The 72,089-nt window shown below is 36.0% G+C and overlaps 1 protein-coding gene across 1 annotated transcript; it reads left to right on the top strand.

Annotated features, from left to right (window-relative positions):
- The first annotated feature begins 31,069 nt into the window (after positions 1–31,069).
- LOC149221365 (alcohol dehydrogenase-like 4) lies at positions 31,070–43,810 on the top strand. Its single transcript, XM_089382963.1, has 11 exons — positions 31,070–31,228; positions 31,953–32,084; positions 32,201–32,337; positions 32,762–32,811; positions 33,521–33,846; positions 33,958–34,040; positions 35,828–35,903; positions 36,063–36,124; positions 36,205–36,300; positions 36,389–36,550; positions 43,481–43,810. Exons 1-11 carry the CDS (start codon positions 31,102–31,104, stop codon positions 43,589–43,591), a joined length of 1,362 nt encoding a protein of 453 aa, XP_089239089.1. The 5' UTR covers positions 31,070–31,101; the 3' UTR covers positions 43,592–43,810.
- The last annotated feature ends 28,279 nt before the right edge of the window (positions 43,811–72,089 follow it).

Genomic DNA, 72,089 nt, shown 5'->3' with positions numbered 1-72,089 from the left:
TTCATTCATCATCATATGACATTTTTCGGTACTCAAGGAAAGATTAGCTTGTATGCATCGTTTAAGTACTTTCTCAAGGTTTTGTAACGCAACTTCAAAAGTCACACCATAGGGAGTGAAATCATCCATAAATATCTCTAAAGAATCATTAAGCATATCAGAAAAGATTCCTATTACTGCCCTTTGAAACGTTGCTGGACCATTACATAGTCCAAATGGGAGAACTCTATAAGAAAAAGTTCCCCAATGACTAGTAAAAGTGGTCTTGTCTTGGTCTTGGGGTGCAATTCTGATTTGGTTATATCCACTAAAACCATCTAAAAAGGAAAAGAATTTCTTCCCTGACAAACTGTCCAACACTTGATCAATAAATGGCAAGGGGAAATGATCTTTTTGGGTAGCTTTATTTAAGGATCTATAATCTACACACTCTCCATTTTCCATTTTTCTTCGGTACTATTACCAATGGAGAAACCCATTCATTGTCAGATATGGGGTATATAAACCCTGCATCAAGCAACTTTTGAAGTTCTTCCTTAACAATTTCCCTCAAATTAGGATTCATTCGTCGCTGGGGTTGACAGACTGGTCAGGCTCCCTCCTTAATATAGATACGATGAGTACATAATTCAGGAGAGATCCCCTTCATGTCTGTGTAGTCCCATGCGAATGATTTATTGTTCTCACGGAGCAACTTCATTATCTGTTGTGTTTCAACATCTGATAAATTTGGGTTTATATTTAATGTTTTTCTAGGTTCAATTTCTACTGTTATGCTTTTAGAGGAGATAGCAATTGATGTTTGAGGTAAATTTTTTGATTTAAGCTTTTGCTGTGTTTCAGGATCCAAAATTGCAGTTAACTGATTATGTTCTCCAGAAGTAACTGAGGAAGGTTCAGAAATAAAATTACTAATTACTTCATCTTCTGTGGTATATTTAAGAGTTAAGGCTTGTCCAATGCTCAAAATGGGTTGAGTATCATTATCCTCATAGTCTAACCATACATAATCATCATTATTAATCATAGGTGTAGCATGAGGGTACAACATAAGCTGCTTAGTTTCACAACCATTAGAAATTGTCATTGAACCTAATCTACAGCTGATAAAAGCATCTGCTGTAGCCAGCCAGGGTCTCCCCAAAATCAGAGGATTCCCCCCCAACTTTGCTTTAGTCTGTAACACCACAAAGTCAACTGGGTAATTCCAGGATTCAACTGAAATGATCAGGTCTTCAATAACCCCCTCTAGTTTGATTGTGGAAGGATCAACTAATTCCAGGGTAGTTGGTGTCTCCCTAATTACATTTTTCAATTGTAACAGTTGTGTAGTTTCAAGGGTCATAATATTTATAGCAACACCTAGGTCTACCAGAACTCGCGAAACAATAGTTTTTCCAACTTGAACTGTGACCATGGGGTGAACAGGATAACCATATTTTACAGGAGGAACTTTTCCTAACATTAAAGCAGTTAGATATCCCATCACATGAATTGTAAGGGGATCTTTAGCCTTCCTACCAGGTTTGTTAATGCAAATGTCTCTAATGGTTCTGGCATAGATTGGTACATCTCTAAGTGCTTGTAAAAGTGGAATTTTAACATGCAGATTCTGCAATTCCCCTAAAAGGTTAAAAGCAGGTGGCTCAAGGATCTTAGTGAGAGCCAAGTACTCAGGGAATGGTGGTTCTATTGTTTCAACAGTTCCATTAGAGGATGTCTTGACTGTTTCAACAGTTTTATTAGAGGGTGGCTTGACTGTTTCAGCATCCTTATTAGATGATTTACTCTGTTCTGTTTCTTCTTTATCAGAGTCGGAAGAGGTAATATCATCTATAATTGGCTCAACTACTCTCCCAGATCATAAATGAATATCGTTACATTGCACAGGAGATGTAGGCAGGTTCTGAATGTCAATGACTTGCACAACTTTATTATTATTAGGGTTAGGTTTCGGTTGTAGAGGCAGCTGAGGCTTCATGGTTTGATTATTTGGGGGGGTACTTGACAGGAGAGAAAGTTGTTGCTGGAACTGAGGAAATTGGTTTTTGAATGGATTTTGTTGAGCTCTCCACTTTGGGTTCCATTGGTTAAAATAGGGTTGCTATAGAAGCCAGGGAGTCCACATTGCAGGGTCTATAAAGGGAGGGTTTGTTTGCTGCATGGGTGGGAAATTCATTTGATTAAAGGGTGGGAAATTTGCTTGATTAAAAGAAGGATAATTATTCCAACGATTGAATGGCATACTAGAGTTTGTACCTTGTCCTTGTGGTTGCCATTGCCTCCTTTGTGTCAGCAGATAAACTGCTTCAGCTTCCTCCTCAGTTGGTTGTAATGCTGCCTTTATCCCTGGTAAAGGCGGGCATTGTTGAGTTTTGTGGTCCTTTGCACAAATGGTACAGATTGGCACCTTGTCCAGTGGGCATTCCCTCAATGGGTGTTTTTCTCTGCATTTAGAGCAGAACATGGCCAAAGCGGTTTCTGCCTCTGCGTGCTTCTTTTTAACCTGCAAGGTATCAATCTGTGAAGCAAAAGAACTTAAGATTTCATTCTTGAATTCCTCGAGTATATTACCTATTTCAGCTCTTGTTGCTCCTCCACTGGCTGATTTCTAGACCCTTGAATAGGTATTGTCCTTACTCTTTGATTTATTTGAAGCTCCTCTTGAACATCTCTTACAAAGGTTAATGATTTCATCATATGATTCTTTAGATATATCCCCTTTACCAAGCATATTTAACATATCTAAACAATCATCCCTTACCCCTTTCAATAATATTGTTTTGAGAATATCTTTACTTACATCAGGGTGCTCAGATCTCTGCAGATTATACTGGAGTCTTTCCACAAAGTCCTCCATATTTTCATCCTCCTTATGAACCGTCTTGAATAATTCCTCCCTTTTTTCTCTCGTCTGGCAATAGTCTTGGTATTTGGCCAGAAATTTCTCCTTCATCTGATCCCATGTTGTGATCACATGACCTCCCAAAGCTCATAAACAATCTTAGTGCATTTCCTTTTAATTTTGTTGGAAACAACTTCAATTTCTGAGCATTATTAACATAATCATAGCTTCTACACAATATATCAAATTCGAAAATAAACTCATCAGGGTCTTTAGAGGATAAACCATGGAAGTTGGGTAATGCTAAAAGCGGGATATTCTTCATAGGAGTTGTTCCTCTGGGGAGTTCCCCAATAGGGAATTCCAAGGTGGAGAGGGAATTCTCTCCTCTTCCTTCTCCTCTACGACCCCCACCAAAGAGTCCTTCATTGTTATCCTCAATTGGTTGTTTTCCTGATGCACTTGCCTGGTCTTCTGTGTTTTTTGTTGGACTCTCAATGTCCTGAACTGGTTCCTCAACTTCAATATATTCTATTGATTCTTCAATATCTTCTACTGGTCCTTTGACTTCCTCCACTAGTTCCTTAGTATGTTCTGTTGTTTCTATAATCCTTTTAGTCCCACTACTTCCTCCGTTTGATGGTCCGTTTGGAAAGAGTGCTGAGTCTGTGGCCTCCGAGAGCTTAATCTCTGGGATGTCTCAGCTTTTGAAATAATATCACTGATGAAAGTTTTCCTTCCTCCTCTCCCTTTGCCCTTGCCACCTGTAGGATTAGTTTTCTTGCGTCCTCTCATGCATCCTGCATATCTAAAAGAAAATCATCAGTACTTCTAAAATCTATAATTGCCTTCCCCGGCAATGACGCCAAAATGTTGGTCACTTTAATTACTTATTGAATTAAACAACAAAGTGCGACATTAATTGTCAACCCAGGGAAGTCTTGTTATTTCAAAGGCAACTGCGTACTGTATGCACTCAATTTTAAAAGCAACAAAAGTTGTAGTACAAACAAATCACGCCTCGAATTAACAAACTGAAGCTCCACTCTACATTACAACAATTGCACTCTATTGCAGATAGCTATCAGAGAATGCTTAATTCCACTCACAGAGTCATATAATGGAAAAGAATCAATCTGCAAAAGAAAACAATGGTTGTGCCATAACATAGAGTCAAGACCCTATCCCCAGAGCGGGAATCTCCAGCACCTGCCTCTGATTAACTAGCTTGCCAATTCACTCTGTAACTTAATCACCGGTGAAACACTCATGCATTAACTTGGGATAACACAACAATCAACTGAGAAATAAGTAGAGTTTCAACAAAGGTATTATAAACAATATTTAGCAAACAGTACTTGTTAACAAGGCATGAATAAAAGGCACACTTGACACACTGCAGAAATATAATGGGTGAATCTTGTGATGAAGGTGGGCCCTGTCCTTCTCACAATATTCCCCTGGAAACAAGAACTAGAAAAAGATGTTCAGAACAAAATTTTATTCATCCATAAATATGTCATATTACAAAAAGAATTCCAGTTCTATTCCTTTAGCTAAGCCTTTTTCCACAGTCTGTTCCTCCCCTTCTAATGTAGATGTCTCCTCTTTATAAAGAGGAGACATCTATTACAAAAGATTTACATTGTTTTAACCCATTATACAAAAATAGGGAAATCAATTCCCTGTCAACAAAATGTTGTTACAGTAATGCTGTCTTTAGATTATAAGCGTTACATCCAGTGTAACAGCTTCCTCGGTGATCAGTTCTGGTTCCTTTGCTGCTGTCAAATTTAGAACGCAAATCTCAACTGTTTCAACATCACGATTTGCGTGTCGTTTCTCCTGTTTCAGCAACTGCAAAAATAGTCTTCCAGGTTGTTTCAGCAACGCGGACTGCACATCATTCTTTAACTGTTTAGCACTTAATAATTCAAATATTAACTATGAAGATGTCGTGATTATATGCTAAATAATTAAACATATAGTGATGAGAAGAATCATTACATACCTTTGAGATAATTTGGTTAAAATACTAACAAAGGCTTTTAAATGTAAGTTGAAAGGGGTGATATCATAGAAAAATATATGGTCAAAAATGGACAATATGAGGTCCTAACAAAGTAGAGGTGGTTTCTAGTTATTAGGACTCAAGGGAATAGGTTGGGGTTGTGAAGCATAAAAAATTATGAAGGATTGGTTGAGCCCAAAAGTGTGAGAATGTGTGATTCCTTGGAACTACATCCCCAATCTTGTGTCAACCAAGGGGTTGGGAGGATTGTTTCTCTTACCCTTCCCATTATGGAGCTCCAATAGTGTCCAGATTTAATGACTAATATTTGAATATTCTTATGTTCCTTTCCTTCCATATTTCCCACATTATAAATCCTGAAAAACAATTTCATGTTCTATTCACTATAACACTTGTAAAAGGTCAAAAGTTACATTCTTAAAGTGTAACATGGATATTGGTTCCATTCCAATTTGATCGTCTAAAAATTATGGCCAAATGATTCCATATTTCTGATGAAAATTTATAGTTATTAAGTAGATGCTCAGTTGTTTCTATGCTTTTCCAGCATAAGCTAGAGTCTACTTGGACCTTGAAAACCCCTTTTTTGGAGATTGTCCCAGGTTAATATCTTGTTTTGCATGAGAATCTAAAGAAAATGGATCACCTTGGGCCAGAGTTTAGATTCCCATAGCTTTTTCCATTTACTTTTGTTGGGGTGTCCTTCTATGCCAACTAATAATATGTAAGCCTCCTTTAAGCTAAAAGATCCTTTAGGCCAATGTCCTTAGTAGAGGATATCTTTCCCAGATTGTATTTTAATTCTTCCAATTTCTAGTTCGTTTGTGATGGTTCCTTGTGTTTCAAATCTTATCTTCACTGGTCAGTGTGTGCACTTCTCCCACTGCCTCCATTGTTGTTGAGATTGAGGTTGTACCCAATACTATTGGACCACTACTCTACCTTGCAATATCAAACAAGTTTTTAGCTCATTCAACTCTCCTTTTTCCAAGCTGGTCCATTGCTTATAGGAATCCTACCAAAAGAGGGCTAAATTTATGTGCCTGATTTCCCAAAACTTGTGAGCTTGAATCAAGTGTTTATTCTTCCAAGCTGAATTCCAAAGATGAGATCCCTCAATTCCACCCCCCATCCAAATCAACAGATTATCGTTTGTTCATGGCATGCATTTTTCCTTCCATACTTTACTCCATAAAGCTTCCAGGTTTTTAAGACACCACCACCAAGTTTTGGCTCCTAGTGATTGAGTGAGAATTTTAGGGTCTCTTAGTCATAGGCCCCCTAGGTGGTTAGGATAGTATAATTTTCCCAGGTGACAAGGGCCCATTTTTTTTACTCTCTAGCTCCCCCCAAAGGAGGGATCTCTGTATGTTTCTTATTTTTTCTAGAATGGCTTTAGGGGTTGCCAAGGATGAGAATAGGTACATAAGGATGGCTTGCAAAAGTAATTTAATAAAGGTAAGTCTAATAGAAAGGTTGAGTGTCCTAAATGTCCAACAATATATATTTTTCTCTATAGTTTGCACGAGCTTTTCCCAAACATTTGTTCTCAAAGACTTCTTACAAGTGAGGCTCCAATGTATTTAGACAAAAGGGAGATTCGTTATATACCCATTCATCTTAAAATGTTTGAATGTCCATAGGGGTATTGAATAAAAATATGTTAGGCTCAAACATTTTAGGAAACCAAAAACCAATATGTAGGAATATTTTAGGGTTCTCTCACCTCTGAGTAGGGTACAAGCATCATAAGTAGTCATTTTGTAGTTGAAATGTTGAGGTATAAGCATGGTCAAGTGGGAAATAGTGACCCCCCTAAGTAAAACTTCTTGAGATCAAGCACCATGAATAACACCTAGAAACATTGAGTTAAGCTCTTTAAAGGGATTCTTTCCCATTTGAGTCGATTAACACATTATACTTAGGCATAATTGATGGGTCTCAAGTCTATCGTTGTAGTTAAGGGAAGGAAATAAGAACATCTAGCCATAAATATTTCTTATCAGCCTCAAGCACCATGGGCAAGTCCTTGAACCACCACATTAGACCTTTTCTAGGTACCATTTTCTTCCAAGTGTCTAATGGACACCATGATTAGGTTAATTGCGCACCAAAAATGTGTCTATAGTCCCGACCAAGGTTATGAGTTAACAATAACAACCTTATGCCAAAAATGATGCTTTCTAGTCTCAATCACATGGAAAAAACCTCTAATTGATAACCATGAGTCTAAAATATGAGTGCTTTACCATAGGATATTATGATGCTTTTAGTAATCATGATGGGTCTTTATAACTTATCAATGGTTAGGAAAGCATAAAAATGGACTTAGGAATTTTTCCAAGCTTCCAAGGCTTAAGCATGATGAAAGATAAATTGAAACACCACATACAAACTTTCTATGAGATCTTTAGCCTTTAAGTGGAAAGTGGCTATAATTAATTGGTTTTGGATAGTAGTGAGGGGTCTAAGGGCCTAAGACATGGTTGAAGTGGAAAATAAGAGCCTTACACAAGAAAATGAACATTGTAGGCTTTAGGCACTATGATCAAGATGTCCAACCACACATGCATTCTCTCTGGTGTCCTTGACCCCATATGGTATTTTAGGTACCATTGGGTAAGTTTTACATAAAGGGCATATGCCTAAGGGTCTTCACTATGCATGGTTATTAATTTATGTAATAGGAATATATATTAAAAAATAATTAGTGGATATACATGTTTTCCTCTACATGTTTAATGAGTTGGATTCTTTGGTTTTAGCTTACGATTGAAAAACCTATTGGATCAACCTACGTAAATAAACACACATCCATTTTTCCAACTCGTTATTCTTATTTTTATTTTCAATGACATATTAAATATTATCCAAATGTTTGCTAACTAAATAACACAAGGTTTATAAATCTTTAAACAAATATAATGGAGATCATCTTTTCCTCCTTGATGATATTTATCCCCACTGTCTCTGTTATTCTTCCTTCCATGTCTTATTCTACCAACTCTTCCTCTAGAAGAATCTTGTGACTGATTCCTCTCTTTTTGTGCAAGGCACACAAATTATTCATGGGATTGATAAGATGTATTCCTATTCCCAAAAGATTTGTCCCTTCTTGCAAACGCCTCCGCAAGAGTGTCAAAAGCATCATCCTTGAGTTGTGAACTAACTTGTAAGGATTGAAGATAGTGATAATATGTAGGATAGAGGGCCTTGACAAAGGCTATGATAGGGATGTCCATTTTAATTCCATTGGCTTCCACATCATGCATCATAGGTCTAATTTATGAGCTACTTCTAATTATGAGAGTGAGTCAAATAAATATTTTGACTTCTTTAATGCATCATAACAATTTGTAATTGGAATAATGTGATGACTTACCTCTTCTAGTTTGTTTGAAATAAAATCAATTGCTATATGTTTGTAAGAGATCAATAAAAGTAAAATGATGGATCAGGCCGTAAGGCCGTACGAAAGCCACCCAAAAAACCTTTTGAATCTAATGAGAAGAAAGTCTAATTCCTACACCATATTTCTAAAATTGAAACCACATAAGCATTTGATGACATAGTTTCTTGAATCATTATAACATCCAGGATGTGGGCTTGAATGAGCCACTTTAGAGTCAATTTTTTGGGGTTGGCCCTAAACCCGCTAATATCCAAAGACAAGACCTTCATTTTCCGTCATGGTTGGGGCCTTTTATCTAATAAACTTGGATATTATGGTATTTTTTCCACTTAGAATGTCTTCCCTAACCTTAGATTGGGCCTTAGAAAGCAAGGATTTGTGACTGGCATGACTGACAGAAGGCGCATCCATGGCTAGACCACTAGACACTGAAACATATTCACGCGTCAAGGAAGATGAATAGAAAGCATTTCACTTAACATGGAGGTCAATAGAAACATAAAGCTCATTTCAGGAATGAATGACCTTATAATTTGCGGAAGGAGGTTTCCCACAGGAGTTGGAACCATAAGGAAAAATCATATTTGGAAATACATCATTCTCCTTGACATGTGGCAACATTTTATAGAGGGAGAGACCTTGAATAGAAGGCATTGGAGACGTTTCTATTAGGGACATAACTTTGCAAAATTTCCCAAACATATTACCATCATGAAGAATTTTATCATTATTTTTTATAAGAAAAAATGAGGGGGTCTGAAACCACCTACCTAAGGAGGGAGGATGATTTTCGTCAGTGTCTTTGAGTTTGGAATCCAGAGGATCCTTCTCCCTCAGTCATGAGGCCTCAATCTACATGTTCAAAAGTTTCCTAATATAAATTTTTTTAGATGATTATAATTTTTCTTTTGTGTGCAATTAGATACAAGGTAACCTACCTCATGGAAAGGAAAACAATGGAATAGCAACTTCCAATAATCAATCTTTTGATTCCATCCAACCTCGTTGAATACCGGTTCAATATCCTCTAGGAAACCTTCGTTGGGGTTGATCTCCACTTACTTCCATGCCAGTTATCCATCTTGCTTTGAAAGGAAAACTTCCTCCCAACAAACAAATTGGCCAATATGATTTCCTATTTTTTCCAAAACTGATTTGTTCTAGAATTGCGTTGATAAACATGGGATGAGGGCCCATTTTTTTTCATTCACATGGGGCTAAGCGAAGCATCGAAATCCATATTCCACTTTCGAAGCATCAACCTAGATTTTTACCAATGTTAGTTGGAGGATATGAGAGTCCTCACTTCATCTACTTTATTAAGGATACCACATAATTAAGCTTTAGGAAATATGTGGAATTGCAGAAAAGACTGATAATAAGAACCCAATTGGAATCGATCCAATGTGGTAGAGAAGAAGGTTTAACCACCTTCCTAGCAAACTAACCAATTAGATCCCTATACATAAGTTGTAGAATTTATCAAAGGGGAATATCATCCTCTATTACCATTTAAATATTTTAATTTCGTTGCTTTATAGGCTGTCACATGATGCTTATTGTGATTAGGGCTTGCTCTATCCAGAGATGGATCATGCTTAGAAGAAGGAATTAGGCCTGGAACCTCCAAATGTTGTGCATATCTGGATGATTTGATGGCAAAGTAAATAAGACTTGAGGAGAGTGAGACACTTCCACTATCATGTGAATGGGAGGTGAAACCAATGGGCGATCCTTTATAAAAATAAATCTTCATGGGATGGGTATGCATGCCCACTTTAAGGATTATCCTCGCCATAATAAAGTAGTTCATCATCCATAATAAACTCGAGAAGAAAAATGCCAACGAAGACTTAAACTGAGATGAGTGACATGGAAATTGGAAATTAAAATATGCGAGAATCCGACAATAGAAAAAGAGAACCCAAAAAAAGAAAGAAACTCCCCATGTCCCAAGAAATACAAGAAACACAGATCACAAGAAGACATCTGAGTGTTTTTATCAATATTAACAACTTATTGTTCATGGTATGCCACTTTTCTTTGTTGGTAGTATTACACATCATATTTAGTCCATATATATCAAATATTTATATAATCATTTTTCTTATTTTTAAGATTTATTTAATTTTAGTAAATATTTTATAAATTAATAGTTAAAATGAATTTAAACTAATTTATTCATTTATATTGTAAAGGCTTTCATTTTAATAATCAAATTTGAATAAAATATCAAATATTGAATACAATTTTATTTTAATATTTTTCAATAAAATATATATATATATATATATATATATATATATATATATATATATATATATATATAAACACACACACACACACATATATAATTTATTCATATTCTAAAAATAAATTTATTATTATTTTTATAGTGTAACACATTTTTATTTTAAAATATTAAATATTTAGTATAATTTGATTTTAATATTTTCCAATAAAATTTTAATTTTATAACTATGATTAATATGTATAAATTATAAATTCTATGTTTTTTGTTTGTTAATTAGGCAATGTGAGTTTTGAGATGACTAGCATGTTTAACCTGTGGTTTGCGCAGCCACAATCCAGGGGTGTTTAAGCCAAATTTCGAATAGGTGACCTTTTAACCACAAATTATCTTAATAGAACACTCTGTCACTTTATATTCTACACCCAATAGAAAATTCCACATTTTATGTTTATAAAATAATAAAATATAATAATTTTTTTGTATTTTATTAAAATAATAAAATATAATATTTTTTTTTATTAAAATAAAAAAAAATACATATATGATTTTTTTTTAATTTAATAAAAATATAAAAATACTTCATATTATTTTATAATTATTTATTCAATTAAAATTAATAAACAAATATCTAAATTAAATTATTTGTTTTAATTAATTCAATTTGTTTTAATTAAAATTAATAAAATGAATATATAAAACTTATAAAATTAATAAATTAGATTTAAAAAAACATAGTTTAATTTTAATTTCTAAACATAGTAAAATAAAATAAAGGTATTACCTATTATAACTTTTTAAAAATAAATATATAAAACTTATAAAATTAATAAATTAGATTTTAAAAAATGGAGATGGAGATGGAGAGGTGGGCCACAGTAGCCATGTAAGGAGGTTTTGGTATTCTGCAATTCTGCAATCAGGTTATAGAAATTAAAATTTTGAGAGCGGGCTTTCACATTCAAACTCAAAATTCAAATTCAAACTAATATGTGTACGTTGTATATCCTGTATCGTATATGCCAGCGTTCCTACGGACTGGTGGTGGTGGTGGCGATCAAGACGGAGGCGGCATGAAATTCCTATGGCTGTTGCGTCGTAGGAATCTTATATATGTCCATGTATGTATGTATGCAGTTGTTAGGGTATCTGACATCCCGGAGAGCGACTCGGGCTGTCCTATCAAGCTCTTAGAATGCATTAAATATTGTCTCTTAGAATGCATTCAATACCCAATAGCATAGGAAATTTGGCTTTCTGTAAATATGGGGCATTAAAGATTGCGTGACCTTACATCTCTCCCATCAATGCACTGTACCTAGCCCCTAGATATGGTGACAAGGCACACGATGACAGAAGACTCTGGATTGCGAAATTCTGTGAGTTTTCCGACTTCAGCATGGGCTTGGGTTTATCTGTTTATTTAAACAGACGTCAACGAAGATGGAAAAGGGCCCACATGGCCACGTCGACGAGCGTGATGAATGTGAAATCGAGAGAAACAATAAATCCAATGCTATTGGGTATTAAATGCCTTCTAAGAGACAATATTTAATGCATTCTAAGAGCTTGACAGGACAGCCCTGGTTGTTCTCCCAGATAAATACATGGACATATGTAAGATTCCTACGACGCAACAACCATTAGAATTTCGAGCCACCTCTGCCTCTGCCTTGATTGCCACCGCCACCACCAGTCCATACGGAAGCTGGGATATACGATACAACATATAAATTCGAATTTCCTTCTAAGGCATACTAGAGCCACAAACCATAGAACGCCATCGACCTATCTTGAAGTATGTATTGCAAATTCGAATTTCACCTCTAACCCAAAACTCAAAACTTTGAAATCTCCTTTAGTATTTCGTTTTCAACTCCGATACCATGTAGAAAATCCTATAGATTCACAAGCTCATAAAATTTACTAAAGCACAGGATAAGAATATACTTCTACTTTCAACCAGTGGAAGCAAATAGATCGATGAAAATAATGTGAACAAGAAGAAGATAAATCGATGGCACATAACACAAGATGTATTGGGGAAAGCCATTACTCAAAACCTTGGTATTCGTATTTCATATATCAGAAATATGAGTGAAGATACAAATCTTTTTCACACTAGAATAATTCCACACAAGTATTCTCAATTCTCTTAGCTCAAAAGCTAGATCAAGCCAAATCCTTAGCTTATTCTGCAACTCTCCAAGCCCCTAATCTCTTGCGTAATTCCTAGGATGAATAGCCCATATTTATAGGGAAATCACGATTCCAAAACTTCACAATCCAAACATAGGTCCTTCTTTGATTGCATGCATGATATTTACAACTCAGTAAATCATAAATTGATAGTACACTGTCCCTGCACTCTAGTCTCAACTGGGTCTTTCCCATAATCAACATGCATGAGTTTCTGATGAGGAAATCCTCATTTAGCTAGAGTGACACTTGTGGATGCACTAGTGCACCAACTCACTGTTAAATCTCTATTAGTTCCACAAATAGTTTGGAACTAATGTAACTGAACATAACTCAGTAAACTGATTTATCTAATTACAACTCATAATTAAACTCATACGAGACCCATAAAACTTAGAGGGATCATATACATGACTACAGAAAGACTTCCAACTTGAAATTCCTAAGATAATTAAGTTAATTAAACTTAATTAACTATTTACAAGTTGCTATGAGAATAAAATTCGATTTTAATTCTCACTTTAATTCAAGGAAAAATTAAATTGGAATTTCTTGTTGTCATTTCTCAACAAAACAATCTTCCCTGGAACACCATGCATCCTCACTACATATTTGATGAATACATGTTCTACCTCATTAGTTGAATGAGTAGACTTCACTGGAATAAAGTGCACTACCTTCGTCAAGCTATTAACAACAACCCCGATGGAATCATGTTTTCTAGATGTCCAACATAGTTATCGATCAAACGAGAAAATTACCTAGTACTCGTTTTTTTGAGGGAGCCAAAAATCACTCGAATTTGAAAAATGGTGATTCAGAATACACCTTTTTTTCAGAGCATATTTTTGGCACTTTAAATTTTTTTTATGTATCAAGTATGAACAATTTTTTAAATGATAGTAATTTTCATGTTGATTTTGAAAAGTGTTGATGCAGCATCAACACATTTTTTTAGAGGGCTTATTTTAACACTTTAAATTTTTTTATGTATCAAGTGTGAACATTTTTTTTTAATCTTAGCAGTTTTCATCTTGATTCTGAAAAGTGTGATGAACATCAATCCTTTTTGTTTAGAGGGCTTATTTTTTACACTTTAAATTTTCTAATGAATTAAGTGTGGATAATTTTTTTTTAAATGTTGGTGATTTTCCTGTTGGTAATAAAACATAAAAATCAAAATAAAAAAACATGACAAAAAAATATATAAAAAAAGGAACAAAAAACCTATAAAAATTTAAAAAAACCAAAATTGACTTGTAAAAAAAAAAAATTGAATAAAAACTTAAGAGAAAAAGAAATATCAATAAATAAATAAAAAAAGATCTTTTTCAAAAAAAAAATGTATAATTTAAAGAAAAACAAATTAAACCAAAAAAATAAAAATAAAAAATCTAAAACCATTTTTTTAAGTTAAAAAATAGATAAAAAAATAAAAATCTCATTCAGAAAAAATCTAATAACTACCAAAAGAAAAAGAAAACAAACAAAAGAGTTAAGGAAAAAAAATTAAAAATTAAAAAATATTTGAATTAAATAGTTTAAAAAAAAAAAAATTAAGAATTATTTTTTTTAAATTAAAATTATATAAATTAAAAAATTAAAAATTAAAAAATATATTAAAAAAAATAAAAAATCAAAACAATTAAAAAATCCATCAAAAAAATTATAAATATCTAAATTATAAAAAATAAAAAAAAAAAAATTTATAAAAATAAATACTAAATTAAAGAAAAATAAATAAAATGTAAATATTTTATTAAAAAAAGAAATCCCTTTCTCCCTCCCTCTGCCCCACTGCATTGCCTCTCTCCCCCTCCTCACCCACCTCACCGCTCCACCCCCACCCCCCCAGCCACCCTCTCCCTTGCCTCCTCTGCCCGCCCCAGCCTCCTTCCTCCCCTCTATGCTCCCCCTCGTCCCCTCCCCACCCCGTCCGTGCCCACCCCCACCCTCACTTCCCTCCCCACCCCACTCGTCCCTCCCCACTCGCCCGAGCCCCCACCTAGCGGCCAATGGGTCACATGTCGATTCCTGAAATCAAGAGGTAGCCCTTTGGCCACACGCTGGGGGTCTGAGCAGGTGGGGAGGGCTCAGTGGGGAGGGGAGAGCGATGAGGGAGGGGGTGTGGTGGGGAGGCAAGGGGGAGAAGGAGTCAGTGAACGGGAAGTGAGGGAGGGGTGGGGTGGTGAGGGGAGAGGAGAGGAGGGGGTCTGGGGTGGGAAGAGGAGGGACGGAGGGGGTGTTGGGTGGCGCAAGAAGGCAGGCGGAGCGAGGGGGGTCTGGAGGGCAAGGGAGGCGGTGTGATGGGGCGGAAGGAGGCGGTGGGGTGAGGAGGGGAAGGAGTGGGAGGCAGTGGGGTGGGGTGGAGGGGTAGTGAGAGGGAATTTTCTTTTTTAATTTCTTTTTTAATGTTTTTTTTTTAATTTAATTTTTTTGTTAATTTCTAAATTTAAATAGTTTTTTTTTTTTTTTTTTTTTTATAATTTAAGTTTTATAATATAATTTTTTAAAAATTATTATTATTATTATTATTATTTCTATTATTTTAATTTTTTTTTTTTTTAAATTTAATTTTTTCTTTTAATTGTTTTGAAATTTTTTATTTTTATTTTTATTTTTATTTTTTATTTTTTTGGTAATTATTCAACTTTTTTTAAAATGAGGTTTTTATTTTTATTTTTATTTCTAACTTAAAAAAATGGTTTTTTCTTAAATTATATATATTTTTATTTTTTTTTAATATTTTAATATTTATTTTTTTTTTATTTAAATTCTTCAATTTTCCAAGTTAATTTTGATTTTTTTTTTTTTACATTTTTATGTTTTTTTCTTTTTATTTATTTTTATATATTATCTGAAATTTGATTTATTTTTTTGATATTACGAGTTAGGGAGAGGAACGCGACGACTGGTAAGAGCTAGGGTTTACAAAAAATTATTCAGGCATTGAACGCCATGGAGGGGCATAAAGTGGGGAGCTCCACTCCCTCCTATAATCAGGCAATCTCCAGCTGAGGTAAGAAACCGCTGGAGGTTGAAAAAGGTCTTTCAGGAGGAGGGAAAGGGAACATCGACGATGCATAGGAGCAGACTAATAAAAGGGAGGAAGATAGATTGAAAGAAAAGGAGGAAGAGGACAAGAAACAGGAAGCATAAAACAAAAAACAAAAGGGTCCATGTAAGCCTAAGACCGTGGTCACACCCAGAGTGGTATTAAGTGATCCAGCACTGCTGGCACATAGGGATCACATGAGGACTTATGCTATCATTTGCAAATTCATGGGGTTATTGCCCACAAATAAGGCGCTACAGGCGTGGATTAAATACCACTGGAAACCTAAAGGGGATATAGACCTACATCTTGGGTCAAAGGGTTTCTTTACTATAATCTTTACTAACATCGAGGATAGAGATAGGGTGTTTGAAGGAGGGCCCTACTTCTATGCAGCTGCAGGCCTCTATATGCTACTTAGATGATGAATTTTCTCCCAGAGTGCGAGACTTTCACTTCGGTCCCGGTTTGGGTACGACTCTACTCCTTACCTCAAGATTACTGGCAACCAGAATCTTTATCAGCAATAGGAAATAAATTAGGGCGTTTTGTTAAGATATCTGAGGCAACCAGAAGGGTAAATTACACCTCCTTCGCTCATATATGTGTGGAGATGGATCTCTCTAGAGCACTACTGGATGAGGTGATCCTGGAAGTTTTTGATGAAGAATGGGTGCAAACAGTGGATTATGAACATATTCCTTTTAGATGTCGCAAGTTCCATGAACACTGGCATCTATTCAGAGAATTCCCTCTCAACAAAACAGAGAGCAGAAGTAAAGTTACAACAGGGAAAGACACTAAAAGCTTTCATAAAGTGGGAAATAGAGGAAAGGGAGGTAAAAGGTTGTGAAAGAAAAACCACCCAGAGGGGTAACAGGCAAGTCCGAACGGGTACAAAGTACTAGAAGAAGAGGAAGAGGTAACAAAGGTAGATTAGGTCATGGAGGGCAGCGCAAGGGAGAAGGAAAAGGAAGAAATAGTGAGAAGACACAGGATATTAACCAGCAAAATGGGACTATGTTGAGCAACATGGAACTAGAAATGGACCAAGAAATGACCCCGAGTGAGGTGGAAATGGAGGACCATGAACTGCAGGATATTCTCGAAAGAGAACACCTAGATCTAGAAAGATTCTTGAAATAGGGGACCATGGGAGGTGTGGATGCACTACCACAAGAGGAGTTTAATAGAGTGCAGTAGCTGTTTCTATGGAGAACTCAGGCTAAAGGGCTGGGAGGGAAAGGAAACCTCAAAAGGTTGGACAATGAAGGGGTGAAAACCATGAAAACCACAACAGGACTCGCTCCCAGAAACACAGGAAGGGAAAGAGGCAGAAAAAAACAAAATGAGCTGCTGATGGAATGTGGAAAACTGATGATATATTCAGGTAAGATGAAAGATCTAACCAGCTACTCCTTTACAAATATTTCTTAATGAAGTTCACATCTTGGAATATTAGAGGTCTAGGAAGTAAAAGGAAACAAAGGATTCTTAACAAAAGAATGAAACAAGAAACTCTTGACATGATTTTTATCCAAGAAACTAAATGTTCAATTCAAAAAATAAGAGAAATACACAGCAAATGGCTCAATAGATATGAATTTCTAGAAGTCAAGGCGGATAAAACAGCAGGAGGCATTCTTACACTTTGGAACCCCCAAAATATTGGCATAGTGGATGCAAAGGCATCTAGGAATTATTTATCAGTGGTTATTCAGCCTATGGGAGACAGGGAGATTTATTTAATCACAAACGTTTATGTCCCTCAGAGACCTTATGATAAACTAAGGCTACTCACTTCTCTAGAGGATCTAAGAGATAGACATTCAGGAATACCATGGATTCTGGGCGGGGACTTTAACATGATCAAATCCCTGTAAAAAAAAAGGTGGAACCAGAACTATAAGCAGAGACTCTATAGCATTTCAAAATTTTATAGACAACATGAAGCTAGTTGACACAGATACAAGTAATGGCCTCTTTACCTAGAACAATGAAAGAGGAGGAGAGTGTCAAGTAGCCTCAAAGTTAGATAGGTTCATAATCTTAGAGGACCTTATGCTCACAGGCCTTGATATGATAGTGAGAATTATCCCCTTCGGTGGCTTGGACCATTGGCCTATTCAATTTGAGGTTACTAGCATTGGAACCCCAAAGAACAAACCTTTTAGATTTGAAAATATCTGGCTTACCCATCCATAATTTATTAGCAACATTGAAAAATGGTGGAAAGAAGATATGCAGATCCAGGGAACGAGAATGTTTCTATTACACAAAATATTGAAACACATCAAGCTTAGGCTCAAATATTGGAATAATAATGAGTTTGGAAATATTTTTGAAGCGAAAAAAGTTGTTGAAAGAAAAATGCAAGAACTTAATCAAACCCTTATCACAGATGGCTTTGCTAGGGAAAGAAATGAACAAGACAAAAAGCATCAACATGATTGGGAGGAGTTATGTAAACAAGAGGAAATATTTTGCAGACAAAAATCAAGAGTTCAATGGTTAAAAGAGGGGGAGAGAAACACAAGGTTTTTCCACAGATCTACAATGGAGCACAGGTCTCAGAACGGGATCTCAACAATCAAGGACTCTAGCGGCCAACTTCTCAACACCCATAAAGATATAGAAGCTGTGTTGGTTCAACATTTTCAAAGCATAGCAGAGGAGCCCATCTTAGATAGATCACAATTTATTAAGGACTTCACAAAGCACATTCCTAAGCTAGTAACAAGAGAAGATAATTACAATCTTAATAGGCCAGTGAATGAGGAGGAGGATAGTGAAGTCATTAAAGAAATGCAAAATGGAAAAGCGCCAAGCCCAGATGGTTTCAATGTAGATTTTTTTTAAACATACTGGAATATTGTCATGCAAGATTTCTGAATGTAGTGGAGGACTCTAGGAATAATAGAACCATATTGAAGGTTCTTAATACATCCTTCATCTCCTTGATTCCTAAACATGACAATGCTATGACTCCATAGAGATTTAGACCTATAGCTTTGTGTAATGTGGTGTATAAGATAATATCCAAAATAATTGCCAATAGACTTAAACCTGTTCTTCCTACTTTGGTTTCTGTGGAGAAAATAGGATATGTGGAGGGAAGACAAATTCTCAAAAATATCATTCAAGCGCATGAGGTGGTGCATTCATTGATGAGTAAAAGACGGGCGGGAATGATTATGCAATTGGACCTAGAAAAGGCTTATGATAAGTTAAATTGGACCTATATTAGGAAGGTCCTTCTAGCTTTTGGATTTGACCACAACTGGGTAAGATGGGTAATAGCCCTGGTGACTTCCTCTAGTTATTCAATTCTGGTTAATGGTTCTCCATTTAAGGCCTTTAAACCTTCAAGAGGCCTCAGGCAGGGATATCCTCTCTCCCCCTTTCTCTTTATTCTCATGATGGAAGGACTTGGATGAACCATCAAGTCCACTAAAGAAGTAGGTAAGATCCAGGGACTCAAACTTTTCGAGAACGCGCAGACTTTGACCCATGAACAATTTGTAGATGATACCATGCTATAGGGCATTCCCATGGTCAAAGAAGCACTAGCTTATAAACAAATCTTGTGTGACTTTGCTATGGCGGCAGGTACAGAGGTAAGCCTCTCCAAATTAAAGATTTTCTTTTTTCATATTAACATTGCTATTCAGTGGAATATATCTAGAATTCTGGGCTTTCAAAGAGATATGCCACCTTCCAAATATTTGGGAGTACCGCTTACAGAAAAACCTCTGAACAAGACTGCTTGGGATCTAGTGATTAATATGTTGCAGGACAAGACTCGAAAATAGACAATCAGATCTTTGAAATTGGCAGGCCAGTTTGTGCTTACAAAAGTTGTCCTTCAAACAATCCCAATATTCATGTTTTCAGCCTTTCCAGCTGCAAAAGGAGTAATGCAACAATGCAGAAATATTCAAAGAGATTTTCTTTGGGGTAAAGGGGAGGAGAGGAAGAAATGGGCCTTGGTAGCCTGGGAAACAATTTGCAAACCTAAAAACCACTGAGGTCTTGGACTGGATGATCCTGAAGTGCTAAACAAAGTTTTAGGGGCAAAATTATGGTGAAGATGGATAAAAGATTCAGATGCTCCGTGGGCACGAATTTGGAAAGATGCAATTAATTGGCAAAAGAAGGACCACATAAGGATGTCTGGTATCATAAAAGGCTCCCACATCTGGAATAAAGCTTGGGAGAATAGAGGCATAGTTCAAAAGAATAGCTTCTGGGAAATTAGAGTGGGAGACCTGCCATGGTTTTGGGAGGATAAATGGGAACAAGAACCTAAACTGTTAAGAGAGGACTTTGTGGATCTCAAGAATGATACTGACACCAAATGGTTACTAAGGGTAAAATATTTTTGGGATCAGACAAATAGTGAAGGAAAATGGAGAACCTGGAAGAAAATGGAATACAGGGATGAGAGCCCCCTGAAAGCAAAGGCTGATGCGCTAATAGAAATTTTGGATCAAAGAAAAATACTGATATCAGCTAATCATGACCAACTTAAATGGGGCAATAACAATGAAGGCACCTTTAACCTTAAAGAGGAAAACTGCTTAGCCCTCGAGCTTCATTCTACAGAACTGGATGGGGTTTGGAAGAATCTCTGGAAGAACCAAGGATGGATGAAAACCAAACTATTCATGTGGCTGGTACATCATAAGAAAATTCTGACTTGGGAGACCATCCAGAAAAGAGGTGTTTTAGGCCCATCCAGATGCCAGCTATGTGAGGCACAAGAGGAGACAATGGAGCACCTCCTCAACACCTGCATATTTACCTCCACGTTGTGGGATGGCATTGCCTTAATTTTCAGGCAAACAGACAGGGACATAGGAAGCATTACCAATACCCTTAGCAACTGGAGAAGAAACTTCTCTGATTATGAAATGATAAACAGAGCTTGGGCTTTAACTCCAAGCTTCCTAATATGGAATGCTTGGAAAGAGCGCCACAGCAGAAGCTTCAGAAATAAAAAAAAGTTCCTCCCAGAGCATCATGGAACAGATCTTAGGATAAATTAAGGATACGGTTGGGACTTTAGTGCAAACATCCCCTAAAAATCTCCCTTAAAATGTTGATATGCAGATACTTCCTCAGTTGGGTATGCAGGGGCTTATTCCTTAGGGCAAGAACAAGATGGTAAAGCAACCAGTCACTAGCATCCTCCCCCTCAGGGATTTATAAAATGTAACATAGATGGGGCCTCAAAAGGAAATCGAGTATAGCTGGTTATGGTGGTGTGTTAAGGGATAAAAAGGGTTGCATACAATACAGTTTTCATTTCAATTTGGGAAGAGCCACAAAAAATATGCCAGAGCTAATGGCACTTGAGCAATGTTTAGAAATCCTAAAGCACGAAATCTTCACAATATCATAATTGAAGCTGATTTTGAGCTGATCATCAATTTGGTCAAGAGAATCTGTTATGGTTCGGCTCCGGAAAAGGTCTCGAGACACTGGAGGCTGCTTCAAGTATATCAAGAATTCATCTCCACCTTCAGAACATGAGAACCTTAAGTTTCACACATGTGCAAAGATCGACCAATAAATTGGTGGACATACTTGCTAATAAAGGGCCTCTTTGCACTAAAAGTAACAATAAATATAGATGGAAAGAGCTTCCACATGGCAGATTAAGGGATGATTGTCTTAGCCAGGTGAATGAGGACCAAGAGATATATCAGCATAGAGATTGTCAACAGTTGTAGAGGCTGGGTTTAGTCGATACACATTTAATATGTAGTGGTTGTCCAGAGGTAATTTTGAAAATGGTATGCAGGCCATTGTTAGCTTTTTCAGCCCGGAACAGCTCAGACATAGAGTTCTTCAGTGGAAGTTTCTCGGAAGCTTGCGGATTTTTACTAAACTTTGTCCTAACACAGATCATCTCAGTTTTGCTCTGTGGGAAGAGGGGATGAAGAGCCTTCAGTTATAAGGTACAGCAGAGTCCCACCATAGGTACATAATTGTTGGCAATGGTTACAATGGACCAGCGTGGTTGGTCTACATGTTTTCGGGTGCTCGGACAGTGGGGGTTCTATTCATAAGGACACTCCTCTCATCTGTTGGATCAAGCGACTAAGGATCAAGGGTGGAGAGTCAAATTGTAGTTCGATGGGTTCAGGCCAGAGTCTTTGCTTCCTTAGTGGACTCAGAACTTTCCCCATAACAACCTGTTGTGTCAATATCGCCCTCAAGATGGTTTACAGATTATCGGAAGCTCTCAACATTGGGAGTGGTTTCACTGATTTGAGCCCAATGCCACTCAACACACAACACATGGCTATAGTAGGAGAGATAATATCGCCCTCATTGGACGGGTATTCTCTCGGCTTCTTATCCATCCAATATGTTCCCCAACTGTGGGATTTGGCGAGGCGGATCAACGGCCCTGATGCATCATGCAGGTTGGTGGGTCCATGTCTGAGGCATGTCTCTCTGTTATCATCCGTGCTTGTCTAGCTTTGTGGCAGACATCTTGGATTTTCGAGTGGGCCACATACGCATTGTTTATTCCCCTTTTGCAGACCCAAAATCTGTATAGTTGGGGGTTTAATTCCTTTTCAAGTCCGGTTACAGTTCCATCTTGTTTGGTTTTCTATCGCTCCGTTGTAACGAATTATAATGCATATGTTTTGTGAAGGACCCTTTGTTAGGGGAGTGTACCCATGGCACAATGGTTTAGCCTTTCGTTAGTTGCCCCATACCCTAGGGGGAAGTTTATTCTTTGTCCCCAGTTTCCTCTGGGTTGGTTGTAATTTATGTAATTAATCCTTTTTGGTTATTTTGAATAGAAGGCACGACTCTTGCACGAGCAAAAAAAAGATATTTGATTTATTGTCATGAAGCTTCCCCTTGCCACCCCTGGCAGTTGGGCCACGGGGTGGCCGGCGAAATTAATTTTTGTTTTTTAAGTTATTTATTGTTTTAAATGTTGTGTTATATTTTTATAACTTTTTATTTTTATTTTTTAATTTGGATTTTATTTTATTTTACTCTTTTTTTTTTTCTTTTTTTTTAAATTTTACATGGTATGGTTAACTTTTTTTTACATTTTATAGTTTTTTTTTTTATGTCATTTCTATATATTTTTTTATATTTGATTTTTTTTTGTCATGTTTTTTATGTTTTATTACTTGTTATTATTTAAAAAAAAAAAATTCAATATTTGAATTTTTGTTTTCTTATGTGTGTGTGTGTGTGTGTGTATATAATTTTTTTTTTTTTTTGCGGGGTCCGGGTCGATGCTTTTCTGGCAAACCGATCCCATTATGTGGAATTTAATAGTTAATTTTAAATTTTTTCATTATAACGAATCGAGTTTGCCCCATAATCTGTGAATTTCATTGTTGGTCTCTAAGTTTTCACTACAATGGGTTGAGCTCACCTACAATACGTCTCAATTTGATAGTTGATTTTCAAATGTTATTTGCAATGTATCAAGTTGTCTTAGTCTAAGATTTTAAAATCACTATACATTTAGCATTTTAAAAGAATTACTCTTGGTATAATAACTCTATCATTCAGGTGCTCATTTTTAAAAAAAATTTAGTCATAAAATTTTTCCATAATGTCATGCTTGAAATGTTTTGAAAACTTAAGATTGTTTTGTAGTCATAATCTTTGGTTTTAATTCCATGGTTGAAAATTTTTCAAGATTTTAATGTTTTTCTAAAACGTGATATTTTATCTTTAATGTTATGGTTGAAAACAGTTATAAGTATTTTTTATTAGCTCCATGCTTGAAAATTGTTTGAATTTTAAAGTTTTTCAAAGAAGTGATATTTTAAATTTAATGTAATGCTTAAAAATCGTTGGAATTTTAAGGTTTTTCAAAGACGTGATATTTTATCTTTAATGTCATTCTTAAAAATCATTGAAAATTTAAAGTTTTTAAGAGTCGTGATATTTTATTTTTAATGTCATTATTAAAAATGTACCCTGAAAAAAAGACGTTATTTTGGCATAAACACTTTTTGATTTCAAGGTGTTTTTTGCACCAAACAAAATGAATTTTATTGTTATTTTTAAAAAATATTGAAAATTTATTTTGAAAAAAAAATGGTGATGCAGAACCATCACTTTTTATTTTTGGGTTGTTTTTTCATGTTTTTTTGGGGGTTTTGGGCTCGAGTACTTGTTTTGAGGTAATATTTCATGTTTGATCGGTAACTATTCTGTCCTCAGTAAACCTATAATTAAATCCATGGAAATGACCTCCCATTTCCACTTTGGAATCGGAATCAGTTGTACTAACCCACTTGGATGATTACACTCTGCTTTCACCTGCTGACAATGTAAGCATCTAGACATAAACTCTACCCCTTCCTTCTTCTGATTTGGCCAATGATAAGACTTATTCACCGCTGTCAATGTGTTTTGGTATCCTGGGTGACCTAAATATGGTTTTCCATGAAATTATCACAAGATAGTCTTCTTGAGTTCACTATCATTCAACACATAGATCTTGTCCCTAAATTTGACCAAACTATCTGTTGTAAGATGATAGCCCACATCCTTCCCATGTATACCCTACTAAAACCTATGCATAAGATCCATGTACCTGTCATCCTGTTGTCCTTCCTGTAAAATATGATCCTATAAGTCTGTCCCATAAGAACTCATAGTTGTTATATGATTCGCCTGCACTCTCTTGCTAAGAGCATTTGCAAACTTGTTTTCCTTTCCCTTAGTGTAGCATATCTCAAAGTCAAACTCGCTAATCATGGCCAACCATCTAGCTTGTCTGACATTAAAATTTGGTTGGTCAAACAGATACCTCAATCCATAGAAATCACTAATCAGTACAAACCTCCTGCCAAGAAGATAGTGTCTCCACATCTTCAATGCCCAGATGATCACTACCAAATCAAGATGATGTGTCCGATAATTGTTCTCATGCTCATTCAGTATCCCTTACTCATAGCATACTACATGTCCTTCCTACATAAGGACTCCAACAAGTCCTATCTTGCAGGCATCTGTACACACCACAAACTCTTTGACTGGATCTCCAATATTTAGCACTGGAGCATTTTTCAACAACTTATTCAGTTGCTCAAAACTTGTTGCACATTCCTCTATAAATTCAAATTTCTTACCTTACCTCTAGAGTGACGTAATAAGATATGTAATCTGAGAGAAATTCTTGATGAACCTCCTATAATAACCTGTTAGCCCCATAAATGATCTTACTTCATCCAAATTTCTAGGAACTGCCCACTCCATGGTAGTTGTTATCCTCTCTGCATCTACCGCTATACCTTCCTTGGAAACAATGTGTCCCAGGTAATGTAACTTTATCTAAAAGAAAATGCATTTACTGAGCTTAGCATACAACTGACGCTCCCTTAACAATCGTGACATTGTTGGTAAGTGTTCAGCATGCTCTTCCTCATTCTTAGAGCATAAATCCTTAACAAGTATAAGTTTCTTCTCAAGATCGGATGGGAACCTTGTGAGAAGAACAATATCGTCAACGTAGAGAAGAAGGATGATGACTATCCCAGCTAAAATCGTGCCAACACATCCTACTTCCTCTAAACAACCTCCTCGCTTGTCGATGTAAATGCCAAATAGGGTAGGGGAGAGGGAGAAACCTTGTTTAACTCTGATATTACACTTAATATCTTTCGACCACTCCTCATTACTCTTTAACTTGGCAATTACATTCTCGTATAACCTTATAGCGGCAACTATCAACTCAAAAGGAACCCTTAGCTCTCTTAATCTGTTCCAAAGGTTGTTTCTAGGAACCGTATCGAAAGACTTTCTAAAGTCCACATAGCTACAAAAGAGATTGGATTTATCATTGTGGCATTCCTCCACAATGATCCTAAGCATAACAAGTTGGTATGTTGTTGGGTGCTACTTTCTAAAACCCGCTTGGCCTTTAGCCCGCTTACCTTCACTTTCAAGTCATATGCTCAACTTCCTTTCCAGAATAATACTATATAACTTGGCTAGGAGAGGGCTGATCATAATTTTCCTATAATTAGAGGGGTTATTTTATCCCCACTTTTAAAAATAGGGATAATGAGGCTTTGAGTCCATGGTTTAGGGAACCCTTGCTTGAATGCTTGATTGAAAACCTTGTGAATGTGGGGGATGAGGATAGGACCTCTAATTTTTAAGATTTCCACCTGGTAACCTTCAATGTCCATAGCTTTCCCATTAGCCAAACGATTAACCCCAAATCATTGTCTTCTAATGAGAAAACTATTTACATAGATATTGATTAATTTAAGTCCATCCATCTTTAATTTTCATAAAGACTTTTGAGAAATATCTTTTACATTCCATAAATAATAAACTTATTCCATGTTTTGAAACGTTTATTTATAAACTCCTCCGTAATGGGTCACATAAATAAAATTTTTAATGTCCTTATACGTTTTAGATATTTAAAAATATATTTATTTCTTTTTCCATAAAATTTATAATTTTTAATATAATTAATTTTTTATTATCACAAAAAAAATATTTATTTAATAATAATTTATTGCATTATAAATAATTAAAAATTAAATATATAATTAAATTTTACACTATATATTAAAAATATATCAGATTTTTAACCTTTTTAGAATTTTTTCGAGAAGGATTTTTGGGGAAATCACATTATAATACTTTTGTCGATGCTTTTTAAACCAACGAGCATGGTTCACCATCAGGTCAAGTTGAAGAATCAGATCATGGCTACATTTTAAATAGGGAGAGCATATCTTGCAACGACTATATTTGATTAGGAAATGACAATATTGCATTGGGCAATTTGACTGAAAATGGCTAAATTTGACTGGTCAACCTCATTGGACCGAGGGAAAGGGACAGGAAAAGTTACTTTTGTTAGGAGTCGTCTACCGAGGCGGAGGAATTGCCTGGACGACCAAAAGTGGCCGAAATGGGCAAAAAAAATTCAAAAAATCTTGTAGAGGCACTGTTTGAATCGTGTTTTTGATGGTGGAAATGGATTCAGCACCGGCCCCATCAAAAACATCTAGGACACCTAAGATTTTGAAGTTTAACAACTATAACTTGGATTTACACAAATCATAGCCAGATTTTATCTAAATATCACCGGAATTTCCATAGCTTTCTGGGCAACTCCTCCGCCTCGTTAAACTACGCGTTTTTGTTATAATTATTACCAAAATTTTTGTTATATTTATTACCATCACTTGAATAAAGGTTAAGTATGTATTTGATAATCAAGAGAATAAAGCAATTAGTCATTACTAGGCCTTTTCTCTAATTCTAATTATATAAATAAATGGTTACTTAATTATTATGAAAGTTAGTTTTTGTTATATTTATTACCAAAAAATGTAATCTCTGAATCAAACATTAATCATTAATAACCTTAAATCATTAATATGGAATGATAAATAAATATATATGTATATCATGAATTAACTATATATATATATATAATTATAAAATCAAAAACCTTAAATGATTAATATAATATGGAATAATATGTAAATATATATATTTCAGAATTAAATATAAATATATAAATAAATAGTTAATTAGTTATTATGCAAGTTAATTTCTTGTATATTATTATCATAAACAAAAATTGTAAAACTTAACTCCCAAAACCCTAACCTATTAATAGACCTCTCTAAAATAAAAAGATAAATCAGTCATATATATATATATATATATATATATATATATATATATATATATATATATATATATATATATTAAACCTAATAAGTTAAATAATGAACCATTAATTAAGATTAAGGAATTTAAAAGTATGAGAAGAGGCAAATTCCTTAAAATCCTGGAAGAAGAATAAGGCTGGTTAATTCATACTATATAAAAAAAGAGAGAATCAATGGTTAATATCAATATTTAAAAACAAGAAATATTCATAATTCATTTCTTCATACAATAAGATTAATAAAATATTACCACATCAAGCATCCATTTTTACAAATATCCATTTTTACTTGCTTAATGGTATCGAGAGGTCCATTATCGAGAGGTGGTACAGTGATGTGTGGTTTGACAGGTAGACTTGGTACAGTGATGTGTGGTTTGACAATAAGTCTACCTGGGTGAAGCCTAGGAGACTGTAATTCAAATCTCATTGACTACACTGACCTGGGTGAAGCCTCGCAGACTGTAGTTCAAATCTCATTGAGTACACTGACCTGCTGTGGTGATAGGATTCCCGGATTCCCCAACCCCCTAAAGGGGCAGATTCCCCAATCCCATCTAGACCTCGAGAGGTGCATCACCGGTGATTAATAAAGTGAGACTCCATATCAAAGAGCATTTCTATATTACAATTTTCAAAGGAATTTTTTCTTTCTATTGATGTGGGAGATTTGAATGTATAAGTTTTGTAATAAACTTTCTATTCTAGAACTGTATTTGTTGAGTGTAAATTTTTGTTTTTTATTATAGAAAGTTAAATAAATAATTTATTTATTATAAAATTGAAAATTAAAAATTTATCATAAAAATAAATATTTATCTTTTCATTCCTTCCCAATCATTACAAATCATCTTATACTATATATGATTATATTATTTTAAAATTTATTATTTGAGAATTTTAAATTGGTAATAAAATTAATATTATTCTTTTATATATATAAACATTTCAATATACAATAATTAAATATATTATTAAAATATCAATATCCATTAAAAAAGCATGAATAATCCCACCCATCTAATCCAAAAAAAAGCATGAATAATCCCACCCATCTGATCCCAAAAAAAACAATATCCTTCGACATCTCATCCATAAAAAAAAAACATTATCTTTTTGCACCTTTGTCGCATGCTGGTCATACACGGCGTTGAATATGATAATAAAAACCATTGGCTATATCCATGGATCACCATGTATGGTTTTCCTTTTCATGATTTTGTCTCATATCAAGGATCACGCTCAAACTTCACATTTTATATGATTTGCCCTTTTATTTTTATTGAGTTGAAGATAGAGGTGAGAGCAAATTTCATCAACGAAATAAACAACTAACTACGTGCAATAATTTGGTCTTTCTTTTTCTCTGTTATTAATTTATATAAAACACAATTTGTTTTTGTGGTTTTTTTTAAACGAGGAGAAGTATGTAAGAGACACTGTATTGATGTGAGTCTTTTACTATGAAGATATGATTAGATCTAAGAATGTTTTTGTGGTTTTTTTTAAACCAGGAGAAGTATGTAAGAGACACTGTATTGATGTGAGTCTTTTACTATGAAGATATGATTAGATTTAAAAATGATTCTCTAAAGAGGGAAGGGGGAAGGGTCATTTAACTATTAGGTGATTTAAAAGTAACCATAATAAAATATAATATTATTTAAAACATCGTTGAAATATAGAGTTTATAATTTAGTAAACAAAACATATATACATGTTTAATAATTAGAGTGATCTTAATCACAACTTCCAATTTAGGTCCATTCTTTAGATCCCTTGGATGTTTTCCTTATCAAGAGGGGAATACGAAGATGTTGTTGAATTCTTTCCATTTTGTAGTCTAAGTCCCTCAAATGTCGTTGTAGGTGATCCACGAAGTGGAGAATATCAGTTCAGTGCTCATGTCTCTCCAAGAGTGTGCGACCCAAAAGAAATTCTATTTGCCAATAAAGATCCATTGTTTTCATGTATTGGTTGAAGCAACCTCTCGTGTAACCCATGTAAGTGATCCAAGGGACACATTCTGTGAGGACCTTCATGTTAGGGAGGGGTTGTCTCTACATAGCAGCTTCTCCTTCTGCATGTGCGAGTTCATCCTAAAGATGACCCAGAATGAATTCATGACAGCTCGATGCAAAGTCCTCCAGTTGGTGGTGCAAGCGAGTGTTGCCCCTATGGGCCCGCTCTTGGTAGTACATGACACCCCTCTGAATTCGGGCCCTTTGATGAAACATGGGGAATAATATAGAGGGACAATAAAACACAAGCAATAGCGAGAGAGGGTATAGAAAGATGAGAGGACACAAAAGGAGCCATGTCAGGCAAGGAGCCACGTTCGAGTAGGAGAGAAAATAAGTACCATATAAGGGAAGGGGATAAGAATGTAGCCCAACTAAGAAGATGGCCACCAAAAGATAGCCGCGGAGAAATTTACAACTATCAAACATTAAAACCACAACTTGAGTTAGAAAAATTTCGACAACAATGGAGAGAGGAGGCAAAACATGAACAAAGGGAGGTCCCAAGTAAGTTGCCTCAAGAAGAAGCCATGAAAAACAACCAGAATGGCAGAGGGAAGAGGGACCAGAGGGGAAGGCTCGAGACTGGAAAACGAGGACAAGGAAGTGGTAAGAACACATCATTGCGCTGCCCTTTGACCTACACATATGTTTGAACCACAATGGATAACAAATTAGAGTAAGAATTCATTACTAGTTCTAAAACGACACTCCCAAGAGGGATTGACACACATCACGAGTAAGAATTTTGGCCTTGCTATCAGAATACTAGATGTGAAATCTGTGATCTAGTCTCACTAGATATCCCATCTTCGAAATTCCACCTTAGCCAGAGACTGTCCAAGTTAATTAAACCCTAGAGAGCTCTCTCCACTAAGACCAAATCTTCTAAAAGTGGACCAAATCTCTCCACTAAGACCAAATCTTCTAAAAGTGGACCAAAAACGTACATGCCACTGTCCAAGTTAATCAAACTCTAGAGAGCTCTCTGCACTAAGACCAAATTTGTTAAGACGTGCATGCCAATTGCCATGGTTACAAGGTTAACGCACATTATCTCCTCAAACGTGAGGCTCCAACAATCACTCAAACCAAATGCTAACTAACCCAAATCCATTAAGCAACTTCACTTAGAATGAAAAAACTTAATGACCATCCTCTTGGCTTAGACCATTAACATTAAAACATTATCGGCAACGTGCTACCACATCTGCAGTGGATTGAACAGATGGGAGGGGGTAGCTCGTCCCCCTCCTCGTAAATCACCCCACCCGGATGTTGCTGTTGAGAATTATTATTATGCAACCACAATTAAGTGGCCCAATGCTGACCGAACAATGGGCCTACCGTGGAATAATTTATACTCCGAGCAAGCAATTTGTATTGGAATGTGGTTTTAAATATTCAAAATCCATCTGCTTCTGCGGCGAGCTTTCCTCTTACCTCAGATGGCTGAAGATCCTTATAGTTGTGGTATACCCGGCGCTCCTATAAATGATGTTGAACTCCCTGTTCCGTGAGATAGTATAACCATTTAATTATCCAGTACTGTGATGTGTATTGGTCCTCAGTTGCTTTTTTAGCAATGGAAAGTAAGTGTGAAGAAAGTGTTCTTGTTCTCAGCGACGGTATTCAAAAGGTGGGCATCGGCTGCATTGACGAAGGGTGTGTCCTGCCCGTCAAAACGGCTGGTAAAGTCATCAGTTGCCAAGGTATAGTTTTGGTCCCATGTTTAAGCTATCTCCATTTTATACTTGTTTCTATTCTCTTCAAAATTCCATCTTAACCCCGGCATTGTCCAAGTTAATCCAACCCTATGGAGGTGTCCACTAAAACCAAATATATTGAAAGTGAACCAAATCTGTTAAAAGATGCATGCCAATTCCCATGGTTAAAAGCTTAACGCGCATTACCTCCTCATGCTTGATGCTCCGACAATCACTCAAACCAAAGGCTAATCAACGCGAACCCATTAAGCAAGTTCACTTAGAATGACAAACCTTAATGACCATCCTCTTGCCTTAGTACATTAGCATTAAAACATTATCTGGAAACACAGGTCTTCGGTCCATTGAACAGGTGGTAGCCCGTCCCCCTCCTCGTAAGTCAACCGATCCGGGTGTTGCTGTTGTAAATTATTATTATGCAACCATAATTAAATAAAAAAATTAGTGGCCTAATGCTGACCGAACCATGCGCCTATTGTGGAATAATTTATACGCGGAGCAAGCAATTTGTATTGGAATGTGGTTTTAAATATTCAAAATCCATCGGCTTCTGCGGCGAGCTTTCCTCTTACCTCACATGGCTGAAGAACCTTCCAGTTGTGTTATACCCGACGCTGCTATAATTATAAATGAGGTTGAACGCCCTGTTGGGTGAGAGTAGTATAGCCACTTAATTATTCAGTACTGTCATGTGTATTGGTCCTCTCAGTTGCCATGGAAACTAAGCGTGAAGAAAGTGTTCGTCTTCTCAGCGATGGGATTCAAAAGGTGGGCACCGGCTGCATTGACGAAGGTTGTGTCCTGCCCGTCAAAACGGCTGGTAAAGTCATCAGTTGCCGAGGTATAGTTTTGGTCCCATGTTTAACCCATCTCCACTCTCTATTCTCTTCCTATACATTTCAAATAAACTCTAATGTCGTTGAGATTCACTTGTGTCATGTTTTGCCTGATAAACAGCTGCAGTAGCATGGGGGCCGAGGCAGCCACTTGTTATAGAGGAAGTGCAGGTGGATCCTCCCCAGTATATGGAAGTCCGTATCAAAATCACCCACACCTCGCTCTGCCATACTGATATTACCGTCTGGATGGGCGCGGTAATATATAACTTCGTTTTCTAGCTTGTTATATTCATCTACTATATTCACATGGTAAATTAGTTTTTTGATGGTACTCAACAAGCAATTTTTTTCCTTTTCATAAGTGTAAATTTGGTGATTTTGTCGTATAAATGTATAAGCTAGTTTATTTTTTATTTATATGTTTTGTTTTATCAAACAGATTCATTTATCTGCATGGATAGCAAAGAGTCGGAAAATCATACTTTCAAACCTTAGCTGTAGAATAATGATACAGAATTAAAAGTGAATAAACTCTTTTATGGGTATAAATTTTTGAGAATAAGTGTCAATGATGGAAACTTCAATTTACAGGATGTAAGCTTTAATTTACTGGATAAATTGGTATTGTTTTAAAAAATCAAATTCATGATTTCTTCGCATAATACGCTTATGTTTACAGGACGAAAATATGGAAGCGTTTCCCCGCATATTCGGACACGAGGGTGCTGGGTGAGTTCTCATTATGGGAATTTTTATGGGGATTGTAGATTTTAGTAATATCTCGAAATTTAATGGGCAGGAGAGGGTCAAAATAATTATTGACTTAGGTTTAGTTAGATTTTCTGAGAGGGTCAAAATAATTATTGGCTTAAGTGTTTTAGTTAGATTTTTTGGAATTTTTTAGTGTTGGATGATCTAAAATATTGATGATGTGAAATCTTGATTTGTGTTATTTACATTAGTTTTTTAATTGTATATATAGATTCAGCACCCTGAAATTTTTAGGGCATTTCGATTGTGGAAGGATTATCCATCAAACTTGTGATTTCAATAAACTCCTACCAGATTTTAGAGAAATTATACTAGAAAAACTAATAGAAAATGTTTCCAAAAAATATCACTAAAAACAACTAAATTATTATTGACATTACTAATGACCCTTATATTCTTGGGGATATTTGTTTGACCATTTTCCTGATCCTCAGATTTTGATATATTTCTGTAATAAATATAATTAAACATTTCATTATCATGTTTTTCTTTATAATCATGTATTTTTGACATTTTATTTTTATTATAAATTTTGAGAATATTTACAAATCCAATAAACAATAAAGAAAAAAATTTAATTAATTGAGCTTGCTCCTAATCATTTGATTATTTATTTAATTAATTGAGCTTGCTCCTAATTAATTTCTGATTATTTTGTTGATTACAGGATAGTAGAGAGCGTAGGAGAAGGCGTGAGAGATATTAAAGAGGGAGACCATGTAATCCCGTTGTTCACAGGGGAGTGTGGCGATTGTGTGTGCTGTAAATCCAAGAAGACCAATCTGTGCAAGAAATTCCGTATTGAGTTGGAAAGAAACGTGATGAGAAACGATCAAAAAACGCGTTTCTCGATTATGGGAAAGCCTGTTTTCCATTTCATGTCGACTTCCACATTTAGTGAGTACACAGTCGTTGATTATGCATGCGTTGCCAAAATAAATCCAGAGGCACCTTTGGATAAAGCATGCCTGCTCGGCTGCGGCGTGACCACAGGTATATTTACTCTTGATGCTTGTTATGCACTTTGACAGTAATATAGTTATCTTTAAATGGAGTGGAGAAACTAAGGTAGAATGACAGATATTTGCGGTGGATATAAATCAGGTGTTGGAGCTGTTTTAAACACAGCGGACGTTGAACCTGGATCAACTGTCGCCATTTTTGGCCTCGGAACTGTTGGCCTTGCTGTCAGTATTCTTTGCCCTAAAATTAGTGTAGTTTTATGCGTTACTTATTGATTTAAGAGATGTATTCATTCTAGATTTGTTAAGTATAAAGGAGGGATAAGTTGAATTTTTTTTTTCCACATTTACATCTAGAATAATTGAATCCCTCCCCGCCCATCGTAAGTTCAAATTTATAATTAAATTAGACTTGCATTGATATGAAAGTCCACCCAACCTGACCAGGAAGGTCTCGCCAATTCCTCGGCTTGCAGGAAAATGATTTATTTGTGGAATTGGATGAATAGGAAGTTGTTTTGTTACGGGGTCTCCAAAATTTGTTTATTGAAAGGAAAAACAAGCATTTGTGATAGGAACAAAAGCAATCATGGTTATGGAACAAAATTTGAAAATACAGATAATTATATTTGAAATAGTGATCATTTTCCGACTGTGAAACTATCTACTTGAGCAAAAATTCTTAATATATATAAAAAGTACTATCAATCTCAGACATTGTCCTAGTTCAAACAATTCTAACCTACATTCTACAATATCACCGAGCACTGGACCTCCTCTACCTTTAACCTCTAAATTTGTCATTCAAAATTATTATGGATAATTTGAATTAGTGAACGTAAGGTCATTGTTCATTTTTGTTATACTACCACTTTTGACATTTCATTCAAAGTCAATTACGTATTAAAAAAAATGAAAAAAATTATGTGAACGCCAAATTCCAGGGCTGCCTGTATATCAGGCATGTTGTTTTAAATTTTGAAACTTGATTCTGGAATCCAACTTGTATACCAGTTATTGTAATATTAAATATTTCAAGATGAAAATTTTGTTAATCAATTTTACTCATATTCAATAGGTTGTAGCATGATTCATTATATTTATTCGTAAGTCAACTACTTTAAATTATAATCATAGATTAATTTGTGTAAAGTGAATTAATATAGTCATTTATACTTAACAACCTATTTCACCATTATTTAACATTGTTAGTAATTAATTTACCATGTTTCATAAAACTTAAATCAGGTTAGCCATAATTTACTAAGCTAATTTATACGATTTGACTATTAATAATGTTAGTTAATATTTATCCATGGTTCTCATTTTCCATTTTTCATATGCCCATCAATATCAATATCATTATAAATAGAAAATAATACTTATCCACTTATATTAATCATTTTATTAAAATAATCTTATTATAATAAAACTTATTATAACATTAAATATTTTTAAATTTTTATATATCTATCTATATCATCATAAATAAAAAAATAACACATACACACCTAATTAATCACTTTATTAATATAATTATACTAATACCACAACATTAAATATTACATAACTCAAAAAATATACACCAAAGCTAGCATGATTTAGGCTTCTATAGCCATACCCAATTCAATGATATGGCCAGTGATATAAAAGTCATTGAATTCTCTATACCACTAGCCAATGCAAATATGACAGATTCTATATACCACCAATCCCATTAAATGATATGTAACAGGACAGATAAATTTAAATGCTACATAACAGGATAGATAGTCCATGTTGGAACACCTCAGGACTCCCTGAACATAGCTGAGGCTGCCTTTGGTTGATATTTTTCTCGTTCTTGATGTCACTTCTCACAGTAGCGATCACGCTCTTGCATTCGTTGAATATTAACTACATAAGCCCAAAATGTTCCCAGTGGCTAAAGTTTACGTAATACCTCAATTCGATTAATGGAGATGGAATAAGTCTAAACGCAGTATCAGTAACAGTTTGAACACTGTGTGCAGGTTGCAGAGGGTGCCCGGATGAGAAAAGCCTCCAAGATAATTGGTATAGATATAAATCCAACCAAATTCACCAAAGGTAATTATAGAAATTCTGTGAATGGTAATTGTCGAACTTTTAATATTATGACATCAATTATTATATAAACAACTCTTATTATTATTATTAATTTATTATTGTATAAATAAGAACATGGAATTGAGACAGAAATTCGCATTGACTTGATTTGCGTTGCAGCGAAAGCCTTGGGAGTGACAGACTGCATAAATCCAAAGGACCATAAAAAGCCCATTCAAGAGGTACTTTTATGAATATTATTTTTCCAAAGAAAATTTAATTATGTTCTCCTTAATGCTAAATATAAAACTTTGTGTGATAGATAATAGCAGAGATGACAGATGGAGGTGTGGATTACAGCTTCGAATGCATTGGAAGCACAGAAGTGCTGTATCAGGCCTTCTGGGCTACTAGCGAGGTAATGCAATCCAATTTCCATCGCTCAAATTTCATTGCATTTAATACCGTATTAATATTAACATTAACATGATGGCATTGCATTGCAGCCATTGGGTTTGACGGTGTTAGTGGGGCTGGATGCAAGTCCACGTAAGATAAGCTTTCATCCAATCGAATTATTTACAGGGAGGAGATTAGTGACCACGGTATTTGGCGGTGTCAAGGGGAAGACCCAGTTGCCTGCTCTAGTAGACAAGTATATGTCTAAGGTACAAAACATATTCATTCAAAAAAATTTATGTCATTTGCTAAACTTGATATTGTTTTTTTCATAATTTGTAATTAATGTCTGCTGATCTGAAATCTGGTGAACAAGAGTGTGGGACGGGCATTGCGGATTTCCGGAATATTTTGAGATCCGATGGAGATTTTAGAATATTTAGAGAATCTACAATTGACATAAAAATCTTTTTTTTTTAAGTTCAGGGTGTTTGAATTCTTCAGATTTATCAATTTCTAATTCTAAAACATTTTTAGAACTCTACGATTAAAATAAAAATCGCCATTAATATTAATATCTTTATTTTCTGTTAAATTGGTAATTTCAAACTGCAGTCGACCATTGCCAGAAACCGTTCAGCCAACCAGTCGGAAAGCTCTCGGGCCAGCTTTCCGACGAGGGAATAAACCGGCAAGGAGCTCCGAGAAAATTTGGAGCCGCCACGTGTCATTGCCCTGACGTAACGCAACGTCATCTTCTCGGGGGTTAAAGTCTTGCTGCAAACTGCCCTCCGATATTGTTGTCAGCCGTCCGATGGGGTTCTTCATCCTCCACCGTCGATCTCCGAAGATGCAGTCAGCCCGCATCAAATCAATGTTTACGTGGAGTAAACAAAATTTTGTGCGTTGACCGCCGTAGGAGGAATTAAATGAAATTTATGTGTTTGTCGTAGTTTCAGGTGTATGTCATAAACTTCGTTATGGGCACGTTTTAATATATTAGGTGAGGCCCTTTAATATCGTTATGGGCACACGTTACTTTTTTTTAATATGTTTGCGTATTGTAGTTTTGTTTGAAAAAAAGGGGGTTGACTTCCATGAACGCACAGCAGTGCATAACGCCTGAATGAAAAACGTGGGAGTATATATAAAATATGTATGTAAGTTTTTTTTACAGGTTGTGAAGAAAAATGAAATACAAAAATGGTGGAGCGCAAGCTTGTTGTTGAACTTTGTTTATTTGCAAGATGATTCTTCACAGCAGTGAAAAAGAATGATGGAGCAGTAAAAGAAAAACACACAGCAGTGTGTAAAATGAGAAGAACCAGGTGATGTAATTTTTGGAATAGCAAAAACCATGTGTGGTTTTGCACAGCAGTGCAGAAAGGAAATGGTGGAGCGATTTTTGTAACTCTGTGTAAATTTCTTTTCACAGCAGTAAACTTATGTAAATCCTTTTATTACAGCAGTAAGTTGTTTTTCACACCAGTGAATATAAAAAGGGATTTTACAGTGGTAAATCTTTGCATCAGGTTTTAATGAATAGAAATCTTTTAATGGTGGTGAAATACTCTGTTCCTCAGTGAATTTTTTTTAAGTCTTCTGTGTGCACAAAAGATCCTGGAGCAAAAGAAACAGAGCATTGCCTCTGTGTGTTTGTTTATTTGGTTTTTGGTATTTTCCCCATCAAAAATACCCAACAGTGGTATCAGAGCTGGTTTAGGCTCTTTTTAGGAGACAAAGAAGCTGAAGGGAGAAGGTTGTTGCAGCAGCAAAACTTCTTAGCCAGACAGAAGACTCAGACATCAAAGGACTCAGATATTTCAAAAGTTCTTTTGTGTTGCTGAAGAAGCAGTGATCTGTTTTAAATACACAGACAAGGAATGGCTAGCACAAGCACTGGTATGGGTTTGTTTAACACCCAGCTCCCACAGTTTAATGGGAAGAACTATGACTACTGGTCAATAACTATGACAGCCCTGCTTGCCTCCCAAGACTTATGGGAAATAGTTGAAGATGGCTTTGAAGAACCAGCAGATGAAACTGAGTTCAATGCATTAACTCAAGGAGAGAAGGATCTGCTGAAGAACAATAGGAAGAAAGATTCAAAAGCCCGTGTGTTGTTGTATCTAGCAGTAGACCAGAGTATGTTTCCAAGGTTAGCAGCAGCAAAGACAGCCAATGAAGCATGGCAAACCCTCAAGACAGCCTATCAAGGCATGGAGAGAGTGAAGACAGCAAAGCTACAATTGCTGAGAAAGGATTTTGAGAACTTGAACATGAAGGAGTCAGATAACATTGACTCATTCTTCACTCATGTGATTGGTGTAATCACACAAATGAGAACTCATGGAGAAACCATTGAAGACAGAAGAATTGTGGAGAAAATATTGAGGGTCTTACCCTCAAGGTTTGATGCCATAGTCACCACCATTGAAGAGACAAAGGATCTCTCAAGCTATTCAGTTGATGAGCTGCATGCATCACTGATAACACATGAGCAGAGGTTGAGTAGGAATGAAAACTCATCTCTTGAGCAAGCCTTCAAGACCCAGATGTCCTTTGGAAGAGGCAGAGGTCAAGGCAGAGGAAACAAAAGAGGAAGAGGCAGAAGCCAGAATAGAGGTGGAAGGAACAACTCATCAAATGCACAAGGAAGAGGCAACAATCCAAATCAAAACCAAGGCCAAGGCAGCAGCCAACAAGGAGGACAACATCATGCTCAAGGACAAAGGTATGATAAATCTAATGTTCAATGCTATTATTGCAAAAAATATGGACATTATGCTAGTGATTGTAGAAAGAAACAGCATGATATGAACAGCAGACAAAATGCAAATGTTACAAGAGAAAACAGCAGTCAAGAAAATGTCCTGTTAGCTTGTAACATGGCTGAAACACATAGTGAGGACATATGGTTTTTAGACTCAGGTTGCAGCAACCATATGACCGGAAACATAGCCTTCTTTTCTGCCCTAGATAAAAATGTGAAATCAGAAGTCACACTAGGAACTGATAGTAAAGTGTCTGTTATGGGAAGAGGAGAAATAAAAATACTTTCAAAGCAAGGAGAAAGGAAAACCATAGCAGATGTATACTATGTCCCCGGAATGAGATGTAATCTCTTGAGTATTGGACAGCTTGTCCATAAGGGCTACAATGTTTTCTTTAAAAATGATGTGTGCACCATCATGGACATACCACCCAGCAAAAGATGCATTGCTGAAGTGAAGATGACAAGGAACAGGATGTTCCCTTTGAGGATCAGGGCAGATTTGAAAAACAAAAATGAAATTGCAGCAGTTACCCAAGAGGCCTTCCAAAGCGTGCCAAAGGATGAAAACTGGTTATGGCACTTGAGATTTGGGCATCTAAATTTTGGAGGTCTAAACTTATTGAGCAGAAAAGGAATGGTAAGAGGATTACCATTGATAGAGAAACCGGACAGCCTATGTGAAGGCTGCATTTTGGGAAAACAACATAGAGAAAGTTTTCCATCAGGGAAGAGTATAAGGGCAAAGACACCCTTAGAGATTATCCACTCAGACTTGTGTGGACCAATGCAAGCTCCATCATTAGCAGGCAGCCTATATTTCTTGACATTCATTGATGATTTTACAAGAAAGACTTGGATATATTTCCTCAAGAACAAAAGTGAAGTCTTTGAGAAATTCCAAAACTTCAAAGCATTTGTTGAAAACCAAAGCGGGCTGCACATTAAAGTTTTGAGAACTGATAGAGGAGGTGAATATATCTCCAAGGAATTCCTAAGATTTTGTAGAGAAAATGGAATACATAAACAGTTTACAGCAAGGTACACTCCACAGCAAAATGGAGTTGCTGAAAGGAAGAACAGAACCATCATGGAGATGGCAAGGAGCATGTTGAAGGCAAAGCATTTGCCAAATGAGTATTGGGCTGAAGCTGTACATTGTGCAGTTTATATATTGAACAGGTGTCCTACAAAAGCAGTCATGAACAAAGTGCCAGAAGAGGCATGGAGTGGGAGAAAGCAAGGAGTCACCCACATGAGAGTTTTTGGGTGTGTGGCCTATGCACACATTCCGGATCAGCTAAGGAGGATGTTGGACAGCAAAGGGGAGAAATGCATCTTCATTGGATACAGTGATGAATCCAAAGCCTACAGGCTGTACATTCCATCTACCAAGAAGTTCTTTGTCAGCAGGGATGTTCAATTCATTGAAGAGGAAGCTTGGGATGGAAGCATAGAGAAAACAGTGAATGTCAAAAACTGTTTGTCTCACGATGAAGATGAAGAGGAGGTGGCTGAAATGAATCCCCAAACAGCAGCACCAACACAAGGACAGCAAGGGACACCATTGAGGATCAATGAGAGTGCTTCTCCAAGCACACCACAAGGAGGAAATTCAAGTGCATCTTCAAGCACTTGCACACCAAGTGAACGAGGTAAGAAGTTTAGAAATCTAAGTGAAATTTATGAAGAAGGAATGAATTCCTTATTTGCCTTGTATTGTCATGTTGATGATCCTATTCATTTTGAACAAGCCATTAAAGATAAGAAATGGATAGAAGCTATGGATGAGGAGATGAATGCCATAGAGAGAAACAAAACATGGGATTTGGTTGAGTTACCAAAAGGCAAAGAAGTCATTGGTGTGAAATGGGTCTACAAGACCAAAAGCAATGCTGAAGGCAAGATTGAAAGGCACAAGGCAAGGGGTTGTCAAAGGCTACAAGCAGCAGTATGGGAGAGATTATGAGGAGACTTTCGCCCCGGTTGCAAGAATGGAAACCGTGAGAGCAGTGCTGTCCATAGCAGCTCAAAACAAATGGAAAGTCTACCAAATGGACGTGAAGTCAGCATTCCTAAATGGAGTGTTAATGGAAGAGGTCTATGTGGAACAACCTCTTGGATATGAGAAGAAAGGTGAAGAGCACAAAGTGTGCAAATTGAAGAAAGCTCTTTATGGGCTGAAGCAAGCGCCAAGAGCATGGTACAGCAGGATAGATTCATATCTATTGGATAATGAATTTGACAAATGTGAAGGAGAACCCACAGTCTACATCAAAGAAAAGGATGGTAAGATTTTGATTGTGGTCTTATATGTTGATGATGTTATTTTCACAGGTAATGATGATCAGCTCATTAAAAATTTTAAATCAGTCATGAAGGATGAATTTGAAATGACTGACATGGGTTTCTTGAGATACTTCTTAGGCATAGAAGTAGATCAAAATGAAAAAGGAATTTTTATATCTCAAGCAAGATATGTAAATCAAATTTTGAGCAGATTTAAGATGGAAGAATGCAAGGCAGCCATCACTCCCACAGTGATGGGATTAAAGCTCAGCAGAGAGGACAGCAGCAAGGATTTTGATCCTAGTTTGTATAAAAGTATTGTGGGTAGCCTTATGTATTTAACAGCTACTAGGCCTGATTTAATGTATGCTGTTAGTTTAATTTCCAGGTTCATGGAGAGGCCAAAGGAGGCACATTGGCAGGCAGCAAAGAGAATTTTGAGGTATGTCAAAGGCACCAAAATGTTTGGAATTTTATATCATGCCTCAGAACATTCAGATTTGGTTGGATACACAGACAGCGATTGGGCTGGAAGTGTAGATGATCGGAAGAGCACTTCCGGTTATGTTTTTAATATGGGTTCAGGAGCCATTTCATGGGCTTCTAAGAAGCAGTCCATTGTAGCATTGTCTACAGCAGAGGCTGAATATGTGGCAGCTACAGCAGCAGCATGTCAAGCAGTGTGGATGAGAAGAATGTTGAGAAGCTTAGGCCAAGAGCAGGCAAAAGCGACAGTGATTTTTTGTGACAATAGTTCAGCTATTGCTTTGTCAAAGAATTCAGTGTTTCATAAGAGAACGAAACACATTGATACAAGGTTTCACTACATCAGAGAATTGGTGAACAATGGAGAAATTGTCTTGGAACATTGCAGGACTCAAGAACAGGTTGCGGACATCTTGACAAAGCCGCTGGATCAGAAGAGCTTTGAATTTTTGAGAAAGTGTCTGTGTATGACTGAATGCCCAGCTGTTGAAATTAAAGGGGAGTGTTAAATTGGTAATTTCAAACTGCAGTCGACCATTGCCAGAAACCGTTCAGCCAACCAGTCGGAAAGCTCTCGGGCCAGCTTTCCGACGAGGGAATAAACCGGCAAGGAGCTCCGAGAAAATTTGGAGCCGCCACGTGTCATTGCCCTGACGTAACGCAACGTCATCTTCTCGGGGGTTAAAGTCTTGCTGCAAACTGCCCTCCGATATTGTTGTCAGCCGTCCGATGGGGTTCTTCATCCTCCACCGTCGATCTCCGAAGATGCAGTCAGCCCGCATCAAATCAATGTTTACGTGGAGTAAACAAAATTTTGTGCGTTGACCGCCGTAGGAGGAATTAAATGAAATTTATGTGTTTGTCGTAGTTTCAGGTGTATGTCATAAACTTCGTTATGGGCACGTTTTAATATATTAGGTGAGGCCCTTTAATATCGTTATGGGCACACGTTACTTTTTTTTAATATGTTTGCGTATTGTAGTTTTGTTTGAAAAAAAGGGGGTTGACTTCCATGAACGCACAGCAGTGCATAACGCCTGAATGAAAAACGTGGGAGTATATATAAAATATGTATGTAAGTTTTTTTTACAGGTTGTGAAGAAAAATGAAATACAAAAATGGTGGAGCGCAAGCTTGTTGTTGAACTTTGTTTATTTGCAAGATGATTCTTCACAGCAGTGAAAAAGAATGATGGAGCAGTAAAAGAAAAACACACAGCAGTGTGTAAAATGAGAAGAACCAGGTGATGTAATTTTTGGAATAGCAAAAACCATGTGTGGTTTTGCACAGCAGTGCAGAAAGGAAATGGTGGAGCGATTTTTGTAACTCTGTGTAAATTTCTTTTCACAGCAGTAAACTTATGTAAATCCTTTTATTACAGCAGTAAGTTGTTTTTCACACCAGTGAATATAAAAAGGGATTTTACAGTGGTAAATCTTTGCATCAGGTTTTAATGAATAGAAATCTTTTAATGGTGGTGAAATACTCTGTTCCTCAGTGAATTTTTTTTTAAGTCTTCTGTGTGCACAAAAGATCCTGGAGCAAAAGAAACAGAGCATTGCCTCTGTGTGTTTGTTTATTTGGTTTTTGGTATTTTCCCCATCAAAAATACCCGACATTTTCTGCATATATTTATACATTTTGATGGCAGGAAATCAGAGTTGAAGAATATATTACACATGAACTACCCTTTTCGGAGATCAACAAAGCATTTGATTTGTTGTTGGAGGGGAAGTGCTTGAGATGTGTTCTCCACCTGTAGCTGAAATTAACAGTCAGTTGATGATATCGTCCATCGTTATTCAATGCGTTCTCTCATCTGGATGCTATATGAATGTTGTCACCAGGGCCACTTCACATGAGGAAGTGTAATTGTCTGACAAAATAAATAAACAACCATGTACTCGAGCATCTTTTTATCTTGTAGCATCTTTTTATCTAAGAAAATAACATTATGTAATGTAATATTTAAGCTCATTTTCTCATAAGTAACTGTTAATATATTACTAAAATCACGGGGACTACCATTCAAATCATAAATGTACAAGTTTGGATTCTGCCGACTCAAACTACACATCAATTTTCCGTCGTCGGGAGTTGTTTTTTTTCTTTGTAATTGTAATTTGATATTACATTTTTTTTAATTAATTTAAAATATATAAATAAATTTAATATTTCAAAACCATCAATAAAATGTCAAATTTTACAAATTATAACTGTTTAATTAAAAAAACATATATATTATAAGTTGAACTACACTTTTCTCTTCTATAAATTCTTATAAAACTACTACTCATTTTGGTACCACTGCTGTCTTCGGCTAATTTTGACAGTATAGATCACGGTCTTGCGATGAAGATGGAATAAGTCCAAACACAATATCAGTCACATGTTAAAGCATATTAATGTTATTACTTGTTTTTCTAAATCATGTAAATTCCCAGCTTATATATGGAAAAGAATAATGAAGAACTGTTGCAAGAAAATGAAGCTATTAGTAAAACTGGGATGAACTGGAGGTTGCTTTGTTACAAGCTGTGCAATATTTGTTTGTTGAAGACAAAATGTGATAATAATATTTGTTTATTGAAGCCAAAATGTTATAGTACGAAATTTAATTATAATTATAAAACAAAATTTGAAAATACAAATACTCATATTTAAAACATGACTATTTGGTTATTGTGAAATAATCTATTTATTTATGGAAGAAAAATTTATATATATGAATTGCTTTTAGTATGATTTTATAGATTTACAACAAATTAAACTTAAAGAAACTTTCTAAAAATCTAGTTAAAAGCAACTCGTTCTACGACATAAGTGTACACTAACATCTGCCATTCGAAATTAAAATTATTGTATGTAAATTCATTTTCTGTTTCCTTGTTATCTTTAACGTTTTGAAAATCTTTTTTTGGTCAAGTAGGAATAGAGTTTTCTATTAACGGAAACAAGTACATTACATATTTTTACAAGGTAAACCAAACTTCCTTGTGTCTATCAAAAAATGGTCCACATGACCTATCTGAAATGGATTTGACTTTAAAACTTTAGAACTCGGAACCATCCCTTCTATCCGGAGATATGGCTAACACAGGTAATACACAAAAACCCCACCCGCAACCCATAAGGTTGGATTTCAAAAATTTTACATTCGCTACCATAAAAAACAACAGTTCCGCAGTCCCGGTACAATGCCCTGACATCCTCCAACTAAATCAATGATAAATCAACCATTAACGACTAACATTAAATCCTAAATTCGCATCCGCCCTTCCACTTGCACCACTGACCCACCACCATTGATCTACCCTTCATGGATCAAACGGTCCACGCAAATTTCGGATGGACAAGAAGCTCGAGAAATACCCCCGAAAAGTGGTATCCTCATCTCTCCTCGCTGCTACTACGTGTCGCTGGAAGAAAATCTTATTCAGAGTCAAATACGTCTAAACAAGTGTGGAGGGCTACTTGTATATCTCAAATTTGATTAATTTTCACAATAATAATTATATTCATTTATAAATTAATTATTATAATTTATAGTAAAGAAATTTAATTTAAAGTGCAATAATATAGTTTATTTTTTATATAACCAATTTATATCATTGTAAATAAAATATAACATTTATTTCATTATATTAATCACTTTACTAATTTAATAAAAAATAACACTTATTTTTATATATTAATCACATTATTAATATAATTATTAATTATAGTAGTATACTACTTACTACAACCTTGAATATTAAATTTTTAAATTAAATATACATTGAAGCTGGTTGTATCCACAATGTTATACAACGTTTCATGATATGAAACGTGATAGAAAATTCTTTGAATTCTAATTCATTTCAAATCCAAAAGTCACAGCCTATAGGTGATATAAAAACCGTTGGATTTGAATTCATTTCAAATTCTCTATACCAACGGCTAATTCAAATGTGACAGTTTCTATATACCACCAATAACATTGAATGTTCTATAACAAGGTAGATATCAACCGCCTTGCCCTGGTTGTCCACGTTAGAACAATTCACCACTCCCTAAACTGCTATCAATATTTGTACACGGCATGGAAATTAATGGAGGTTTTCTTGCAGGCGTTTAAAACATCCATTCCATTAAGAAATGGAACACATGATCGCTGTATCCAACACACTGTTTCATCACATCTGAAAATGTCGATTGGTGTGTGGCTAATTTGTGTCTTACAAGTGACTCCATCGAATTTCGAATTTTGATTGGATTCGGTTATTTATGCTAACTAATTGTTTGGATGGTCAAAAGTAATTGGAATTTGCGTAAAAATTTTTCAAAAAATCTTATAGAGACAATATTTGAACCATGTTTTTGATGGTGGAAATAAATTCAACACTATCAAAAACTTCTAAAACACTTAAAATTATAAAATTTAACAAATTTTACTTAAATTTAAAAAAATCCCTACTTAATTTTTTCAAAATATAACTAAAATTTCCATATCTCCATCAAAAAAACATACATAATCGTTAGAGTACAGCATTTAGATTATCACATGCAACAATCCTCTCAAAACGTCTGTATGGAAGATTACCACCGAAATGATCATATCCAATAATCCCCTAAAAAATGATGGATATAATATTACCATGTATAATGCTCCTTTCACCTAAGGGAAGATAATCTAGGGCTACAACTCTATTCCCCACGGAAAACATTATGAGGCAGGGAAGAGATGCATAAGGGTTCAAACATTTTCCAAACGCCTTCTTGAAGAAATATCGTGTTTCGTGGTGTTTTATTTGTGTTACATCTGTGAAATATGGATTTTAAGAATGGTGTAGTAAATTATAACAAATATCTTGACTTGCTACATAACATAGTTTTCTAAAGATAAAAGATATATCGTTGTTTCAAATTCACTCTTGCCTTTATCAGATAACTCAAATAATATATGTATCACACATCCTTTACTCTCAACGGATTGTAACCACACGGACGTTTTGGCATCAAAAATAATTTGTAAAAATATAGTAATTAAAAATAAATTTATAAAATAAAATGATAATTAAAATAATTTTAATATATTATTTTTTATTAATATTAAAATGTGTTTGTGTAAAAAACCACAATTTATTTGATATTTAAAATTAAAAAATATTAATTTATAAATAATATATAATTAAGTTTTTATTTTTTTTTTTATTATAAAGTTATGTTGATTTTAAATTTATTGTGCGAATGTAGTAAACAAGTTACCCTTATAAATATAATCATTTATTTACTTTTAAAAAACAAGTGAAATATTTTTATAATATTTTTCAATTTAGAAATATATGATTTTAATAAAAGTGATTTATAATAATTGTAAATATAAAAATTTATAATTCTAAAATATAAATATATGATACAAATTTATAATTTTAATATATAAATATATGATTCTAAAAAAGATGGTTTTTTCAAAATATAAGAATGATTAATTTATTAATTTTTTCTTTATTTTATAATTCTAAAATATATAATTTTATGTCTTTTATAATATAGTATTTTTCAATAAATTATATATCAACGTAATTATATGTAATATATGATTATACAAATTTTTGATAAATAATAACCCTTTACATTATTTATATTAATATGAATATAAATTTAATAATTTATATAATCTATTTAATAATTATATTTTCTAACTTCAATATATCATGATTTAAAGTCCATACATACATATTTAAAATTATAATTTGTTTTTTTTAATAATAACATTAATTAAGAATTTAATATATAAATTGTTATAATTTAATTTTTGTGTAAGGAGAAGGATAAAAAATCACACTATTTTGGTTGTTACCTCTGAGCTCATATGATAGATTATTAATTTAAAGTATGATAATTAAAATTCAAACCAAATTTCTTCAAGCAAGAATATTGAACAAATAAATGTGGAATGTTTTCATTGTTACAATTGTAGAGGTAGCATATGCCTAACCATTGAACAAATAAGTGTAGAATGTTTTCATTGTTACAATTGTAGAGGTAGCATATGCCCAACTAATAAAAAATTCTTTGTACATCCCAAGTCAAAATGTTTCCACAAAGGATCAACCACATCAATGCAACACCTTTTGGAGGGGCCTTGAACTTCCAAATGACTCTCCACCACCAATCTCTTCCCACTGCTCCATTAGAGATAACTATGTGGTCTTTAGCACTATAACGACCACCTAAAACATTAAAAGTCCATATTAACTCATCCAGGGCTTTAGGGATTTTCACATGAGCATTAGAAAGAGAAGAGACAAACATGTCCCAATGTTTTTTCCATTTCTTTAAGAATCTAAGATGTTCAATAGAGAGACACCCTTACTTCCACAAAATAGTGGACATAGGATTTTCAATTATAGAAAGTGTAGACCTTCCAATCTATTTGAAAAGATGAGAAATTTCTTCTATGGGTGATTGTATATTAAATTATGCTTATTTGTTTCCACTGTAGTGAAATGGAATATGGTAGTCAATTAATATGATTTATTATGAATATTTAAATATTTTAAAAAATTTCTTTTAATTTTAACAATTATGATATCTTTTAATTTTAAACTGTGACTAATGTTTATTTTAAGCCATAATTATGATTAGAGAACTTTGTTTATTCAGGAACTGTAAGCATCACTTATGCTTACACACATGTTTGCAATCTCAAACATTCAGTGAATGCACACATGACCACATTGCACACACATTCACTTCACACACACAGAGACCATCTTTGGATGGACAAGAGTATGCTCTTCCCCTTCCACCGATAAGAGATCTTTGGGAATCAAAAATTTTAGTTGGTTTTTGGATTAAATTTCATATTTTCACACCTTAAGTTCAAATGAGAAGTGGTCCATCACTCCAACGTCTAAGCCTTTGTAAAGTTAATCTAACTTAACACACTAATTTCCACCATTGAAGGGTCATCGAAGATTTTTTGTAGTTTAAGTTAGGATTGTGGGGGTAGGCATCTCAATAACCCCCTTTAGTTATTTTACATCTCAAACATAGAATTTCATAATAGGGAACTTGAATTCCTCCATCATCCACCATCCAAAAAGCCAGTGGAGCAACATAAAACTGTAAAGGGGGTAAGGCTTAGGTTCAAGGTTATTGTGGGCTTCCTGGGGTCTCCGAGCCCTTAGTAGGGGCTCTAGATCCAATATTGATACCTCGAAGTTGAGATTCACTCTCTCACACTCCACAATTGTAGCTCAATGGCCAATATTAGAATATCTTACCCTGTAGGTTATAATGGTGGGAGCCACTATACCTAGAGGTGATTTTGGATAGCTGTTGGAAACATTTCCAACTCTTTCGGGAATCTCCATGGTGAAAAGAAGATAAATACCCATGATTAAGAATCTTGTTAATTTTCTTAGAAATATTTAAATGTTTAATTATATATTAAATTATTTTTATAGTGAATAATAATATTTTTTCTGGAATTCGGGAGGGATTGATTGAAATAATAAGTTTTATCATTGAAATCTTCACAAACGAAGTGCCCAAAGGGCTTTTGAGGGTGTTGAATCCATATATGTAATAAAAAAATAAAAAAATTTGAACAAAAAAAATCAAGATTTCACCACAATTATTTTCGCCGGATTCCAGCTAGAAATCAATCAGAAACTCTAAAAAACCTCACATACAAAAAAAATTTCTGTTTTTAATTTTGGACAATGCAAAATAAATATTTTGGTATTATTATGAATTTATATGTATTAATATTTTATAAACTATGCTTAGTGGAACTATGGACAATAGACATCCATCTTTGTCCACAAAATTTCGTTACAACTACATACACTAATATCATTTTTACATGCCGCCCATCGATATAAAATTACTCTAGCTAGAATGATTATGGATATAGATAGCTTCTAGAATGATTATGGATATAGATATAAATCATTGTAGCTTCTATATATGTATATAGATATGGAAGCCATTTTTCGTATATGCACACTTACATATCTATGTACATTTATAGAATTTGAGCATATACTGAAGATGGTTTCTGTATATGTGAATATTTTTTATATGCACGCACACACACACACATATGGAAGCATGCGTATATGGAATATGGATTACATATATGTGGAGCTTCTGTATATGAAAATATATGGAAGTCATATTCCATATACACACAACTTCTGTATATGAGGGTATATATGAAAGCCATTTTCTGTGTATGCATGCTTCCATATCTAAGTGCATGTATAGAAGTTGTACATATACAAAAATTGCGAATACATAGAAACCATCTTCTGATATGCATGCATCTCTATATGCATGACTTATGTATATGCATGTATCTATGGAAGTGTGCATATACAGAAGATGGATTTCGTATACGTGGAACTTATGTATATGCACATTTTCCATGTATGAACATGGTTACGGAAGAGTACATATACAGAGGATGAAGTTTTATATGCATAACTTTCGCATATGCACATAGATATGGAAGCGTAACTTTACGAAAATCACATATGCAGAAATGTGAGTGCATTTATGAAATTTGAATTCTATAGATGTACTTGAATATTTATATACACATACATAGCTCCACAAATGAAATGTGTTTTCTATATATGTGCAATTTTTGTACATGCACATAGATATGCAAGCACATATATAGAAGTCAAATTTCTTACATGCACGTGGATTTTCACATATGTGTGATTTCCATATATGTACACTTCCATTTGTATGTGCCTATATTGATACTATGCATATACGAAATACATTTTCTGTATATGCATGCTTCCGTATCTATGTGAATATATCAAAGTTGTGTATATACACAAGTTTTTCATATACGGAATCCATCTTCGATAGATACAGGCTTCCATAGATATTGTTGGGATAGGATCCCCTATGGTCAAATTTTGGTACTTACTTTTTGTACAAATGTAAAGTCTCCGTGATTTGAGGAAGTGGAGACCTTTGGTAATAAGAGACAAAGGGGCTTTATTCCCTTAGGTTGTTAGGAGACAGGGAGGTTTGAGACCCGCCCATGGTCCATAGACCATGGTATTGTAAAAGAAAAGGCTATATATAGAAGATCATTTTATGGGCAAGTAAGCTAAGGAAGAAAAGTCTGTTTCCTGTACTTAGGCAAAGGGGAAGGCTCCTGTCACTGAGTGTGCGAAGACCTTGGTAAGTCCGCAGTCCAAGTGGGTGGGCCCTTGTGGCTAAGGGTGCAGGGAAGAAGAGTCTGTACTTGAAAGAATACATCGAATAAAGATAGTTTTGATCAGTAAATTGTGCATCTGTGCATCTGTATTTACTTCTGGAGTTTTTGTATTTCCACTCTGTATCTGAAGTTATATAAATGAATGCTTATCTAATGCATGAACGTAATAGATCAGTATAATTTATAGATGTTATGAATGTTTGATGACCTTCGCAAAGGTATAGATTTTGTTTAAGTGAATTACTGCAATTATCTATTTCAGAAGGGTTAGGGTTCGCAAAGATAGAACTAATCCCTAAAAGCCGTAGGAACCCATCACACAGACCTTTGGATGCAAAAATTTGGTTCTTTCATCCCCTAATACTACTTCAGGTGATACTACAACCTGTGCTATGCGGGTTGCTGAAAGGGCCAACAATTTAAGGTTTTATTGGTTGGCGCATAATTTTGAACCTAGGTCAAGTCCCATCAATCTAATGAATGGTTCCATTGTTGGGATTGGGATCTATCTAAGGAATGAGTGATAAGTGGTTCCCCACTAAGAAATAAATTGAAAAGTGGATAGATAAAAAATTTCACATATTTGTAGCTTAGGAGTATAGGAATTTGCGCCTGTCAAAGGAAGAGCGGCTGAATAGATACATATTCGTAGACAAACATGAGAAATTCTTATGCTCTTTCCCTTGTGAATTACATGAATGGTTGTCCAAATCGGTCAATAGTCAAGGTACATGGAAGCTTGACGGCCTTATTGTGTGGACCCAAGAATTAGTGAAGCACTTGGAGGCTTTAAAAAATAAAATCGCGTGGGTTGTCAACCACTCGATCGATAGTATTTTGGGATGATTCATTACTGAGTTCGTGATTGATACGTTCACTAGTTATAGTGAAGCAAAACACAATTTTTTCAAGGGACCAAGAGCTAAGTACCTGAAATCCTTGAAGACCTGGATTAAGATGCTATTGTGTGAAAAGCAGGTTATGCCTTTAAATTGATGTTTGGGACTACATGAAGTGGGAGAGCATTCAGAAAGAACCTAGATCAAGGCTCAGAATATAGTTCACTATTAGGATCATCTGATAGTGATGATGAAGGTAGTATTCTGATGACACGACTAAGTGCACTGCAGATCGTAAGACAAGGTATCACAGGGATACCTCATCCAACCACTCCACCTTCACCTCCACCTCCATGCCACACACCTACACCTTCGCCTCCACCTCCACCTACATTATTTAACATGGCCAACATAATGAAGATACCTATATTTAAGGGTCTGGGGAATGAAGACCCTGAGAAATTTTGGTTCGTCGTGATGCCATATGGAAGGCACAACAAATCACTGATGACGATATGAAGAAATCATAGGTAGTCACAGAATTATAGGAAAAGCGCTAAGTTGGTATATCAAGGTTTGCTCAGGTAAATCCAACGTGACTATACTAGAAACCCAACAAGCATTGAACAATTAATTTAAGAAACCAAAAACATAATCCCATACAGTAATGAAGTTTAAAGAGATTAATTAGAGGGTAAACGAGTCTGCATGGGACTTTGATCAAAGATCGAAGTGTTTGATTCAACAGGTTAACATGAGAATTGCAGATGATCAGCACAGCGACTGGTACATTTCTTCGCTCCTACCTCATATGAGATTACCACTATCACAACAAAGAATAGGAACGCAAGCTGAAGCCTTGGAGATTTCCATGTGACTAGAGGCTTCACCAGTGCAGGATACGAATCTAGGGGTAGAGAAGATTTAGTCACAACTAGCTAGCCTGCACATGGAATTACAAAGACTTAAGAAGGGAAAGGAAGTCCAACCTGAGGTGCCCATGGAGGTTTGGTGCTTGAAATGTAAAGGCCATGATAATGATAAGGCCCACTGCCCAGTCAATCAGAATTACCTTATTGGGGGAGGTCTAGTCCCCCTGAAGCTAGAAAACACCATTAGGTTGAGCACAGGAGTAGCCTTATGGTGCGCTATCTATCAAATCTTTCATAAACACGTGACTCATAACTGTCATCTCCTACAAAAGTTTGTGCAAACTCCACAATAGTTGTTTTTCACGTTCTGTAAATTGGTCGGGCATGATGAGTGCAACTGTTAGAGCTATGAACTGATGATGGAGTGGACCCCTACATATAGGATGCGGGTAGAAAATAGGCCTCAGGACCAAGGCACGAGTGTTTCATGTGGAGGATTCTAAGGCCGAGGAAGAGGATGAGGAGGAGGAGCTAGAAGGGGTCATAGATAGGTTATTTGTTACAATTGTGGAGAGGCAGGTCATTTTTCACACGACTCTTAGAATCTGATGCACCCCTCTTGTTAGTATTGCTGATAGTTTGACCATGACATAGAATATTGCCCAGTACTAATGGTGAAGATGCAGTAAAAGAAAGTTCAAACACCTACGCAAAATATCCAAATGATGAGAGTGGAGCCTCGTGAAGAGGAGGCTAGCATCAATATCATGACACGAAGCGATATAGCCACTGGAGAATATAAAGGAAAGCATCCGAAAGCTGAAGGATGGGTACACAAGGCTGCTAAGAAGGAAGTTGGGTTTGATATAAGTCACGCAAAGGAAACCATTATGGAAGCTAAAAAGATCTTCACAGAAGCCTCTACATCAGGAATTTAGGAGAATTTTGGTGGACACAACAATGCACAAGACGTAGACCCTTCACCTTTATGAAGACTTGCATGAATCTTCTACGAGATAGAAAGACGTTAGAAGGGTTGCAAGAGCTTATTTATAATTGTACGGGTAAGATTAAAACTCCTCTAAAACAGTGCGTAGTACGTAAAGTGAGCCAAACCAAGAAGCGAACAGGTTGCAAGATGAGACTAATTGCAGAGATTGGAGAGTATGAAATGGATCAGGAAATTCTCGATCTAGGGTCTGATGCGAATGTTCTACTAAGGAAACCATGGGAAAGAATGGGAAGACCTACACTACAATGGTATCCTATCCAACTATGCATGGAGAAACATCAAAAGATCATTCGTATGGGGTGCCTATATGGGGTCACAATAGATATTGAAGGAGTTACTTCCATAGCTGACCTCGAAGTGATCGAAATAGTTGACGATAGTAACCCTTACCCTGTGCTACTAGGCATTGATTGGGCCTTTGATATGGATGTGATTATTAATATTAAGAAGCACAAAATGACGTTCGAAAGAAAGGAGCTCTGATTTATTGTTCCATTGGATCCAACTGAAGATGGGCGATATATGGAACCAGTCTGTGATTATGAAGAAGAGGATGATCTGGACCAGATCTATAATATCGCTACACATGATGAGGATTGGGTCAATCCTACCGCGGATGGATGGATCACATGGGATAAGGATAGTTCCTGCACTGCAGATTTTGATGAGGAGCTTGAGCATTAACAGAACCGATTACACGAAGTCTCCTCACTACGTCGTAATATGTTGACAAAATCGCTTCAATGCATATCCACTAACATACAAAATTTTCCTTATTATGATGGTTTAGAAGATGTTAATTTTTTTTGGATAAGTTTGAAAGGGATGTGCTAGAAGAGCATCGGTTGTAACTGCTATATTTGGCACTGCGAGCTACGCCTGCCTATTGATGGGGTACACATAAGAACAACTTCATCGATTGGAAAGAATACAAGCGAGTGAGGAAGTTGAGGTTTGGGTATGCCACTACCTGTATGATAAAGAAATACACCAGGAAGGACGATCTGCACGAACATTTGGCATGGTGGACTAAAGCATTTGGAGAGGAACCGCAGTCAGAATGGGTTCACATATTTTGCCACAGCTTTGATACCATCCCAACGAATTAGTACGTGGAAACTAAGATGCAACATGGGACAGCTGAATGCGATATCCTGAGGTAAATTTTCCTGTTAAATTTTAGCTTTAAAGATGGCTTTGAGTGTATTGATGAGGTTCTCCAAGAAATCAAAGTTGCAATCTTTAAAATACCTGAGGACCTGTTAGAATGGGTTCAGCTAGATTGGAATATGCAGCTACGCCATGCGCTAGAATGTTATGATGTAGCTGCAGAAGAAGGCAAAGATTACCCTAGAAACATCAATATTCCTTAGTCTGAAGGACAATGCGAGGTTGAGGGACCGAAAGTAGTAGTCCCCCGACATATAGGCAGGTACAAATTGGATATGACTCGCAGTCAAAGTTAGCTAAGATAGGTGACTATTGGGATGAAGATACATTTGATAAGGTCGCAGAACTATTGCACAAATACTAGAACTTGATTCCCACCAAGGTTTCAGATCTAAAGGGGATAATAGGGTATTTGGGAATTATGAAGATTACTTTCAATCCAAACACAAAGCCTATAAAGTAGTGCCCCTACTAATTAAATTCCAAATATAAGGAAAAGGTCTGCAAGGAGTTGGATAAAATGTTGGAGTTTCGAATCATTGAACCTATTTAGGAATCAGACTAGGTGAGCCCCATGGTAGTCCAAGAAAAGAAGCAGCAATATGAAATTCAAATATACATAGACCTAAGAAAGTTCAATGACGCATGTGTCCATGACCCATTCCCAATGCCATTTATAGATGAAGTGTTGGGTAATGTTGGAGGGTAGGAAGCCTACTCATTCACTGATGCATTTTCAGGGTACCATCAAATCAATATCATGCCAAAGGATCGCAGCAAGACCACCTACATGACTAAACAGTGTTGTTTTCAATATACATACTTACTTTTGGGCTGAAGAATATGAATGCGATCTTTTCATGAGTAATAATTGCAGATTTTAAGGAATTTATCCGAAAATTCTTAGAAGTCTACTTTGATGAGTGGACCATATTTGGATTGGTAAAGCGTCATTCTGCTAGTCTGCACCTTATTCTAGATACCTGTCGAAGACATTAGATCATCCTTAACCTGAAAGAGTGCATCTTCTATGTATCGTATGGAATATTGTTGGGTCATGTCGTTTGAAAGCAAGGATTGATGGTAGAACTTGCTAGGATAGTTGTCATTGTTAATTTGGAGGCCTCTAAGAACATAAAATAGTTGCGCACAATGTTGGGCCATAATGGATATTATAGAAATTTTATCAAGGCATAAGCGCAAATAACTACACCCATGGAAAAATTGTTGAAGAAGGAAGCGACATTCTATTGGGATGAAGATTGTCAGAACAGTTTTAACATTTTAAAGGAAAAAATGGTCACCAAACCCATTCTGGTGTTCCTGAATTGGAAAAAAGAGTTCCATGTTCATATGGATGCATATTGTATTGCGCTAGGTGTGGTGCTGACCCAAATAGGCAAAGGAGATATTGGTCATCCTATAGCATTTGCGAGTAGGAATTTTTCAAAGGCGGAGAAGAACTACTCGACTACACAAAGTGAAGAACTAGCAATGGTGTATGCATTGCAAAAATTTTGGCACTATCTGTTAGGCGCACACTTCAAAATGTATACATACCATTCTGCTTTAAAATACCTGGTCAATAAGCCTGTGTTGGGGGAGAGGATTTGTTGATGGTTGTTGCTATTCCAAGAGTATGATTTTGAGGTGATCGTGAAGCTCAAAAACCTGAATGCTGGTCTTGATCACCTATCCCGGATTGAGACTGGTGATGAGCCTACAAGTTTGGAAGAAGAGTCGCCTCATGCACAACTCTTTGCGGTTCGTGTCACAAGCGATCACTTTGCAGATATAATCCATTTTTTGTCTACAGGAATATCCCCAGAAGGATATTCGACACAATAGAAGAAGGAATTGGTTGTTCGAGCAGCTGACCTCTCTATGATCGCTGGACACATACAAAATGGGCTTCAATGAGATACTGCGCAAATATGTATCAGAGCATGAACGACCAAGCATCCTTGCTAAAGCACATGGAGGAGTAGTGGGAGGACACTATGCAGGCAAAGCAATCACACAAAGGATCCTACGTGTAGGGTTTTAGTGGCCAACTGTGCATAAGGATTTGAAGGCATATTGCAGGATGTGTGATGCTTGCCACAGGATGGTGAGACCATCGCAAATGGATGTGTTGCCATTAAATTTGCAAATAACCTTACAGGCGTTCAATAAATGGGAGATAAACTTTTTCGATCCGATTCAGTCACTAGGGAAAAAGACTAGGGCACGACACATTATTACAACAACTGGATACTTGACACGATGGGTGGAGGAAAAAACGGTAAAGGACTGTAGTGCAACTACTGTTGCAAAGTTCACCTTTGAATTTATTTTGTCCCGATTTGGATGACCTAAAATTTTAATAAGTGATAGGGGCACACACTTCTTAAACGAAGCAATTCTTGTGATGCTTGAGGAATTCTAGGTATATCACTAGAAGAGTATGCCATATCAACCCCAAGCTAATCGTACAGTGAAAGCTTTCAACAAAATCTTAGAGAGAACCTTGACAAAGGTTTCCAATGTGAAGAGGAATGACTAGGATGTGCAGATACCAGTGGTCCTTTGGGCATATATGACCACTTTTAAAACGTTGACATGCCAAATCCCTTTTCAAATGGTATATGGATAGGAGGCTGTAATGCCCATGGAATTCATTATGCCAAGTCTGAGGATTGCAACATTGATAGATATGGCTGATCACGATACTATGGAAGAGCATCTTGCGCAACTAGTAGAACTGGAAGAAGATCGTTTCCTAGCAGGATTTCATCAACAGGTGCAAGAGAACCGTGAAAAGGCATGGCATAATCTCCATATAAAGTAGCGCACCTTCCACATTAATGATATAGTATTTTTATATAACAATAAATTTACAAAATTCCCTAGGAAGTTTCAAATGCATGGTTGGGACCCTATGTTGTGAAGGAAATTACCGATGGTGGCGCAGTACATCTCGCGAAGCTAGAGGGGCAATTATTTCCAGGAAACTTCAATGGCAGTGGATTGAAGTTGTACAGGGATGAGCATGCCCCTACGTATTGACTATATGATGGCGGGGTGGTCTTAGTACTCTAGGAAGCTAGAAGGAAGTACGGGACTCTAAACTACATTACCCGAAAGTTGGAAAACTAAAGTAAGGGGGCTGCACGACGGGTTGAAGTAAGGCGCCGAGGGGAGCTGTGATGTAGGAGCATGAGGCTTGAAGGCAAAAGGCTTCGAACTTATTCCAAAAATACAAAAAAAGTTACAAGCAAAGGAGTGGAATCCTTTGGTTGTCAATTTACAAGCTTTCTAGATAGGATTTGAGCTAGGATTTAGGGATTGAATGGATTTGTAATTAATTCATGTAGTTTTGATTCAGTTTTGATTCAGTTGAGATTCTCGAAGATAATATTGACTAGATTAGATATTGTTAAGATTAGGAAAACTCGATCCAGTGTTTTAAGGATCTCATAGTTAGGATGGAATAGTATTTATGTAAGTTATGAATGATTGTAAAAGGATTTTGATTGATTCGGCTTGTTTGGGCCATATATGATTAAAATTGTAGAAGTTAAATCTCTGTGTATTTTTGTGTAAAATTGGTCAATCCCATGGGTGTTGCATCCCTCCGAAGTATCTATGTGTATTATAGAATTTCCAATTAGCCCTGAGAATTTATAGTTCTGTGTGATCACATTTAAATTCTTTTCGTTGTGTATTAGCAACTACGGGAGTGAAAGTGTACGGATTCCTTAATCATGGTTGAAGTGCCGCATTCATTCTTAACCGTTGATTTCATTTTCAACACCTTATAGCACAATCAACAATGGGGGTTGGCCTTATTATTAAACCATGTGTTAGTAGAAGTCCTGTGAGCCATAGGATCTAATGGCCACTGTTATCCAATGGAGATCAAGCTTTTAATTGAGTGGACGTTAATCTAATTACCAGACCTGAAATTTTATAAAACAAGGGTTTGTAAACCTCATTGGCTCCGTGAGGGTGGATAATCGTCACGCAACTTCCCATGCGATATCACAGTGACCTTTGGATCACTAATGTTTGTTGACCATTGGATGAATGTCACATCGCATTGATTAGAAGTGAAAGAACCTTGGCCTGGAGGAATTGTGAAATGTGATGTGCATTTCGAGGATCGTCGATAATATCACATCGAATCATTCTTGAGTAAATGAACCTTGCCTGATGAGCTTGCAATTGCGATGTGTGATGTTTAGAGGATTTGTATAAGTGCTTTTTATTGCGGCTAGAAATTAAGCAATTATGCTAATTTAGCAGAATAGATAGCTTTGAAGGTAGATGATTGAGACTCCACAGGAAATCCAAGTAGAAATTCCGCCTGAACTTGAAGAAATTGTTTTCGGATTTGAACGTTTGTCTCTTACACCTGCACCCCGGCCACCATTTGTGGTATCGGAGCAGCCTACTGACATTGAACATGATCTCAAGGAGCAGAAAAAGAGATCCCGCATGGCTTTCAGAGTTGGAGGAAGAGGTGGTGGTCGAAGAAGAGGACGACCAGTTGCAAATGCTAAAGTGTTGGAAGCTATGCAACAAATGCAAGATGGATTGGAAGTAGTGGAAATGGGAAGAGATAAAGATGTTGGGGATGTCAGTGAACCTGAAGCTGGAGCTGTAGAAGATGAAGAACCTGCAGATGTAACTCCTAAAATGAGATTCTTTAGGTCAATATTGAGATCCACATCTAAGCCTAGACTTGAAGTCTCAATCTACACAGGAAGCTTAAGCCTTGAGGAATTGATAGACTATATAAATGACATGGAAAAATTCTTTGATTATGAAGAAACAGATGAAGTAAAGAAGGTGAAGTTTGCTGTCACAAAACTGAAAGGACATGCAGCACTTTGGTGGGATGGAGTGCAGGCAGAAAGAAGAAGACTTGGCAAACAACCAATTAAGAATTGGAACAGGATGGTGGAAAAATTGAAAAGTAAGTTTCTACCAGGTGACTATCAACAAACATTATTTAGACAGATGCAGGATCTTAGACAAAGGTCTATGATAGTAAAGGAATACACTGAGGAATTCTACAAAGTGAGTATAAGAGAAGGACAAATCCAAGATACGAATGAGAAGGTTTCCAGATATGTGAATAGTCTTAGAATGGACATTCAAGATGAGATAACTGTACTGTCTCCTAAAAAAGTAGAAGAGGTTTATCATATGGTACTGAAGGCTGAAGAAAAACTCATGAGGAAGTAGTCTGCCAGAAATAGAGGTACTTTCTGAGGAAGGTAAGACAAAGTGGCTGAGGAAGATCTACAACACCTAGAGATGGAGCTAGCAACAGCTCAAGTCAGCATGCACCCACAAGAGGTGATGCAAGTAGCAGGGGGAGTTTTTCCAGAGGAAGAGGAGGTAGAGGTAGAGGAAGAGAAGTTAGATGTTTCAGATGTAACAAGTTGGGACATAGAGCTTATGAGTGCCCGAAAAATATAGGAACGAATGAGAGGAATGAAATTGTTGTAAAAACTAAAGAGGAAGCAACAAAGGTAATAAATGAAGAGAATTTACTAGAGAAAGGTGAATATTTGGTAGTTAACAAAATTTTGTCAAAACCAGGTAAGGAAATTATTGAACTAGCATAAAGGAAAACCTTGTTCAGCAATGTGTGCAAGGTTCAAGGGAAGTGTTGTCAGATGATAATAGATAGTGGTAGTATAGATAATTTGGTCTCCACAGAAGAGGTGTAGAAGTTGAAATTAAAAACAATGAAACATCCAACACCTTATAAGGTGTCATGGCTTCAAAAGGGATATCAGTTGGTAGTGAATGAGCAACGTGAAGTGGAGTTGCAGTTGGGAAAATACAGAGACAAAATCTTGTGCGATGTGATGCCTATGGATTTGTGTCATATATTGTTAGGTAGACCATGGCAATATGACAGAGGAGATATGCACGATGGAAATAAGAACACATACAAATTCAACAAAGATGGTGTTAATCATAAATTGCTGCCACTAGAGGAAGAGGATACATCAAAGAAATCTGATTCAAAGACCCTTTTGTTTAGTGGAAAGGAGTACTTACAGCAGATGGAGGAAGATGAGGTAAGTTTTGCGTTGGTTTGCAAACCCAAGGTAATAATTACTTCCACAAAAGTTTCTAATTTACCAATTGAAATTTAAGAGATGCTCGACAGTTAAGGTAAGAAGTTTTGACGGTCTTGCTAGTTTTTATAGGAAATTCATAAGGAATTTTAGTAAGATTAATGCTTCAATTATTAACATAATAAAAAAGGACAGAAAACCATTTAAATGGACTATTGAAGCAGAAAAGAACTTCTAGCTATTGAAGAGAAAGATTACTGAGAAACCTATTTTGATTTTCCTTGATTTTAATAAACCTTTAGGTGAAGTGTGATGCTAGTGGAGAAGCCATTGGAGCTGTTGTGAGTCAGGAGGATAGACTTGTAGCTTATTTTAGTGAAAAGCTGAATGAGACCAAGAAGAAATATTCTTCTTATGACAAGGAGTTTTATGCAGTGGTGCAGTCTTTGAAGAAGTGGAGACATTACTTGATGTCTAAGGAGTTCATACTGTATTAAGATAACCATGCATTACAATAAATTATGCAACAGCCAAAGCTTAATTAGAAGCATGCAAAATAGGTAAAATACCTGCAAAGTTTTAATTTTGTATTAAAACATATAACTAGTCAATCAAACAAAGTAGAAGACACCTTAAGTAGAAAAATAATTTTAGTTCAAGAAAGTCAAATTCAAGTGTTGGGTTTTGATTTTCTTAAATAATTATATGGGAAAGATCTAGATTTTAAAGAGGCATTTGAAGCTTGTAGAAATCCTGTTTTGTTAGACAGAAGCAAGTGGCTAGATTATTTTCTGCAAGAGGGGCTATTGTTTAAAAGAAATCAACTGTGCATACCAAGTTGTTCAATGAGGGAGAATTCGATCAAGGAGAAACATAGTGGATGACTTGGAGGGCATTTTGGTGCAAACAAAACTTATGAACAGTTGAACAGGTTTTATTTTTGGCTGAAAATGAGGTCTGAAGTAGAAAGGTATGTGAAAAATTGTAAAGTCTGTCAGTACGCAAAGGGAAGGAGTCATAACATAGGTTTGTATGTTCCATTACCTATTCCAGATAGGCCTTGGGATATGGTAAGTATGGAATTTGTTTTGGGTTTACCAAAAACTCAAAGGGGAAATGATTCAATTTATTTAGTAATTGATAGATTTTCAAAAATGGCACATTTTATTCCATGTTATAAAACCAGTGATGCTACTCATATTGCTAATCTATTTTTTAAGGAGATTGTAAGATTACATGGGTTACCTAAGAGCATTATTTCAGACAGAGACACTAGTTTTGTTGGACATTTCTGGAGGACATTGTGGAAGAAGCTTGGAACTAAATTGAGTTTCAGTTCTGCTTATCATCCTCAAACTGATGGACAGACTAAAGTTGTAAATAAAAGCTTAGGTAATCTTTTGAGAAGTCTTGTAGGTGAACATCCAAAACAGTGGGATCAAGTATTGGAATAGGCAGAATATGCATATAATGATTCTCCTAACAAGAGTACAAGGCTGAGTCGATTCCTTATAATCTATGGAATGAACCCAAGAGGAGTGTCTGAATTGAGATACTTGGGAAAAGATGAAAGGAGAAGATTTTGCTACAGAAGTTCAAGCAGTACATGAACAAGTAAAACAAAAACTACAGGACAACAACATAAAATACAAGGGCAAAGCAGATTTGGAGAGAAGAGAAGTGAATTTTGAGGTTGGAGATTTCGTTTTAGCACACCTGAGGAAGGAAATATTTCCAAAAAATGGAGTATAATAAGCTAAACTTTCAGAAAATTGGACCATGCAGAGTCTTGAGAAAATTTTCTGCAAATGCATATGAAATTGAATTACCCCCTGATATTGGAATATCTCCAATTTCTAATGCTGCTGACTTATACAACTATGAAAAGGAATAAGCAGATGACACAAAAGAGGATTTAGAAGAACAAGAGATTGATTGGGTAAAACATTTACCTACAGCAAAGGAATTGAAGCCAGAGAGGATTTTGGACAAGAAATTTTTGAAGAAGACAAGAGGACAGGAGCATTTTTAGTATTTGGTCAAATGGAGGGATCAACCAATTCCTGAAGCTACTTGGATGATATATGCCATGCTACAAAAGTTGGGCGGTTCCATAAAAGGGCTCATGGACATGAGTCCATGAAGAATTTTTTCCTCAAGAGTCTGATGCAGGAGCATGAGGCTTGAAGGCAAAAGGTTTCGAAGTTATTCCAAAAATACAAAAAAAGTTACAAACAAAGGAGTGGGATCCTTTAACTGTCAATTTACAAGCTTTCTAGATAGGATTTGAGCTAGGATTTAGGGATTGAATGGATTTGTAATTAATTCATGAAATTTTGATTCAGTTGATATTCTCGAGGAGAATATTGACTAGATTAGATATTGTTAAGATTAGGCATATTCGATCCAGTGTTTTAAGGATCTAATAGTTAGGATGGAATTGTATTTATGTAAGTTATGAATGATTGTAAAAGGATTTTGAATGATTTGGATTGTTTGGGCCATATATCATTAAAATGGTAGAAGTTAAATCTCTGTGTTATTGTGTAAAATTGGTCAATCCCATAGGTGTTGCATCCCTTCGAAGTATCTATGTGTATTATTGAATTTCTAGTTAGCCCTGAAATTTAGAGTTTTGTGTGATCGCATTTAAATTCTTTTCACTGTGTATTAGAAACTGTGGTGGTGAAAGTGTACGGATTCCTTAATTGGGGTTTAAGTGCCGCACTCATTCTTAATTGTTGATTTCATTTTCAACGCCTTACGGCATAGTTAACAGCGGGGGTTGGCCCTGTTATTAAACCATCTGTTAGTAGAAGTCCTGCAAGCCGTAGGATCTAATGGCCATTGTTATCCAATGGAGATCAGGCTTTTAAATGAGTGGACGTTAATCTAATTACCAAACCCTAAATTTTATAGAGCAAGGGTTTGTAAACATCATCGGCTCCGTGAGGGCAGATAATCATCGCGCAGCTTCCCGTGCGATATACCAGTGACCGTTGGATCACTGATGTCTACTGATCGTTGGATGAATCTCGCATCACATTGGTCATAAATGAAAGGACCCTGTCCTAGAGGAATTGCGAAATGCGATGTGCAATATGAGGATCGCCGATAATATCGCATCGCCCATTCTTGACTAAATGAACCCTGACCAGTGAGCTTACGATTGTGATGTGTGATGCTTAGAGGATTTGTAGAAGCGCTTGTCATTGCGGCTAGAAATTAAGAAGTTCTACTAATTTAGCGGAATATATAACTTTGGAGGTAGATCACTGAGACTCCCCAGGAAATCCAAGAAGAATTTATACCTAAACTTGAAGAAATTGTTTTCAAATTTGAGAGTTTGTCTCTTACACCTGCACCTCGGCCACCAAGATGCACCAAGTTGTGCCACAAGGCTGGGTGCCACGTGGCCTAGTCGAAAAATGACCATTGGAAGCACTATAGATGATTGGATGGAAAAATTTTCGTTGAAAGGAGCTGGGAAGGCGCATTTATGTAGCTTATCAAATTAGTGCACGATGAGTGTCTCTAGCTAGGAGAACCCATCCTGATCACAGACATGCTGGTCCACCAGGTTGCATTGTTGCCATATCAAGGCGTGGATCTAGCAGAGGCATCTGGGGGAAAAATGCAGGAGAAGAAACTCGCGGACTAGATGAAGAGTGAGTTTGGGGTAATGAAGAAGTCACACAGATATTCTATCCACTCTATTTTAGATCCTGCAATGCAGTTCGTTGTGCAGATATTGGCGAATAAGATCATGCGTAAGTTCCGCGCAGACGAAGTTCCAACACCTATCATTTCTTTGGTTGTGTAGTGTGCTAAAGGAGTCCAGTATAACTGGGTCGAATACTTCTATAACGAATTATTGGAGAACTATAGGGAGCCCTAGGATGAGGGCAAGGCATTTTATTACACCTAGTTGTTATTGTTGATAACATTGGTGGCATGGAGGACTCCGGAAGACAGTCAGTTTCCTCCCCAAGAGTTGGACCTTCCAGAGGTAGCGAAGTTTGCTTAACTCTGGGCTACAAAGGACACTGCGCAGGTCACAGAGACAAAGATATTTTGGGTCCTGTTTGAGATGGATCTATGCACGGTGATTTGCCAAAGGCCGAGGCAATTACTCACGTTGTATGCCTAGTACGAGACCCTCGATAATTTCAAAGAAGACATCCACAACATGTATGTTCACACAAGGAGGGATCCCAAGGGAGCATGACACAAGTTGCCTTACTTCGTGGCTAAGGAAGATGCCACGGAGATTGTGGGAAAGTGGCCAGGTGAACGGATTTACACATCTCATGCGAGCAAGGTTGCAGAGGATACCACCACACAAACAAAAACAACTGAAAACAGAAGGAAGCATAGAAGGCTTCCTCTTGGGAGAAATCTATGCATCGAAAAGAGGTTGTTGCCAAAGAAAAGGAAGTGGTAGATAAAGAGTGAGCAGCCCAAGAAACTACAACGTTGCAGGCCACTATCGATGTTGAAGATTTCGATACATAGCACACACAAAAACAAGAAGACACAGAGGAAGAATAGGGAGGGGGCGTGGAAATTGAAACCCCCTTCATGGTAAAGAAACAAAAGATGTAGACATCCACAGGGTCGTGGAAGAAACAGAAGTTTGACCGCTCAATCAGCATAACCCCTTTCATCCTTACTGAGGGGGACTTGGATGAGATTGGTGACATGGTCTGGGACACCACGTCTGACCTTTGGAGCCATTTTGAAGACAAATACCAATAGGCACTAGGAAATGTTCAGAAGGATCTGCGTGAGCTGCAGATCCAGACAGGAAGATTACACGCGAGCGGGGTACAAGCAAGCGTGAAAGTCTTGGACACGGACAAAACCTTAGATCTTTGTGTCATTTGGTTACCAGATGGAGCCCTGTGCGGCATGATGGAAGAGACTAGAGCCCAGCTACTCAAGATCAAGAATTTGGGCCTAAACATCACGACACTCCCTGTCCAGACCTTGCATGAGCTTCACCAGGGGTATCCAATTAGTTGAGAATTACAGAGCAACGTGTGATGCTAGTTATCACTAAAGTCAAGACAAACAACCAATAGATATTTGAAAAAAAGGCATAGGCGCTAAAGGAGAAAGATGAAATCACCGCGCATAGCCAACAATTAGAAGCAACCATTACACAGGCTCGAAATGAGCTTCCAGAACTCAACATTTCGACTAAAATAACTTCGACAGAGAAGACTAAAAAGTTGACCGCCACAGTAAATGAGTCTAAGGATGAAATTGGCGGTGTTCGATTTGAGTTGTAGCTACAGATATCAAAACTACAGTTAAAACTGCATCCCATGACTCCTATAGAAATTCAAGAGCAGCACAGAGCTACTATCAAAGAAGGCATGGCCACTTTAGATGACACGGTCAAGGGCTTCACCGAGTTGTTTGAGTAGGCCATGGAGTTATGGACCTCATTGCAGGAGGAACCAAATATGAAATATATTGGTGTGGACATAAGGGAAAAACAGAGGTAGTTTGATGAAATCCGATCCACTGTGCGCACATTAGCGCCAATAAAATGGTTCACGAGGTTTGAAGAAGGAAACCTACTGCAAAATGAATTTGATGATCTTTGCTGCAAGGAAGCAATTATCATTGCACGAACTCAGCCTTGGACAGAGAAGGCCAACCATCTAACTTTTTCAGCACAGAGTAAAATTAAGGGGATGCAGCAAACTGAGAGGAATATGGGCCTCGCGGTAGAAGGCCCAACTACTGAAAAACTGGTCGAGGAAGTGCAACAGGACACTACGCAAGGAACACCTGATCTGCGGGTTTTGAAGTTGGAGTTCTAAAAACTCCAAGCGAATATCAAAGTTCTAGCTGAGTGACTCAAGGACAAGTCACAAAATTATGTCGGGGGCCTCTTGGGATAGGGGTCCCTGGGGTCAAATTTTGGTACTCAATTTTTGTACAAATGCAAAGTCTTCGTGATTTGAGGAAGCACAGCGCGAAGGTAATAAGAGTCAAAGGGATTTATTCCCTTAGGTTGTTAGGATATAAGGAGTTTTGAGACCCGCCCATGGTCTGTGGACCATGGTGTTGTAAAAGAAAATGCTATATATAGAAGAGCCATAGTGAGTCTAGATAAAAACTCTTTGATAGAAGATCATTGTATGGGCATGTAAGCTAAGGCAGGAAAGTATGTTTCTTGTACTTAGGTGAAGGGGAAGGCTCCTACAACTGAGTATGCGGAGACCTTGGTAAGTCCGCACGCCCCTGAAGTTGAGGGCGCAAGGAAGAAGAGTTTGTAGTTGAAATAATACATCTAATAAAGACAATTTTGATCCATAAATTATGCATCTGTGTATCTATATTTACTTCTGTAGTTTTTGTATTTTCACTCTGTATATGAAGTTATATGAATAAATTCTTACCTAATGCACGAATGTAATATATCAATATAATTTATAAATGTTATGAATGTTTGACGACCTTCGCGAAGGTATGGATTATGTTTAGGTGATTTACTGCAATTATCTGTTTCAGAAGGGTTAGGGTTCACGAAGACAAAACTAAGCCCTAAAAGCCACAGGAACACATCACACATACCTCTAGATGCAGAAACATGGTTCTGTCATCCTCCAATACTTCTATGGCTGAGACTGCATCTTGCACTATGCGGTTTGTTGCCAAAAGGGCTAGAAGTTTAGGGTTTTGTTGGTTGGCGCAAAATTTGAACCTGGGTCAGGGCCCGTTAAGCCAACATATATGTGCATATAAAGAAATCATATCAATCATATACGCAAATTTTCTATATACACATAGTTATGAAAGCCTGAATGTACAAGAGATGAATTTTGCATGTGTGACAATGTGGTCCCCTATGATGATAACTTATGCATATGTGTGACCATGTGGTCCTCTATGATTCCAAAGGGAGTGTCTGGTGCTTCAGTGAGAATGAAAATTTAAATTTTATCCCCTTGAGTCTAATGTTCATGGCACTTCCAACCATCATATAAAGTGTATACGTATACATGTACATGTGTATATTCATATACCAAAATTAGTTCAAGAATTCTTTATAAGGCCCATAACAACCTTGAAGTCTTACATTCCCTAAAAGTTCATAGGGGATCTTTTCAACACACACACACACACACACATGAAAAGAATATTGAGGGAATTCCCCCTCCTCCTACTTTGTATATTGCATCGTTGATTCGTGTACTTATGGTTCATAAGGGCTAAATTATTTCTTCTTCTTCCTCTAAGGACGATACTTTATCAGGTGCTCTTCTCCACAACACCAATAGGAAAATACCTTCTTCTCCTTTTTAGCCTCACAAGGCCTCTTCCTGCCAATGTCATTTTTCCTTTTCAAGGATTCAACTTGATATGTCATTTATTGCAATTGTTTTCATAGTTCAACATTCTATTTGCCCAAATCTTGTTGTTTCTAAGTGAGATTTCTAAGTTATTCCCTGTATATCTTCATCTCATCTTCCAAGACCTTGAGCTCAAACTTAAAATTCTTGAAGGTTCTTTTCCTCTAGAGATATGTCTCTCTTTCTCATTCTCAATGGACTTGGCCCATATCGTGCTGCACCATGCCACGATACATGTTTGATTTTGGTGATATTGATCCTTGCTATGTGATGCCACATACACTTAACTATTAGTGCATTAATAGATAATATAAACAAATATACCATTTGCATTTCTTGGTTGTACCAAGCACAATTGGGAAAATTATGTAATTCAAAATGTGTGTTGGTCCTCTCCTTCTTTCATACTTTTACTCATGAAATGGGTGTGGATAGGATTGTGAGGGCTTCATGGACTATGAAGTTATGGTGTTTCAATCCTTTTACTCCTAAAGACCTGGTCGTAGATCAAGCCAGGATAATTAATTCCAAGATACATACAAATCTGATCAAAATGGAAACAAAGAGGGAAGATGGATCTTTTTAGATACTTTGAAAGAATCTCAAGGGGAAAACTATCAATCTCCAGTGTAGGGGTGCGATTTGGTTGGAGATATTAAACAAATAATTCATAAAACTCTTAGAATAGTAGTTGCTTCTCAAAATGTGTTATATAAGGGGAGTATTTTACATGATTCTATGACAATGAAAGAATATGGCATTGTATGAATTCTGCCATTATCTTAAATATAAGGTTATGAGGTGGAGTGCAAAGTTTTTGGATTCTTCCATATAAGAAAGTTTCACATGTACGAAAGTTTCACATATACAAAATATGTGCATATATGAAATTTTTGCGTATATGATAGATGCACATATATGGAAGATATGCATAAATATGGAAGATATGCTTATACCGAAGCTACGTATATACATAATTCTCATAAATTATATATATGTAAATTTTATGTGCCACATATCTTTCATATATTCCCAACTTCTGTATATGCACAACTTTCATATATGTGCATATATGGATGTTGAGCATATAAGGAAGATATGTGCATATACAAAAAGTTGTGTGCATATATGGAAGTTGCACAGATATGAAGGTTGTGTATATAAAGAGGTTGAAGTTGTGGAAAACTTCTGTATATGCATATATGCAGAAGTTACACATATACGAAAGGTGCACATATCTTTGTTATATGCACAAATTCTGTATATGTACATATCTTCCGTATATGCACAACTTCCGTATATGCACATATCTTATGTACATGTGCAACTTTCGTATATGCACATATACAATAGTTGTGCACAATGTTCATACTATGTATATACAACAGTCTCTAGATATGCACAATTTTTGTATATGAGCATATCTTCTATATATGCACAACTTTAGTATATGTGTATATCTTCCATATATGTCCAACTTTTGTATATGTGTAACTTTTGTATATGTGCATCTATCGTATATGCGCATCTACTGTATATGGAAAACTTCTAGATATGCACATATATGAAAGAATACGGAAGATATGTGCATATACGAAAGTTGTGCATATATGAGAGACATGCACATATACGAAATATGTGCATATACGGAAATCATCTAACTTTTATATATCCACATATTTTGTATCATATTTCTTTGTTATATGCACAACTTCGATATATGGGCATATCTTTTGTATATGTGCATATACGGAAGTTGTGCATATGCGAAAGTTGCACATATATAGAGACTACGTGTATATGAAGGTTGAACTTGTGCACAACTTCTATATATGTGTAGGTCTTGTATATGCACATATATGGTAGATGGATATATAAAGAAATTGCACATATATGGAAGATGTAAATATACATCATTTATGGCAAATTCACTCGCTAAATATGCACAATTTCTGTATATGTGCAGCTTTTATATATATGCATATATGTTTGCGCATATACAGAAGATATGCACATATACAAAAGATGCAGATATATAGAAGTTGCACCTATACAAAGGAAAAAGTTTTGCACATATTCTTTATATACACATATCTTTCATATATGTGAATATCTTATGTATATGCATATATCTTTCGTATATGTGCAACTTTTGTATATGCACATATTTCCTATATATGTGCCACTTCCGTATATGCACATATATTCAATATATGAGAAACTTCCATTTATGGACTTATATGGAAGTCGTTCATATACATAAGAAGTGCGTAAATTCTGTAATATGAATATATGAAAACCTCCATGTATGCAAAGCTTTCATATATGCACACATCTTTTGTATATACAATAAATTATTCACTAATAAAAATAATTGGACAGATGCACTAGGTAACTAGACTAAAAAAAAATTATGGAGTAGGAGCTTCATCTTCGCAATCTCCTAAGGGTGAAACAACGTTTAGAACAACAACAATATAAAGATGAATGACATATAGAATACAAGGGAAAAAATCAACTTGGTTCATGGAAACAAAATCCTGTAGAACAATCACGTCGAGTACATTTTGACAGTTTAGTAAACTAAAAAAGAAATGTCGACTATTCATCCGTGAGTAGTTCCAGAAAATCACTCACATATAAGAATCCAACATATGAACCTGATAGAATACTTCACAAAAGATAAAAAGAGTGACCCATCAGCTAGATTAATAAAGTAACATTGTCCCTTTCTGACACACCACACATTCAACACTTACCATTACCATCAGATGACCATCAAAGGCCATTTCAAAATATTTCACAATTACTACCCACTCTAAGGGAATGGTGGCGAATAAAAGAATGAACGAGTATGATGAAAATCAAAGAGTTTATCATAAATCAAAGAGACATTTTAGAGGGCATCATTTGAACAATAATTATGGCACAATCAACACCACTACTATAAAAATTAAAGAGTGCCTGGATTATTGAAAATCTTTCCTTGAATTCCAGTTGATACACCTTGCAACTTGGGTGATATCCTTGATATACCAATTGTTTTTATTCTTTATTGAATTTAGGCTTCTATGATCCATATCAATTTTGAGAAGAATCTTCGGCGAAAATCACAAAATTATCTCTATGTGATTTTCGTCGAAAATTCTTCTCAAAGTTGTTATTATTTACTTTGAACTTCTTAACTTCCTCCGAACAGAATAATTTCAAGATGATTTTACTATGGAAAAGATAAAATGCAAGTATGATGAAGAAAAGATTATAGTCGAGGCCCGAACTAAGGCAATATTTGACCTCACCGGGAAAACATAATTAGAAAGCCGCATGCATAAAATCAAACAGGAAAAGGTTGAGGAACCCGCATGGGGCATTAAATTTGAATCCTATCTTAAATGGGCCAAGACAGGAGATCAATGGAATGCTTGGACATTTCTTAGAAAAATATGGCATTTGCAACATTCTTGGTGCCCTGCTAGTCACAGACCTACAGGGGATGAAAGAGGAGGCCACGAAATACCTAGTCAATAGGTATCACAATGGAAAAATTTGGTTGGGTCAGCCACAATCCATCTTTGGTACCACCATCCACCTAATAATTGGGCTACCCTACAAAGGAATAAATGTGTCAAATACAACTGATGTTAATAAGTGGCTCATGAAGTTTGATAGAGGTGCATCAGGG

The sequence above is a fragment of the Pinus tabuliformis genome, chromosome Q, assembly GCF_031772625.1.
Source record: "Pinus tabuliformis cultivar Carrire ecotype Pingquan chromosome Q, CPIR1, whole genome shotgun sequence".
Taxonomy (NCBI): Eukaryota; Viridiplantae; Streptophyta; class Pinopsida; order Pinales; family Pinaceae; genus Pinus; species Pinus tabuliformis.
Note: the sequence above shows the minus strand (reverse complement) of the source record. Positions and strands in the feature narration are given on the sequence as shown.

What these genes read in the sequence shown, in the direction of transcription:
- LOC149221365 (XM_089382963.1), top strand. Translation starts at nt 31,102, where the DNA reads ATGGAAAGTAAGTGTGAAGAAAGTGTTCTTGTTCTCAGCGACGGTATT. An exon ending in TTACCGTCTGGATGGGCGCG is followed by an intron (nt 32,338 to 32,761) that starts GTAATATATAAC and finishes TTATGTTTACAG; the next exon opens with GACGAAAATATGGAAGCGTT. An exon ending in CGGCTGCGGCGTGACCACAG is followed by an intron (nt 33,847 to 33,957) that starts GTATATTTACTC and finishes GATATAAATCAG; the next exon opens with GTGTTGGAGCTGTTTTAAAC.